Raw genomic sequence first — 72,089 nt, 5'->3', positions numbered from 1 at the left:
CAATTTTAGAGGAAATAGAGCCGTACTGTGGTTCCCAAATGTTACATTATCAGAAAGAGAACAAGATTTTTAGATACGATCTAAATATGTGAAGCTTTAAGTATAAAAACAGTTAACTCATACACTTTCTAGAATTCCAACAACTTCTTTTGTCATTTGAAACAGGGCAAAACAACATATCAGTTTTTAAATGCTCATTAAATACCTTTTTTAGGGGCGCCTGGGTGGCGCAGTCGGTTAAGCGTCCGACTTCAGCCAGGTCACGATCTCGCGGTCCGTGAGTTCGAGCCCCGCATCAGGCTCTGGGCTGATGGCTCAGAGCCTGGAGCCTGTTTCCGATTCTGTATCTCCCTCTCTCTCTGCCCCTCCCCCGTTCATGCTCTGTCTCTCTCTGTCCCAAAAATAAATAAACGTTGAAAAAAAAATTAAAAAAAAATAAATAAATACCTTTTTTACTCCCCCTCGAAACATTTCCATTTTTTTGTTAAATGCTTTACTTAGGATGGAATGACCAAGAAGCTCCCTGGTTCCCAGCATAAATCTTCTCTTTTAAATGTTGAACATGTCCGTTTTATAAAATGAAATTAGGTTGGGTTGTAGACAAAACAGGAAGAAAGAGTTTGTCTCTATTCTTCAACTTCATCCAAATACCTTTCCTCTCTATAACTCCTGGTAACAATGATTCTCATCTGATTTTCTCTGAATTAGTTGTTGGCTGTGGTTTCAGGAGTTTATTAATATGCATCCATGAGTTAATAGTTCATCTCAGGGGTTTCATGATCTCTCTGGAGTTATCAGTAAAAATGAATGTGTTTTTGTAGGGGGAATTTCCATAGCTTTTGATAGATCCTCTAAGATGTTGAGCACCCCAAAAAGTTAAAGGATAATGTTTTAAGAATTGAGCATTGTTTCCAGCGTGGTTTTCACGAGTGCAGAAGATGACGACTCATTGGCTAAGTCTCTGAGAGGATCTGATTCAACAGATCTGTGGTAGGATTCAGGAATCTGCAGTTTTTAGAAGTACTTCAATAGATCTTGATGCAAGTGGATCCTGATTCAAAAGATGACACTAGTCCTCCGAATAAAATTTACAATAGTGTTGCTTTCAAGGTATTTGTCACTAAATAATCTTTCTAGTCTTATCTCATTTCTTCCATTATTTACACTGCCCTACAAAACATAAATCATTCTTCTACTCACTTATTCTTGCATTCAAAGGAGAGCTATTAGATTCATTATAGGGTCCCTGTGTTGCACTTCAAAGATGCAGTTGTTGACAAATACTCTAGTCACAAGAAATGACCAGCTTTTCCTTACACCTTGTCTCCTCCTCCTTCACCAGGTAAGTGCCTATTAATCCTGCGAGATCCAGTTCAAATACTAACGACTTGTGCAACCATTTTAGATTCTTTGAGACAGATTTCTTGTTTGTTCGTTTTTTTCTCAGTGTATCCCCAGCATTTTTTCAAACATTAATTATACTTTCATGCAATTATTTTTTCTGGTTCCTGGTTTCTGTGCTTCTCCTGGTCAGGAACCATGCAGAAGTCTGACACGTATCCATCTGGCTCTCTTCTGTTCCAATGCCGAAGTCCCAATAATGTTTCTGAGTATATAAGAAAAATATCATGTTTTCTTCCCTACCAAGAGTATATACATTTTAGTGAAATACTCTTGAAACCCAAAAACTCATTAGAAGAAAAAGTAAAGAATTCCTGTGGTCAGAATCCTAAACACAATGGTATGTTTTGGGGCAAGATACTTTGGTTAGGGACTCTTCATTAAATCTGACACTACATCGGAAAATCTAGCCTCCCCCTGCCAACCACAAGAATAGTCTCCTATTTTACAGAAGCGGGGGGAGGATATATCTAGGCATTGGCCCCTGTGACTAAAATGGTCTTCAGCTCAGAATGAACATGGTCATCCACCTCAGACCTAGTTTTACTGTCAGATAATCTTAAAGGTATTGTCACCAGGGGAGACGCTGGAATTTTATTAGATTTGGAAAGAAACCATAAGGAAAAGCCAAGAGTCCATCTCAAGTTGGTTTTACCCTTAATGTCTTTGAAGAAAATCTATAAGTTGCAGGGAAATGAGGCAACATTTTCTAAATCTTGGATGCAGTGACAACAGTGAGGACGAAGCAAGGGAGAGCATGCCTGGTAAAGACGTCACGTGGTGACGTCTAAAACAATATTTATTCCTCTATTAATACAGCACCTATCTTTAAACACTCCTTTCAGAGCCGGGGATTTAAAAATATATATGTGATTAAAACATGATTTGGGCTCCAAATTCATGCCTAAACATATTTGTGAGCTTGATATTTTTGAAGTATTTTATTTGTTCCTAAGAAAAAGCCACAGGCAAGTAATTTGTATATCCTCAGTACTTTTATTCTATGTATGTTGTGAAATTTGTAAGATTTTGAAATGTTGTGAAAGCATACTTCACATTAGTAAAAATATCTTATGTTCTTAAAGCATGGCATTTTAGGGGCGCCTGGGTGGCGCAGTCGGTTAAGCGTCCGACTTCAGCCAGGTCACGATCTCGCGGTCCGTGAGTTCGAGCCCCGCGTCGGGCTCTGGGCTGATGGCTCGGAGCCTGGAGCCTGTTTCCGATTCTGTGTCTCCCTCTCTCTCTCTGCCCCTCCCCCGTTCATGCTCTGTCTCTCTCTGTCCCAGAAATAAATAAACGTTGAAAAAAAAAAAAAAAATTAAAAAAAAAAAAGCATGGCATTTTGGTGATGTACTTTTTGAATTCAGGCAACTTTTAAATCCTTGACCTTCAGTTTGAAGCACTTCATTGCTGAGTAGAGTATTCCCCTCATGTGTTGAGATACTGGATTTCCATACTTTGAATATGTGCATTTATGCATAGAGAGATGAAAACACATGGACACAAATTACTTAAGTATAAGACATGTGCGTGGTCATAAATATGTGCTGAGGTTGCCATCAACAATTTTCCTTAACAGGTAGATAGGTTTTCACCTTTTTAAATTAAACATGCACTTAAAATGGAACCCCTGCTTAAAAGTTGGAATATTTCATATACAAAAATCTGACTTCTGGCTTTTCTTAAAACTCAGAAATCCTGGCAGCCTGGGGTCAACTTTCTTGCATGGCCACTGTCAGAGGAGTTGGGAAGCACCTTAGTGGCTGACCACTGGGACAGGGCAGGGAATCTTCATATCATTCCCAGTATTCCTTAGTATTTTTAGACCCTGGAGGACTTCCACATTTTTAGCTTCTTTTCTTAAAACTGTATTTTGAAAGTCAGAAAAAGTGGCCTTATATATAATATCTGCTCATATTAGACTGCTGTTCTAGTATGCTCCAGTAATCCCAAAAGGCGGAAAGATTTATTCTTGGTTGACTATAGCGTTTCCTTCAGGTGGAGTTAAAGAGAAAGGCATTGACCCAGCAGTTGATGTGGATGGGAACCTTCAGAGTTGTTCTGCTTCTTCCTTCCCAGGGGCCACTTCAGGGTGCTGAGCGACCATATTCATAGGGAGTCCTGGGACCTTTCTCTTGGATCCTTCTTTGGAACTATTTTCAGGGGCTGGGAGCAGCCCTTGAAATTTAGCTCTATTAGGAAAATGTGTTAATGTACCTCAAGACAGGTGTGACCATCTGCAGCAGTGTTTCTCAGGCTTTAGCAAGCATCAAAATCACCTGGAGGGCTTATTAAAACACAGAATTGCGGGCCCCAGAGTTTCCCGCATGTAGCATGTAGCATGCAGAATTTGCGTTTCTAACAAGTTCCCCAGGGACGTTGATGCTACTGGTCTGGGGACCCCAGTTTGAGATCTACTTGCCTATAGATACCTACAGGGAATTTTTCAGATTCCTCTGAACACTGTAAATGCCAGATTTATGCAGAATAGGTCAGTGAAGGTAGCATCTCCTAGCAAACATTTTGATGACATTCACTAGGTGGAAGCTGCATCCTTCATGAATTATGCAGAGTTATTAGAATCGTATCTGTACAACCTACCACCTCTATGTTGTTACCCCCCTGCCCTACTACCTACGGTAATCCATAGACTAGCTGTGGCATAGTAACGGGACAGATGAATGAGAGAAAAACAGAGACAATGCTTAGGTTGTTACCATTTTCCTTTTTTAAGAGACTATTTCTTTGGGTATATATGTATTTTTTTAATTGAGAGGGATCTTTAAAACCACACGGTGGCAGTGTAATCACATGAGTGACACTTGTCACGGTGCCGGAGCTAGGTTTCTGAACCCATTACACATGAAGAGATAATTCTGAGAGCTAAGCATCTGCAGTTTTGGCTTAACAATTATTGGCCCGTAAAGTGTAAATGACAAGTCGTAGTCAGATACCTCTACAAAAAGCCTCCGTCGGTGCTTTCAATATTGTTACAATGCCTCAGACAGAATACATTTTTCCTCTCTGTCGTTTCATAGTGTGAAAACAACTTCACAAGCACAAGCAACAGATCATTTCATGCATGAGCTATGTAACAAATTCAATCCAAAATAACTCCTGCTTCAGTTTAGCAAATTACTGTGTGATAGCAAATTCGCTTCTAGACTTTAATCATTTTTGAAAAGTGAATTTGTCTTTTCTCTAGCATTGCTTAATTTTAGATATTTGCATGTCTGTATGCTTCTTACAACCAAGTAAAATTGAACTTTCCTGAATTTGTTTACTGAAGTATCTACCCAGACCTTTTCTTTCCATAGTGAGATTTTAAAATAACAGTAAGTCTTTGGTGTATTTTAATTTGGCCTGTTAGCTATTAATCTGTACTTTATAATCTGCATAACCCCAATATAATATAAGGAGTACTGGATTCTTAGAAGAATGGGGTCCTGACAAAGTGAAGGACATTTTCCTTTGGTCTGCTCTCTGTCCTAAAACAAAATATTCTGTACTCAGGAGAAATGGCAGATTCCTGGTGGTGATTGAGGCTGGGGGTGGATTTGATTTAATATTAAATATCAAAAATGCTTCTTATTTGCATCTTGGTCTGGGGCTTCTGGTCATGTGGGTAATGGAAACAGTCAAGAAAGAGCATTGCGAATGCCGATAGATATAGGTGGCAGCAGAAGGGAACAAAGAACCTAGAAACTGCCCATACAACATGGGGTACAGTTCTAGTTTGCTGACAAAACATGGCTTTGCCAGCAATGACTTAATATCAACAGCGAGCAGACCAAGGTGGGAGAGAAAGAAACATTACTTTTCCTACAAACCATCCTTATCCATCATCCTGACCATGTTCAGACTTCTCACACCACAGATATCCTGATTCTGGCTTTAACTGCTGACCTTACATTTTGGATCAAAGAATACCCTCTGGGCATTCTGAATCAGACAAAATACTTTCTGGGAAGTACACTGTGACCGAATGTCCCAAATGCAAGGATCTGAAGGGAAAGGTATATTCACCCAGAGAAAGACAAGATTCAAGATTTAAAATGATCTTCCCAAATGCAGACTAGAGGAGTCATTAAAATGTTATTTTGAGGATGTAACTATTGCTCTAATGTGGGTAACATGTGCTGCACTTTATTGCCATGTGTGTTAGGTGGAATGGGAGCCCAGAGAGCCCGCTAGCACTGCTGAGCTTCACAGGACAGCAACAGCATCTACAGTTTCAGAGGTTACAACTCCCCGGGTCCTCATTGCAATTGATGGGCTGCACATAGTGTTCAGAATTTCGTACTTGCCCCACATCATTTGAGTTTTTAACCCGCTCTCCTAGTTGAGCTACTCCATATTCAGCCAGCTTCTTTCAGAGAGGTGTCCAAGTTTTAGTGTATTCCAGAATCTGACGATTGAGTTTTTAAAGGACAGATTTAAAAAAAAAAAAATTAAATAAAGGACAGATTTTAGTGGGCACGTAGGTGGCTCAGTCGGTTAAGTGTGTGACTCTTGATTTTGGCTCAGGTCATGATCTCAAGGTTTGTGAGTTTGAGCCCCACATGGGGCTCTGCTCTGACAGTGCCGAGAGGGACAGGCTTGGGATTCTCAATCTCTCTCTCTCTCTCTCTCTCTCTCTCTATCTCCCTTCCCTCCCTTCTCTCTCTCAAAATAAATAAATAAATAAATAAATAAATAAATAAATAAATAAATAAATAAATAAAAATAAAGGCCAGATTTTAAGATTTAGAAAAATACAGTATGCAAAAGTCTCATGCATACATTCAACCATATATGGAGCCATGCCTGGATGTATGAGGTAGGTATTATTATAACCACTTTGGATACAAAGAAATTGAAGCCTAAAAGAGGTCAAGTAACTTGTTCACGGATTACAGTCACTAAGTGGTAGTGCTGGGATTCCTACACAGGCTGGTTTGGTAACTCTAAAACCTATGCTCTAAATCATTAACAAGGTTGGAAGGATTCCATGATTATACTTCCTACCTTCAGAACAGTTATTTCTTCTCCCCTACATGTTCCTCCCATACGAGGACTACAGAGGAACCAATAATCTATTGTTTTTGTCTGAGTATAGATTATAGGCAGTTTATAAAAAGTAGATTCTTTCTCAATGCAAATGCTGCTTATTTTTTTAATACTGACACATATGTTAACATTTAAAGAATATTCCATGTAATATTTATATGCATAATATGCATTAGCAATATGATGTTGGACAGTTATAATTTTATCAAAGTGCAATTACGAGGATGACTATATGAGCTATAATTCTTTTTGACAATTCAATCAGGCTTCAAAATTTCAAAAGAAGTTTAACTTGCCTCATTGATTGATTTATTCATTATTTATACCCTGACTATTTAAAAAAAAAGATTTAAAATAACTTACAAAAAGAGAGAGCCATCAAATGGAATCATTAAAGCAAGGATGAAAGAATAATAAGCATGCAATAAGAGGGACAAGACAGTTGTGCCCAAAACCTTGGATCAAAGAAAATAGCTGTAATCAGACATGCTTTATTCATGAGTTTCCAGATAGCTAAAGCAAACACAATTGAACAATTAAAAATATAGTTCTATAATAAAAATAATAGTAAAACTTTGGTATATTTTAATTTAGCTTGTTAGCTATTAATCTATACTTTATAATCTACATAACCCTAATATAATATAAGGAGTACTGGATTCTTAGGAGAACCGGGTCCTGTCAGAGTGAAGGACATATTCCTATAGTTTGCTCCATGTCCTAAAACAAAATGTTCTGAACTCAGGAGAAAAAATACTATATTTTTTAAAAAAGACACTTATCATTGTACTATTAAAGTGTTTTGACTTGTGTGTGTGGTGTGAGGTAGGAGTAAAGATTCTTTTTTCTTTCCATATGAATATGCAGGAGACCCAGTGCCATTTATTGAAAAGACCACTGCATGTTCACTATGTGGTAGGGTGACTGTTGTCATAAATCAATTGACTCTGTATGAGAGGGTCATTTTTCTTAACTTTTTACTATGTTCCATTGGACTATTCATCTATATTGAACCAATGCTATGTGATCTTAATTGCTGTAGCTTTTATCTAGTAATGAAAGTTCTCCAGCTCTATTCTTATTCTTCAAGATTGTCTTGGCCCTTCTTAGATCTTTTTTTTTATTTTTTTACTTATTTTTTATTTTTTATTTTTTTTTCAATATATGAAATTTATTGTCAAATTGGTTTCCATACAACACCCAGTGCTCATCCCAAAAGGTGCCCTCCTCAATACCCATCACCCACCCTCCTCTCCCGGCCCTTCTTAGATCTTTACTTCTCCAAATGTATTTTACAGTCAGCTTGCCAATTCAAAAAAAAAAAAAAAGGTGCAGAAATTTTACAACTGATTGTGTTAGTATTGAAAATCTGGCAACCCATGGCCATGGTATATGCTTTCCTTATTTAGCTTGTCAAATTTCTCACAATAATAATTTGTAGTCTTTTTTATGTTTATTTATTTATTTTTGAGGTGGGGGAGGGGGCAGAAAGCGAGGGAGATAGAAAATCCCAAGCACTGTCAGTGCAGAGCCCCACTCAGGGCTTGATCTCATGAATCATGAGATCATGACCTGAGCCAAAATTAAGAGTCGGACTCTTAACTGACTGAGCCAATATTCTGTAGTTTTAAGTTAGGGGCATTATAACTCTTACATCTAAAATTTTTTTTTTGATATTTGACATTCTGTAATGCAATTACACATGGTATCCTTTTAAAGATTTATGTTTGTTTCTGGTATATAGAAATGCAATTAGTCTGTTCATCGATATAGTATCCAGTGACCTTGCTAAAATTACCTATTTGCTCTAATAGTAGGTAAATTCTTTTATGTTTCCTAGACACATAATCCAGTCATCTAGGAACAATGGCAGTTTTATATCTGTTTCCAGTAAGTCTTTTTCTTGACTTATTACACTGGCTAGGACTTCAACTGTGATATTGTGAAGAAGTGATGATAGCAGCATCCTTGTCTTGTTTTCTTAATCTCAAGGGGGTAGTTTCAGCATTTTACTACACAATATGTTTGCTGTATTCATTTTTACATATTGTTTTTAATCAGATTTAGGTATTTCTTTTCCTCATTTGCTAAGAGTTTATGTGTGTATGTGTATACATATGTACGTGTGTTTTATTATAATGAATGTTGAATTAATTATGTACTTTTCTGCATATATTAACATGATCATATGATTTTATCCTGTTTTCTCCTAGTACTATAATACACTACACTGATTGATTTTCTTTAAGTAGACTTTATGCCCAGCACAGAGCCCAATGTGCAGCTTGAACTCACAACCCTGAGATCAAGGCCCTGAGGTCAAGATCTGAGCTGAGATCAAGGGTTGGATGCTTAACCAAGCAGCCATCCAGGTGCCCTACTGATTTATTTTTAACTGCAAATTTACTTTTGAATTCTTGTTACAAATCTTCTTAAGCAAGATATATTATGCCATATATATATATGTATATATATATATCTTGCTAAACAGATTATAGATTTAAATGTGTGGATAAGATAATAAAGCTTTCAGGAATAAACAAGCAAATACATACATGAGCTTGAATGAGCAATGAGCAAAGACTTACTAAACAGGGCTCAGAAAAAAAAAAGAATGACAAATTAAATCATATTAAAGTTAAGAACCATGCTCATTGAAAAACATTGTTAAAGGAGTGCAACCGTGTGCCACAATGTGGGAGAAAATATTTATACTACATATAGCCTACCAAGGACCACATCCAGATATAGAAAGAATTTCTATAGACCAATAATAAAAGGCAGGCAACCCACTTAAAAATTGGGCACAAGAGTAAAATAGTGATTCACAAAAGAGAAAATCTAAATGACAGTAAGTATATGAAAAAGGAGTAAATATCATTAATGATCAGTGGAGCACAAATTAAAATCACGGTAAGATACTATTATAAACAGGCCTGGAATGATGAAAATGGAATACACAGTATCAGGTATTTCAAGGACAGAGTGACTAGAGTATTGCTTACAAAAGTATAAATTATTATAATCACTTTGTAAAACCCTTTGGCATTCTCTTACTAAAGGTAAACGTCTGTATAACATAAGATGCAGGAATTATACCACTAGGTATTGCCTAACAGAAATGCATAGTACCTTTACAAAATATATAAAGGAATGCTCAAAACATCAGTATTCATATTAGCCACAAATTGGCAACTACTCCAGAAGCCACTAAGGTAGCCAGCCTGTGAGATGGCCTGCTATGATCCCTGTCTCCTGATATTTGTGCCCTCTTGTTGTCTCTTCTCACATTGTAACAGGGCTAGTCTGTGTGACCAATAGAATATAGCAGAAGTGATGGCTTGTGGCTTCTGAGATTCCTTATGAAAGACTGTATCTTCTCTCTTAGGCTCTTTCCTCCCCTTCTTTCCCCTCCTCTCACCTACTCCTCCTCTCCTTCTTCCCCCCCCTCTCCTTCTCTCTTCCCTTGCTTTCTCCCACCCTCCCTTACTCTCCTTTTGCCCCTTTCACCTTTTTCTCATCACTGTCTGGGGAAGCCAGCTGTCATATCAAGAGAAACACTACGAAGAGAGGTGTGGTGACGAACCGAAGTCTTCTGCCAACAGACACGTAAGTGAACTTGGAAGCAGATTGTCTCAGTCAAATCATCAGAGATTGAGCCCAGCTGGCAGCTTAAACACACTCTCATGAGAATCTCTGAGCCAGAGTCCCCCAGTGAAGTTGCTCCTAGGTTCCTGAACCTTGGAAACTGTGTGAAATAATGTTTGTTCTTTGAAGGTGAAAATTGTTGCAAATTTAGGATAATTTGTTATTCAGCAATAGTTAACTAATACATCCATCAACAAGAGAATGGGAAATTGTGGAGTAATCATAAAATACAATAGTAAACAGCAATGGGAATGAACAAACTACAACCATATGCATCATTATAGATGAATCCCACAAACATGTGTAGTAAAAGAAACCAGATACTAAAAAGTATATACATTATAATGCCATTTGCATAAAGATAAAAAACTGACACAAAACAAATCTACAGTGATAGAAGCCAAGAGAGTGGTTATTCTTCCATGAGGCACAAAGGGGCTTCTGGGGATATCAATAATATTCCAGTTCTTGGTCTGAGTATTATTGATGTGGGTGTGTTCAATTTGAAAAGCTATCCTTCTAGACAATTAAGATTCCTTTACTTTTGTAAATGTATGTTATAATTAACCAGTTTAGTCAGATTAAAAGGGAATGTATTGTGATTTCAGTATGATGGTCTCTGAATAATATAATGAACTATTTTTTGATGATAGTTTCTTAAAAGTACAGAATCACTTTACATGTTGTCATTTCTGATACTTATTCTTGATAAAAACCAAGTACAAAGTAGTGAATCACAGTACCATGAAGATGATTCTCTAGGGAATTAAATTAATGCAGTCCCAGTATATAGTTTTCTAATAATCAAATTTAATTTTAAGATAAGCTTAGCAGTGTTTCTCAAACTTTAACATGCATTAAAAAAAACCCAGGGGATTGACTTAAAATGGAAATGCACTCTGCCTCTATTCCCAGAGTCTGATTCAGCAGGACTGACAAAGGGCCATGAATTTGTATCTTTAACAGATATTCTCATGAAACACTTTGCAAAATACTGAGATAAAATTGTACAGGTATTTTTTGCAAACCTTGGTACATACTTGGATTTCTGAATTCCAAATATAAACCACAGTTTAACTGCAAATACACATGGTATTTGATACCTTAAAGAAAATTCCTCAAAATTGGGGTAGACAAAAATTAAAGCCTGAATATAGGAGCTCATATTTTAAATGCCTTTGGACAATCAAAATGATGTGAAATAAAAAGAATCATATATTTTATTGATTCTAATATATAACTTCTGTTGCATGAGAAGGGTGATATCTATAAAAGATATGCACCCGTTGTACAATAAATGTCACTCTAACATGAACACCCCCCTAAACAAAACGTGCGCGCGTGCACACACACACACACACACACACACACACTTAAGTGTTACTCCAAATAGCCAACTCTGAATCTTCAATGAACAAAAACAAGTTAAAAACCCCACCAATTTCAGTAAAATCGTACTGCTTTCTTAGAAGTTTGTATGTCTCTATGTTATGTCCCTCACTATAGTCTGAAAGTCTTCACTTGGCTGTGGAAATGACTCTGGCATGGAAAGCATGTGACTCTGACTTGGGAGGAAGAATAAGCCATAGCTCTCAAAGGACAGAAATCCAAATAACCGGTTTTCATGCAAATATGCTCATAACAAACAAAGCAAGGCGAAAGGAATCCTGAAGACATAAGATGTGTAGGCAGAATTATTTATAAACTGTATTATTCTGAAACTGCCCAAGAGGCATCAGCAAGTCTTTAAAGGTCCCTTATGATCACTGTTATAAGTACTGCTGGAAATAACATACAGCAGTAATAAACCATGGGTAGCTACAGAAGCAGGCATACCATTTACTTTACCAAATGGGGTTTATTTTTCCTCTGTAGTCTCCTCTTAATAATATGAGCCCCAAAGTGAGGTCTGTGTCTGGATTTATGAAGTCAGTGAAAATGGGGAGGTCCCAGGTCCTTGTGTATGCCAGCAACTCTGTAATCATGCAACAGCTTGCTGGGCAGGGGATGTGGTTACCTCCATGTTCCGCACATTCGCTAGGCCTGTTGGTGCTCACTAAATCCTTAATGGGGATGACACCACGACAACCAATGGAGGGTTATAAATGCCGCTACCTCAGGTGCAAAATTAGGGGCCAGACTTTGAGGCCCCTATTGCTGAGCCTATGGATTTTTCTATTAGAACTACCACATGAAGGGATATAGAAGCATGCTTATTAACATCTTCACCCTCTATAGAGTAACTATTTGACTGCAGTGAGGCAGGTAACATCTCCTCCTCTGTCCAGTAACCTTTAGAATAAACAGTAATCGAGTGCCTCAGAGTAAAGAATAACAAGGATGCTAGCATGATGGCGGGAGCAGAATAGGAAATGTGTGTACATATACATACCTACATATATATACACATATGCACATGCATATCCATATTTACACACGCACACACGCAGATGAAAAAAAGAAAAACCTGAAGAAACACTTTCAGAACAGGCTATTTTAAAAGTCAAGACTCCATTAAATAGAGAAATTAGGTCTATATAACTGATGTAGAAATGTATTAACTGGTGCAAGATAACAACATGGAACAATCTAGTTATTTTTCTCAAATGCTAACTTCGATGAGGGCTAGAGAGAATTCAAAACCTGACCTCTCTTTTTTGGCCTATGGAGTGCACCATGTCAAAGAGTTGGTCTAGGTCAGTATATGAGGGGCTATTAATATTGTTCCTCATAATCTGAGAAAGCAATTGCGATTAATTGTAAAGCTGTCCCCAGTGCTCTTTCCAGCTCTGTACCCCTGCCCTTTGCAATGTGACACTCAGTTCCTCTCTTCAAGTAGTAGAGTTCATTTCTCCACCCCTTGCATCTTGTCTGGCCTTATGACTTGCTTCGGCCAGTAGACTGTAGCAGAAGTGATGGTGTGCCCGCTCTGAGGCAAGTCCTAAGAGGCCACCTTGGACCAGCCAGCCATAGCTGACCTGACAATTGACCACAGATACATGAAAGAGTCCAGCTAAGTCTGGCCCAGACTAGGACAACTGCCCAGTCTACCCATGGACTCATGACAGATAATAGTTATTGTTTTATGACCTTAAATTGTAAGGCAATGTGCCTACACACCAATAGCTACACAATCCTGGCTGATATTATGGTGAACAAGTTACTTCTCTAAATAAAAGGTAGTTTTTACATTCCTTTTTGGACATAGATTACAGCCATTATTATCAATTTTGCTATCTCATGTGAGATGCATTTCTCAGTACTTCATACAACTACTACAATTAATACTTGAAAAACCCAGATTTTTGGTATGGTGCATTCCCTAGATGGGAAATCTGAGTCTAGGCACAGCGACAGTAGTTTCTTGTCATCGCCCCTCCACATTAGAAAGGTGGTTCAAAGGAACAGCTTCGTTACAGGAAAGCCTTGGGAGGATTAAAAGTGATCCAGGCAGGGGGCGATGGGATCCAGATGGAAAGTGAGGTACATTATGAATAGGCAAACTCCCTAGTAACCTTTTCATCCTCAATTGGCACTCTGAACCAAAATCAACCTTAAAAGCTCAAGATGAAATGCATTCCAAAAAATGGCTAGTATCTTTAAATTATCATGAACAGGTACCAACTGGGACATTGGTCCCGGGATGCTCTTTTGTAAGTGAGCAAAGACAAACATCCTAATATTCTTTCTACCTAAAAACCAAAATCTAATTGCTGAGCAGACTCTTCCTGGGCAAAGAAATCTGAAAATAACCAAGTATTCAATCTATTCCATTGTTTGAATTCAACTGATGAAGGAAACCATATACTTTTAAACACGGGCTCTCTAAAAACACTGGTGATCACAACATATTGACGATCATAACATAGTCAACAACTTGGAAGATACTGTAAAATATCAAGGCAAAAAAAATTCTGTTCCCTTGAGCCCTACAGATTTACTGTTTTGGCCCAGGGGTAGCTTGAAACTGAAGCTCTCCTTGTGGAGACAGAGGCAATAGTGGGAGAAGTCACAGTTATTACTACTTTTAACCACAGTCACATGTGTTTCTATGGCCCTGTCCGCAAATACCAGCATCACTAGTAGCAAAGAAACACAAAATTTAAATCAGAGTGAATTTCACACTTGAGGCAACAGGCAGCTTTACATTTGGATATGACATTCAGAGCTATGTAAAAATACTACTTTGCATACAGATTATTGAATGCTTTGTCTTGGAAACCAATTCATGTTCCGTATGCCAGGACCCAGGGAAAACTGGCGATGCTGACTGGCAGACTCCTTCATTTAAGTTACAGAATTCCAAGAAGAAATATAATTTCCCTCAAGCATTTTTTACAAAGAAAGGAAACCGGTAACCCTTCGGGGATTGAGTTATAACACTTAGAATGAGAGAAATATATCTTTTGAAAGACACAGAAACTATAATTTTCCCCAAATTGGTAGTGAAAATAACTACAGGAATTTGCACATTCATCCTAAATAATAAAGCACAGGTCGCCAGATTATCTTTTTTTAAAACTTAACGTTCTTGGAAAGTGATGTCTGAATATTTAAAAAATTAATTGTCGTAATAAGAGTTACTAATTATTGAGGATCTATCATGTGAAAACCTGTGTAGCTGTTTAAATATGGTAAGCTCACAACAATCTATCAACATAGATATTATTGTTATTCCAACTTGAAAGATAAGGAAAGTGATGTATAATTTGCCAGAAGTCCCATTAGAAACACACTAATGATTTAAATAAACAACTTTGAATTAAACCATTTTAATGCTGTTTTTTTGTTTCCTTCCACATTTATCATTCATATTTTGCTGCTCTATGAACACATTGAAATCAGAATCATGTAAGAACCAGACTCCTCTAGACCTTTCTTCTATTTCCTTTCTCTCTTTTCTATGACCTCACAGTTCTCCAAATTCTTCTATCCTCCATTTAGAAAATAATTTTTTAAAATTTATCTTCTTATTTCCAAGCTCTTGCTGAGCTAAATTTCATGGTTACACCCCAGGAAAGCAACATACCAATTTTGGACAGTAAAGACTTCATCATGACTGACATGCCTCTGATTGGTCCTCCGGGTGGTAAACTATGTTACCCAAGATTCAGGAGGTAACCTGCCTTCTTTGAGGACATCTGTCTGTACTAACTTTTTTTTTTTACCAGCATACATGTTGGCATCTCATTAACATTTATGTGTATGTGTTTTCATAAATAAGAATTTAAGGTTGGTGAAGACAGCAGTGGGTCTTACACTATGCGTTCTTTTCATAGCAGATACATTTTAATTCAGATAACTAAAAACCACTCAAACACTTTGACCTCAAAGCTGACATGTAATTAATCTTTAATGAGTTATTAACATTCTTTGCAAAGTTTTATAAGGCCTTTCTAGGGATTAATAAAATTATTAAAATTTGAAAAATTAGCCCTGAACAGATGAGTGGGATATTTTACTATCTTGTCAGGTGGATAACATACATGAATACTAAGTGTGTGGGAATGTACCACTTGACAAAGGGTGGCTTTTACAAACATTTGCATGGCACTCTTAAACTATTCATCATCTGATGCATAGTCTTTTCATATGTTTCCAACCAGAATTGTCTTACTTTTCATTCTAAAAATCTAAAACACAATAGAAAAAAAGTATGTGAAATCCAAGAGAGTATAATATTGAGACTGTGCATTAACTATCATAAAGAACACATAATTCAAGATTGATGGCAGTAAAAGTTTAAGAGACTAAATATAATTTGAGTTGGCTTCTTTACCATTTCAACAATACTGTGATATTGAAGTGGGTATTATAGTTTCCTTTTGGAGAATTTTCCAAGTTTGAGTAAGATAATAGATGTGAAAAATGCCTTGTAAAGCATAAAACATTAAGCTGTTTTTATCATGATATGATTATTAGAGATGTAAATCACACTGCTTGATCACATAGTTTAAATTATAGACATTCTCTCTAGAAATGTAAACTTCTAAGGCTACCAGATATTGACGGGTTGGCACTATCATTTTGCATTCTCTCAAATTTAAATCAGAATTTAGCAACATACAGTGAAATCTACAATGGAAATACTTCAGATTCTATAGTATAATGAAACATAATTCCCTGCTAATAGCTAACACACATCATCCTTGTGAGAATACATAGGGAATTTCAATGATACTACAGAACTGCTTCCTTAAGATTTGAAAAGTTTCAGATTCAACTTCCGGAACACATTAATTATGCGGAGATGCTCACTAAGGTAGACATCCAGGAAGTCTGAGCTCTTGGCTGTTGTGCTAAAGTGAGGCACATTAAGTGGTGTGCAGGCTCCCTTCTCTTTCTTCTCTATATTCAGACAATTGATTAATGATGGCACAAGAACACAGTAAGATCGACTGTATCTTAAAATAGCAGAAGGATTTATTCCTCCAGTTTCTTGGACCTGTCATTTTTATTATAGAAAAAAGCACATACAGATATCTCAGACTGAGCATCACCATTGTCTCTGAGGCCAGCAGGCAGTTATGTATTCTTGGAAATAACTATTATGATCAATCAGGCATTTAAAATTGAGCCACTTAAACTGTTTGAAAATTGATTAATACATGTATTTCATCTGATTTTCCTTTCATATTCTATCTCCTTTTGGGCCCAAGAGATAGAAATTATTCCTAATATAGTCACAGACACTCCTTGAGTGTGGTCCGAGAAAATAAACTCTATTAGATAGTTACAAATGCAGCTAAGTATTGTTGTTTTATCAGTTGTAAGACCCTCCCTAATTTTAGAGATGTTAAAATATAAAAAGAATTGTGACTTAGAATACATGATATAAATATGGCATATGTATGCATATGTGTGTGAGAGAAGGAAGGAAAAGATAAATTAAAGCTTGGCAACAGAAAAATTCAATGATTTCGAAAAGTTACTTCTCAAAGTATCTATCAGAACATTTAAATATACTGTTTGCAAATTTCATGTGAAAGCAACTTTCCAGGTATGTTTTTGATTTCATTTCAACATTAATAACTCTCATGATTTCTGCATCCTTTTTTATCATTATTACATTGGATCTGACCTTCTAGGGTGAGAGGGATTGAGACTGAATAAGATTCATCAACAGGGATAATGTATCTTGGAGAGGCAAAAAAGTTTTTAAGCATTCTGTTGATAGGGCAAAAAAAAAAAGAACAAAAAACATTAACCAAAAATGGTTAACAATTTTGTTGCCTTCATTCTCAAGTTTTCTGTAAGGCAGTCTAAAGGCACTGTGTTCATTTTCTCACTTCCATTCATTCTTTAATCCTGATCTGCAGGGTCATCTTCTTTCCCCTCAATGTGTGTGCGTGTGTGTGCGCTCATGCACCTGAGTACATGTTTTAATTACCAAATCTCAAGTCACAAATCCTACATTCTTCTTTCCAAAAAGAACTCCTTTGAGTTCTTAGGATCTGATTTTCCAACAAATGATTATTCATGGATGTCCTGCTCAGCATGTCTCAAACTGTACATACCAATCCTTCTTTCTTTTCTTTTCTTTTCTTTTTTTTTCTTTTCTTTTCTTTTCTTTCTTTTTTCTTTTCTTTTCTTTCTTTTTCATTTTTCTTTGCTTTTTTTTTTTCTTTTTAAGCAGCACATGAGACAGCAACAATCTTTTCTTGTTGGAAGTCCTCCTTTTCTGGAATTATATCTCTAAGTCCTTCTATTTCTTTATCACCTTTTTCTACCTTTCTAAAGCAGGAGTAACAAACACAGGTCCCTGAGGCCCAGGCAGGAAACAGCAGTAAGAGAATGGAGTCTCAGCAGGTGAACACCAGGGAGTGGTAGGGACCAAGACTAACTGGAAAGTGCCTGCCCCACCCAGAGAGGTACTAACCGCCCTGCCCTACCCAGAGAGCTAACTAAATGTAGCCATTTGTTCCCACACAGGAATATGGTCCTAGTGTTCCCAAATCATCCGATTTTTTTTAAATATTGAATCACTTATTTTAAAAGAAATTTGCCTTCCATTCAAAATACATCTGCAAGTCAAATTTAGCTCTAAGGCTGCCAGTTTGTAACATCTGCTCTAAGTAAATCTTGATATCATTCACTGGTTTCCCATTCTGTATTTCCCCCTAAATGTAGGGTATTTATTGATTTCTGCTCATGGTCTCCATAGCTTTTGTCTTTACTGTCTTCCTCTTAGTCCTTTCATCCAACCTGTCTCTATGTTGATGGTTCTCACATCTACACTCCTAGTTCTGATCCTTCCTTTGAGTTCTTAGGATCTGATTTTCCAACAAATGATTATTCATGCATGTCCTGCTCAGCACATCTCAACCTGTACATACCAAATCATCGTCAAACTCGGTCATCTTTCATTTTCCACATCTGTTTACTGAAACTTGTGATATACAATATATATTTTAAATTTTTTATTACTTTATATTATTTTATATATATTGAAAGCTAGCATCACATAGTGGTTAAGATCAGTCATTGGAGTCAAACCACTTAGGTTCTAATCCTACCTCCCTCATTACTATGTGGCCTTGGACAAATTATTTTACCTATCTGTACCTCACTTTCTCCATCTGGACATGGGGGTAATAAAAGTACCTACCCCATAGGGTTATAGTGATAATTAAAAAAAAATACTGACTAGATAACAAGGTACAACATGGGATTTTTTTTTTTTTATTGTCCCAGATTTGCAGAATCTGGGCAATTTACTCAGGTTTCACTAATGGAGTGTTAATGTAGTTTTATGATTCTTAGCTTTTCAGTTACATTGAGGGTATAAAATATGTGCTGTGGGTTACTTTTTAAAGATGGGTAGTTTTTTTCTTTAAAGGAAGAGGTTTTGTTAGCCTATTCACTGAGTTTAACTATGTGCTAAATGCCCTTCCAAAGATGTAATGTGTATTAGCCTATTCAATACTCTGAAGAATCTTATAAGTTTCCTATTAGTCCCATTCTGCAGATGAGGATACTAAGGTAACCAAGTACTTACCTAATGTAACAGAGAGCCTAAGTGGAGAAGCATAGACAGTCAGGCAGTCTGGCCCTGGCTTGCCGTAATTCATTACTGCACCGGACAGCATCTTTGGAGTTGTCCAGGGACTGTTGCCTTCCTTGTCCCCTCTCCATGGGGATGCTTTCCCTTCACCTGAAGCCCAGTGTAGAGGTTTCAGAGAAAACACTTTGAGAGCTTGATATGTGCCTTCTGGAAAGTGGGAGATTCTTGAGCTGGTATCAGACCCACATTTGAAGATAAGAGACTAGAGAGTGACATGGCCACCAATGGCAAATTGTAGGAACACCTTTACCACGGGGCAGCTGCTGGTGCCATAGAGGGCATCTTGAAGAATAATACTCCAAGAAGAAGGTAGAGAACAAGAGCAAGGTAAGGAGGGAGTGAAGGGCCCCACCCCTTCTCTCCTGCCCACTTCTGAGCTTGAGTTAGGCCTGGGCTAGCAAGGGAACAAGTTTAAATTGGATTAGGAATTGAAGTTTTGATAAGAGAACTATACTTTTAATTGGGTTATGGGACCTCATCCAAGAGCAAGGAAAAATGAAACAACAGAGAGGCTGAGCAGAGCAGGGCTGCAATGATGTTCTGCACCTCATGGCTAAGATCAAGTTCATTTACTCCTCTAAAACCTTTAGAACTCTCCTCATTACTTCCGCAAGAGGGACTGAATCCTCTAATATGTCATCTGGTGCTTTTCAACATCTAACCCAATTCTATTCCTTTTACCTTTATCTCCCGTCACATCCAAACCTAAATCTAGTCATGCTCCAATGATACACGTGGCACGCAAGCCCATCATTCCACACCATTAGGTGGCTGTTCTGCACGTCACTCTGCCTGGCATAAACTTTGCGCCAGATTTTTGCTCATCCTTTAAGATTTGGCCAATATCTTACCTCTGTAATGAAACCTCAAGGATTTCCCCAATGGAATTAATCACAGCTACTTCTCTCACATCTATTATCTCATCCTCTCTTAAAATAGAATTAAAATTAGTGCTTTTATACACCTTTCTCATCTACTACATTTTAAATGAATTCCATGAGGAAAGACATCTTAGCTTTTTTTTTTTGTATCCTATAAAACACTCAGCAAATGGGGTATGTACACAGAATGCACAATAAACAATAACACAATTACAGCTTAATGAGTATTATAACCTGAGATCTTTCTCACTTTCAGAGCACTTGTAAAATTCTCAGGAAAGTCTATGTTATATGGACTTTTGTAGGATTTTTGTTTGAAAAGGAAACAATGATGTCTGGACACATTGGTATCAAAAAAAATTAGAAAAGAAATTGTTCCACATGTCAGTTGGTCCTTATATTTATATATTAAGCAACTACAGTACTAGAATGAATACATGTCAAATAAGTCAAAACGATATTTGATGGTAAGTAGATAAAAATTTCAAAACACAGTGAACCTTGAGCTCAATTAACAATGCACAAAGAGTCCACGTATATATGAAAGCAGTATGTGTTGGAAGGTAGAACGTCTGGATGACTCCGTAGAAATAAGAATTTATTTTGTACTTTGCCAGATATTCAATTCAGGGCTTGGGAAGCAAGCAGCAAATGCAATCATAGATTACTGTAGGCAGCTAGCCAGCTATATTTACCAACACACAAAAAGAATTTTAAACAGATTGGACAGTCCTATAAAAGCAAAAAGAACTGAGGCCACTCAGCATCTGCAGAATGCAAAGGAAATTCCTCAGGTCATTATTTATGCTAGATGATGAACAGGACTTACTATAGGCAGCTTCTGATTTACAGCACTGGTCATGAGGCTCAGTCCAGTTGGACAGGCAGGTACGCTGGCTAGTATCAAGGTCCCGCTGAGAACCATCATTACTGATGTGGTGCAGCAGGAGGCTTAGGCTGTAGAAATAGGTCGGACAAGCTGCATACAAACAAATAAAAGCATTCTCCCTCCATCACTGAATTGAGCACAGGCTGGTATGGCATTTGACATTTCAACAATGCTTTTGGCTATGGCAGGCACTCTTTTTGCAACCTACAGATGTGGGGCCAAAAAGAGAACAACCCTAATCAAACTTCTCGACCTCTTAGAAATGTAGCTGGCTTGGAAATTAAATATTGGATACAATATTTAATATCAATAACTATTGTCTCATTTTATAGATATGTACTGTTGGTATGGACTTGACTGATACTCTAGTCCTCAATTACTAATTACATGACCTCAGACAGGTGACTCAATTTTTCTAGATTCAGCTTTCTCCTTCATAAAAAGGGTAAGCAATAGTACCAATCTCAGTTAGTTGTTCAGAGGATTAAATGAGTGAATCGATGAAAAACACAGCACAGTGAACACAGAGTAGGCACTCAGCATGAGCTCTGAGTAACATATTTGCACTATATTGCATATGCCTGTATTTACCACATAGTGTTGTTATTTACTTCACATTGACTTACATATTATTACACACATATAATTATATACTATTGTTTAGTTGAACCTCTTCTTTCTATATTCAGACACTAAGAGCCAGAGCCATTTATTTACTTTCTTAAAGTGGCTTGGCTATATTTAAAAGATCACATACGTCTTTTTTTTTTTTAGAAAACTTTTTTTTTTTTACTGTTTATTTTTGAGATAGAGAGTGCACGTGCTAGCAAATCTTTGATGAGTATTTCTTATATATCAAGAGTTAGGGAATACAAAAATTGAATGAATGATAGTTTTAATAATGGGCAAGAGAAAAATTCTAATACAATATGATAGGTGATACTCTGGAAGGGATTTAGTATTTTTGTTTGTTTTTATTTACACATACCAGAAAATGGAAAAAATCGCTGAAAAATTACAACAGGCAATAAAAGTGGAGGGAGAGAAAAATTCATTAGTGGGAAGAGCAATGATAAATGACACTGCATTTTAAAAGGACATGATACTTAGGGTACATGGGTGGCTCAGTCGGTTAAGTGTCCAACGTTAGCTCCGGTCATGATCTCACGGCTCCTGGGTTCAAGCCCATGTTGCTGAACTGACAGCTCAGAGCCTGGAGTCTGCTTTGGATTCTGTGTCTCCCTTTCTCTCTCCCCCTGCTCTCTCTGTGTCTCTCGAAAATGAATAAATGTTAAAAAAAATTTTTTTAATGTTTAAAAGCACATGATGGTTGGGGGAATGAGTAAAGTATGGAGAATGTGTGTGATAATTGTCAATATGCTAGGAGCTAGGGACAGGTTGATGATGGTCATTTAGTGCCCGAAGCTCTTTAAGGGATTTCCGTTTCATCACAGAAGGCATCAGCAGGTCATTGAGGGTTATAATGTAATAACAAGATTAACTTTAAAGATCTGAGATACTGTAGAAGATGATAAGAATAGGGGAAAAAACAGCTCTTGGGGGCCCTTCAATGGATATGTACTAAAAAATGACAGCCAATTTGAATATTAACTCTTTGAAAACAGAGGAAGCTAGATCTCCTGAAGACCAGATATGCCACTCCTCAACTTAATGCCTTTATATCACTGCACCTCAACTCTCTTCCACTCCCACAGACAATGGGGAGATGAACGCATTGGTAATGACATACGCATCAGTCCTCAGCCACGTCCCTATCTTAAAACTGAATTTGCACAATAGCTTTTTGAAAGGCCTGTCACTGCTTCAGTGTAGACTCTTTGTTGCACTTCTCTGTGGGAGCTGACATTTTGCTGATACTTCATCAGGCTGGACTGCCTGCTGAGAACAAGATTGGTAAGGGATATGCATCTCACTGCTGGAAAGGATGGGGGGATGCATTATTTAAATACAATTTATTTTACAGCAACTTAAAAATCAGATTTAAGATCGCTTTCAGAGACGTTAGAAGCATATTATTGCATCTCACCTCTTCATGTCTGGGGATGGTTAATACTTTTAATTGTTGGAATAGTTTTTTTGTTTTGTTTTGTTTTATGTGGGGTTTTTTGTTTTGTTTTTGGTGTTTTTTTTGTTTTTTTTTTTTTTGGCTTAGATAACTGTCTTCTTGTTCACAATAGTGCGTCATAAAGGAAACACCAGGCCTGATTTATGGTAGGTGTGTTACTGGAAGTTGGAAAATAGCTTAGAGGTTCTGTATGGGAACAAAATAGTTCCTCTAGATCTGAGTTAGTACTCCAACTACATAAATTCTAGAGAAAAAAAAAATAAGGAGGCTGTGTCCGCATAAAACAATGCAACAGTTTTTTTTTTAAATCTTCAATCAGCAAAAGCAAATAATTTTTGCTCTAAAAATAAATTAGACTTGGGTAACTAGTAAATTTTTTGTTGGTTGGAACTATTTGTTGGTTAATTTAATTTGGCCAAAAAGGCCAAACTAGTGATCTGTTTAGAAACGGCAAAGTAAAATGGACATCTGAGAAGTAATCATTTCTTAGTATCAAGAAAGTAAGTAAAGGTTAAGAAATTACTCAGTGTGTTCAGAATAAAACTATTTGTCAGCTAGTGGTATGCTGGAGTTGTTACTACCAGCTTGGGGAGACTAACTGTTAAATTTTCTGGAATTTTGCAAGCCAGTTGACATCCCATTGGTTGCTTGACCAATCACCATGGTGAGAGACTTAACACTGTAGAGACTAGCCAGTACTATCAGCCAAGATCTTTACATTTCAGAGGACCAGTTGTAAAACATTTACCAGATTACCTCTCCAGAAGGTTCCCACCTGTATTCAATATGGTTTTCATGATGTTTAATGATGTTTAATTATCATCATTTCATGATGATTAATCATGACATGATGTTTGATGATATGATGTTTAAAGCATAAGTTCTATTTGGAGTTAGTATCCTCTTTCTAGTGTCTTCTCCCCCATTCTCTCTAATTCTCTCTCCTTTAGTAGTGAAGGAGCCAATTGTGTAACATGGCAGAATTCAGAGAAGTTGTAACAAAACAACTGAGGGATAGAAAATGGGATTTCTGAAGACAGGGAAACGAAGAGTTATAAAGAAACATTACTTTCTTCTTTTCTTTTTCTTAAAAGAGAGTTTTAGTGGTGCTGTCAAGCTATGCTCAATATGCATGTCATGTGAAATAGGAGAAAACAGTCTTAAATCAAAAGAGCAGCAAGGGGCGCCTGGTTAGCTCAGGCGGTTAAGCAGCCGACTTCAGCTCAGGTCATGATCTCACAGTTCATGAGTTCAAGCCCTGCATCGGGCTCTGCACCGACAGTGCAGTGCCTACTTGGATTTTCTCTCTCTCCTCTCTCTCTCTGCCCCTCCCCCACTTGTTCTCTCTCTTTCTCTCTCTCAGAAATAAACATGAAAAAAAAAAGCCAACAAGTTTAATTAAACTGAAGGAAAAACATCTCCACTGTTATGGATACAGTGAAGTCCACCACCAGACAACACTTAAAGAACAGGCAACCATCTTACTTAGGTACTTAGTCAATGATTGGTCTGAAGATGATATGTTTTCCCCGTGATAGTAAAGGGGGAAACAGGTGAAGTAGTAAATATGGGTAAGACAAAATGTAGAAAGGAGGAAAATAGTCACTCACAGTCTCACCGTCTAGAGATGGCCACTGGTAACAACTGTTTTCCTTTCTACCGTATTTGTCCATAGACATATATAAGTATATGTCCTTATAAATTTGGGTCACTCTCTGTGCACATCATTTAATGTCACTTTAACGTCAACTCTCTCAACATTACACATCCTTCTAAAATATGAATCTTAATGACCTCAGAATAGGCCACTCATGCATTATGGAATTTGTTCAATCATTCTCCTTTTGGTGGGTATTTAGGTTGTTTCCATTATGTACTTTTAGTATTATAAATAATGCTGGGATAAAGAAGAAACTGGGACTCCTTCTCAGATTATTTGGTAAAAGGCCTGATACATAAGGCTAACCTTCACAGATTATCAAGGTTGTGACAGGATCTATCAAACCATAGCTGTCACTGCTCCCCCCCCACCCCAAACACTGTTTAGGATGTACAAAAAAAAACCCCACACAATTTACTGTAATGCAGAGAGTTTTCTAACACAGTGAAATAAACCCTTTTAAAAAAAAGAATTATTTCCCCCCAAGTATTTGTATTTATAACTACCAAAAATTGGAATTTATACAAAGCCAATATCTTTAGAAATAGCTTTTGGTCTCTCCCGCCTTGAAAACATATTACCTTGTATAGCTTATAAGTATTTTTACAGTTCATTATGCAAAGTAACTAGGTTTTAAAATTCTGTAAGCACCATAACAGGATATTTAGAAAAATGTTGTATGCATTTTTTCAAACACAAGCCCCTTTTTTAAATGCCACACACATTTCTTTGTGGAGTAAGCATGAAGCATTTTTAATGAGTCCTATCTTTTGGTTCTACTCATTTTCCAAAATATCTTATTATGATGATTATATAATTTGTGTTTGTGTCTGCCTGTGTAAAATCAGATAATACCATATAACACTAAAATTGAACTGGACTAGGAGTTGGTGAATATTTTTGCCTATTCAATTCAATACATTATCTCATTTATCAGGTTGCCAATAGAATTACAATGCTATTACTAATCACCAAAAATTTCTCTGAACTATCATGATCTATTCTCAGGGAGCTTGATATCCTAGAATGGAAGAGTTGTAATATAGCTATTAAAATTAATATTTTCAAGAATGAACTGTTTATCTTTCTCTTCACTTGTTTTCAAATAGGCTATTTATATCACCTGACAATTGGAACAGTGTAAACTCTACCACTAACCGCTTAATAATTATTCCATTAAAGTTGAGTTAGACAAGAGAAAATGTCACTTCACTGTGGAAATAGCTAGTAACTGCCTTCTGAATATGGAAATTCTTACCTTTAAGCTTTTTTTTTTTTAAGCAAAAAAGTAAGTTAGGGATGGCCAGCTGCTGTTCCAGCAAAGTTTTATACTGCTTGAAACGCTTGTCAACGTTGCCAGAACGACAGTCCTAAAATAAAAACTATACGCTTACAGCCAGAAAAATCGTCAGGCAAAGACCTTAGCCTAACACTTTTGCTTGAGAGTTATCCTTAGGGGCAGTTATTGCATGTCCCCCGAATGATCCGATGAGTAGCTAAATGCTGAATTCTATCCTCATGTTACATTTTATGTTAACATTTACGTTTCTGGTTTTATTTGCTTGTTGGTTTACAGAAAGTCCTCAGCACTGAAAATTAATTCAGATCGTTGTTCACACCTTATAAAATCACAGATAATCACAAGCAACAGACTCTTGCTACCTTATCAGATGCATTTGAAGTAATAATGTAAAAAATATCGGTGCTATCATCCAGCCCGCAGCTTCCCTCAAGTTCTCAAACTCTGTTTCAGTGTAGTGGAGTGGAGAAGGTAACACAGGCAGGGTGACAGAGGTTATGTAAGAACCACACACAGAAAGGAAGATAACAGGATAGTCGTTCTACTAGCTCTTTGAAGTGGGTTCGGCGAAACTAAGCGCTTTTTATGAGTCTATAATCGGATGAGGATGATAGATCCAGGCTAGTGGATTCTCAAAACGCCTTGCAGTCTAACTTTAAATAGTGTACTATGGCAGGTTGGTTCCAAGGATGGCCGCAACCACATCTCCCACCTTGCAGGTCTTTTGCAGTGAGATTTTGCTACTTCACTCATCAGAAGGTAGAATTCTTCTCCTCTTCCTGGATCTGGCTGGCCTTATCACTCGCATAACCCATAGAATTTGGCAGAAGTAATAACGTGTGGATTCTGAAGCTGGGCTTTTTTGACATGTTATGGCTTCTCTTTAACACTTTTAGGATGCTGCTACTTGGATTGTTTTCTCGAGATTGCTGTGCTTTAGAGAAAGTCGAAGCTAACTTTATGAAAATGCCATATATAGGAAAGATGGGGTTCCCGGGTTGAGAAGCCCAGTCAGGCCTAGTTCCCAGCCAGTCTACTAGCTGAAAGGGGGAGAATCATCTTATCAACCCACAGGATCAAAAGAAAGAATAAATCATTGTTTTAAGCCACAAAGTACTGGGATGGTTCGTTACACCACAATAGATACTTGAAATACACCCTAATATAATATCTCATAGAGCAGTTAGGAAAAAAGAGCATTTATAAAGCTAAGAACTTTCCTGACTTTGTTGGTTATCCTGTCTAGGTCACTGACTCACATGTGGTACACGCTTTTCCTGTGTAACCAGGACAGTCACAGTTTTCAGGGGTTTTTTGTTGTTGTTGCACTGACTTCCATTCTCACAGGGTCCACAGGAGAACTGGCACTCTGGTCCCCAGAGGCCAGCAGAGTAGGCTTGTAGAATAAAAATAAAGAAAAAGGAAGGAGTAAAGTCTTATAAGGAATCTCAACATGCTCCCCGATTTCTTCTGTTGCCTAAGTGAGTTAGAAAAGTGTTCATGCGTGTGTATGCGTCTGTATGTGTTGTGTGTGTGAATGTATCTATGTATCACTGAGCTGCAAAGAAAGGAACATTCGAGTAGCCTCCAAGGATTTATAGCACTTCCAAAGACATTCCCTGAAGAAATCAACATGATGCCAAAACTTGTCACTTTGGAAACACAGATACAGAGGTGCCTTTTTTTTGCTGAAAATGTGGTTTTTCAGACAGTAACAATGGAAGCAATTTTGATATATATCTTTGGGGGCAGTTGCACAGAACAAAACCTGAAAATGAGATGTAATTTGTAAAGGAAGCTTTAGGAGTTGCCGTGCTTGGGAAACTGTCCCCAAATGGTTGCCTGAATTCTGTCCCAGTCTTTGCTTCTTTTGTAAGCCAGAAAAATCACCCCAGAGCTTTATAATTTGTGTATTTTATAAAAGTGTGCAACGCATAAAGTGGGCAAAGAGGAACATGTTGCTGCTTTGTTCAGCGCCCTTTGAACCGGAAAAGGATGGCTGATGCCACAGGGCCCGGTGAAGGCTCAGTGAGAGGGTCCAGCGTTTGTCCTACCATGGACTACTGGAATCAGAAGCCTCGTGGGAAGCATTCTTTTAACACAGGGAAAACCTGGGAACTTTCCTAAACATGACAATTGTGGAAAGTGGCATCCATCCAAGTTGGGCTGTGAAGTATCTTCTCATCCTGGGAAGAATCTCTGAATAACAGAATTGTGACATTTTCTGGGATGTGCATACCATTCCTGGCTATTATGTATCGATCATTACTCAGTGCCAAGCACTTTACATAAATTAGCTCACATTTCCATAAATATCTACATGTGATGTAAGCAATTTTATCTCCTTTTTACATAAGAAACTGAAACTCCAGGAGGTAAAGTGACTTACTTTGAGTCACACAGCTAATAAGTAGCAAAATAGGATCTGAACCCAGATCTTCTGGCTTTTTGAGACTGAAATTCAGCCACCATGCCTAACCTGTGCTACAATATGAGCACCTCTCAAGTCAACGGACTTGCTTTTAGACACCCATCAGAGCTCAAAGTTCAAAATCCGTCCAGCATGGAACTATGGTAACAAACATCTGTCCTTCTTTGGGCTGTCGAGGCCTCCTTTGATGGACTCAGTGGGCTCTCTGGACCAGAGTGCTCCACATTTAGAGATCTGCCTGCAGTTGGGATCCAAAGTACCACAGGCTACAAACTAATCAAAATAAGGCAAAGACACTGTCATTTTCCCCTCCACCCGCCCTCTTTTTCGCTATTTCACAGATTCACATAGAAACCAGCTCTTCCACTCTTAGAAGTCATTGCTGATGGGCTAAATAAAGCCTGGTGCTGATTGTAGAGAGCACTGTTCATTAGTGCCATTGAAACGATCTGCAGTCTTTAATTAACTATTCATCGGCAATCTAGATACAGGTCTAGAGTTAAGATTTTTAAAGCTATGTCTGGCTCTAGGAGCACTTGGGCTACTTCACTTTTTTAAAAAAGAAAAAGAAACACAACAGGCCTGATTTTCATCATGCACAACTCTTCGAGAGCTCTTCTTGCCTTGATTTCAACTGCCAATCATGGCGATCCCATTCACCCGCTCCAGTCTGATTCATAATTTCATTTTGTGGTTAGACAAAAATATCAGAATTGGACAAAGTTATCTGATTGAAAAATAATATGTTTTCCAGAGATTATGGTGACCTCTCTATTTTGCTAATTTACATATACTTTCAACTCATTTTCCTTCACAGTGGGAATCTCAGAAGCATTTTCCAATAAAGTATATTCAGCAGCTGCTTTAAGGAAATGTTATCAGAATAAATTAAATCTACCCAGATGTCTGTATATGGTATTGTCTCCTCATGCGTTGACTTCCAGGGCATGACTTCTTTAGCGAGTTATTGAATAGGGGGGTGATTCTAGGTCTAAAAATCAGTTAAAGCAGGAGGAGGTTTAGAGATTGGCATGGGGCCTACTCTTAGATGATGTTAAACACATTTGTGTTATGTCAGGCTTGTGTTTCCCTAAGTTCTTTTCTCCTTAGCCTAGAAAGTCACAATGCAGCTACAGAAACAGTCCTTTCTCCACAAAATCTAGATGGACACTGCTGCTCACATACTCCAGCTTCATAGCCATAGGACAACCTGGAAGCCCTCATTCCCATTCAGTCAGCTCCGGAAAATCCCTGCAGACCATCTTAAGTTGACAATGCAAGGAGAAATGTGTAATACTTGAAGGCAAAAGACAACCTTCAATTTCAAGGCTTACCTCTGTAAGTGAATCCAACAGTATGATGGCTTCCTTTCAACTTAGTCACTCCTCCTGATCTTTTTTTTAAGTCTATTTATTTATTTTGAGAGAGAGAGTGTGTGTGTGTGAGTGGGGGGAGGGGCAGAGAGAGAGGGAGAGAAAGAGAATCCCAAGCAAGCTCAGTGTTGTCAGCGCACAGCCCGACGTGGGGCTTGAACTCACAAACCGTGAGATCATGACCTAAGCAAAACCAAGAGTTGGAGGCTTGACCAGCTGAGGTACCCAGGCGCCCCACTATTCCTCCTGATTTTTAAAAAGATCGCTCTTTGGGGGCACCTGGATGGGCTCAGTTGGTAAGTCTTCCACTCTTGGTCTCAGCTCAGGTCACTATCTCACGGTTCCTGAATTCGAGCCTCACACTGGGCTCTCTGCTTAGCACAGAATCTGCTTTGAATCCTTCGTCCTCACCCCCTCTCTATGCCCCTTCTCCTCCTTCTCAAAAATAAATAAACATTTAAAAATTAAAAAAAAAAGATTGCCCTTTGGATCACTTGACCATTTAGTTCTGATAATTGTATAATTATATTTGTTATATATTCAGTCTTTCTATGTATGAAAGAAAAAAACGCTGTAAGAATTTCCTCTGAAAAAACAGTAACAAGTGCTTAATTCAGAATACATCATAATAATATAAGAAAAATTTATAAAGAATAAAAACTGAACCATGAACATTTATGTATTCATTTAAGAAAATACTTATTGAGCAACTCCAAAATGTTAGGATTATTCTAGGAGTTTGGGAATACTTTGGTGAACAAAGCAAACAGATAGCCTTCCCCCTGTGGGGATTAACTTCTAGCAGGAAGGACAGGGAATAAATATTAGACATAATAATAATTGGAGTATGTTCTAATAATAAAAAGAGTAGTATGTTATAAATACTATATATATACTAGTATACAATAAAAAATAGTATGTTAGAAGATGATACATACTTTGGAAAAAATTTTAAAAGTTCAAGGAGTTTTGCAAGTTGTTAATTTTAAGTAAGGCAGGACTGACAAGATTCAGTGAAAAAATGACATGAAACTTTGTGAAATAGTGAGAGAGCCACTATTTCACAGCTTCACTGGGGAGAAGCTTTCCATGAGTCCACAAACCAGAGAAGCTATTACTAACATCTTGATCTCGGAATACGTTTTCCCAAATCGTACATGCGCATGCACATTCACACATCTACATATGTTACTTATAATTGGAATTATGTTGTATGTAAGCTTTTATATTTATGGATGTCTTAAAAATATTTATGTAATATTTAGACATTTGAAAAAAAGATGATACTGATACCCCTATTTAAATTTTCGAAAACTTCTCTATGGTCAGAATCTTTGACTTGTGTTTATTTGAGTGATCTATCTCCAGGTATAAAGGAAACAATTCTTTAACTCTGGAAGCTAGTACCCTTGGTTGATTACTTCAGCTCAGAGAAGCGATTGGTCAGCTTTAATCTTAAGATTCTCTGCAATGCGATCTTTCTTCTGCTCAGGCTAGCAAGGAGACAGCTAAGAGCAGAGGCTGAGAAGACAAAGTAAAATAACTTCATTGCCATGTGTCTCAGTTTCCTCACCTGCAAATAGGGGATTAATAAAGCTTACCCATCTCCTGAGAACACTGGCGGATTAACCAATTAATGATCATATGGTGCCGAACAAAGGCGGAGCATTGTTATTAGAGAAGAAAGAAAATGTATCATCAGATTGTACCTTTCTGGCATCTGTTGCCTTGGTAACCAGATTCGCAGGTGCAACTGCCATTTTTGGCACTGCATTCCAGGGTGTTCTCCTCCACATACTGACATTCTGAAGAGCAGCCAGCTCCATAGACCCCCTTGGGACAGTCTGCAAGCAGATTGAGGCAAACCGGTCACCTGAAAACCATGCTTTGTTTCTTTTACATTGTCAGTGTACAGGCATGTAGTTCTGCGGGGCCCGATTATGGGGAAAACAAGGGGATCATCCTGACTGCCAAAAAAAGAAACAGAAAAACAAATGTCTTTCAAATCAGGCAATTCATTTGCTTTTTGGCAACTGGATGTGAACAGTGAAGCCTGAACTACTTAGAAGGCTTTGGTGCTTCTGGGAGAGAAACTGCTTCTCAGTGTGCTCCATTGGTGCCTATAGTTAATATTCTCCAAGGACTGTTAAGATCTGCCAGGCCCTATATTCATCGGGTCGCAGCAAGGGGATGATGGACAAGCACTGATGTAAAGGCTCGCCATTGTTTCCATTCCCTTTCAATATATGGTAATCGGAAGTAATTTTACATCACGTAGATTACACAAAACTTTCATCGTGACAGCCGCATTTTCTTGGCCACATTCTTTTGGCAAATGGTGTTTGCCTTTTCTTCATTATTTTCCCCATGCCGTTAAACTTTAGGGATGGTAGTCAGCACAGGAATTCTAATTTGAAGTCCCACCTTTGCATTTAGGAAAACATAGCCTTAGTTCTGTCTTTGAGGAGTTATTTACAGTAATTCAATTCCCTTTCCAAAACCTCTGACATGTTTTTTCCTCCTCCATTACAAATGTCCAAGGGACTAATCAAGATCCTTCAGGTAACTTCCAAGCTCCAGGTAACTGCATTGTATGCCTACAGAGGCTTTGTTCTCAAAAGCTGCGTGGAGAAAACAAAATAAGCCACTTGACTTTCTGCTAGATGGAAATTATTAGTATCTGCTAATATCTGCTATTATTAGAAGAGGTAATTTAAAGTAGTGGTTATAGTGCCACCATGCGGGGTAATCCTTGTCCTAGTTGCCAGGAACAGAGTTACCCCTAGAAGCAGAACAGATTTATTAACAGGACTTCTTTTCACTGTTAATATTGTCCCATTTGGATGATAAATTACGTGATCCCTCTCTCATCCTTCCTGTGGCTTAGACCAACTAAATTGCAGGCCTCTTTCTCAGAGCTTTTGTCCTCCTTGATAGGACTCTTGTGAATTCCAGAGCACTCACTTCCCTGGACTGACTTCCATGCCTTACTCTTCCTGGTTCAGCATGGAGAACAGTGGTTCAGGGAACAGCTCAGGCATGATGGAATGCTTAAATATGACAACTGGACATAGTAAGAAGCTATAACTGAAAATGTGCTTAGGGAAAAAGGAAAAGTGGAGTAACATCTTTGGCAATCCAATATCTACTCAGGGTGCATTATGCATTGAAATGTGTCCTTCATAATTCTTATGTTGAAGCCCTTACACTCAGTACTTCAGAATGTGTACTTACTTGGAAATTATGTTGTTGCCAATGCAATTAGTTAAGATGAGGTCATAATGGAGTGGGATGGGTCTCTAATCTGATATGACTGGTGTCCTTACAGGTAGGTAAAATGCGTGCACAGAGACACTCACACAGGGAGAATGCCATGTGAAGACTGGAGTTAAAATGGTCACTAGCCAAGGAACTATGGGAAGCTTAGGGAGGTCTGGAACTGATCCTTCCCTAGCACTTTCAAAGAGATCATGGCCTGCCAACACCCTGATGCCAGACTTCTAGCTCCAGAACTGTGAGGCAATAAATTTCTGTCGTTTAGAGCACTTAGTTTGTGGTAATTTATCATGATAGATTTAGAAAACTAATAGATGGTTGCAAAATGAAGGTTCTGAGGGTCAGGTAAGTGGCATTAATAAATGAAGCCTTGAATCTAAGCAATAAGGATCCTGAAGAACTAGAATGTGTATGTTCTTCCTAAAGGTGGTCACATTCAAGATGGTAAACACCATCACTACCACCACCATCTGCTTTTTGACTTTTTGACCAGATGGATTATGATTGAAATGTTTTTGCCTAAACATGTGATATTACCTTATAAAATATTCAAGTTATTACTAAAAATGGGGTGTGTCCTGTTACCCTAGAGGAACAAAAATAGAAGTGATGCTATCTTTGTTTCTAGATGGGTCTCCTTCTCCTGGTATGTTCTAGGAAGTATGTCATGTTCTAGACCATACCATCCACACCTGCATTGTTCACATGTACCCATGCCTTTTCCCCTTTCCTTCTGTTTTGCTTGTCCAAGTCTAACCTTTCCTCATGACCCAGGTTCAGTTTTCTATAGTGCCTTCTCTGGCTCTCTTATTAGAATATTCACAATTTACTCTCTGTCTTCAATGGGCATACCTTTCATAAAGTAAATAAGATCCATGAACATTCAACTAAAAATATAATGTAAGACCCCAAAAGGTCTCTGTTATTAAAAAAAAAAAAAAACAGGTCACAGTATTACTGAGGTCCACTAAGGAAGGATTTCCAGAGAAGGGCATGTGAAATGGGCAGAAAAAGAGGATAGAGATTGCTGTGGGCTCACAAGTGTTTGCACACCGTTTCAAGATGGGGTGGTGGGCAACCAGTGCTGACCCACTGGGAGAAACTCTAAAAGTTACTGATGGCTGGCTGAAGTATTTACCGGTGATTGTGTTTTCTTGCAGCTTTTGCAAAACATGGTTGATGGCCAAAATGCAAAATGAATAGCCTGTTTTAGAAATTTTATGGAATAATCATTGCTTTGTATTAGAAGACAGAAATAAAAGAAACTAGCACTGGGCCTTTGATATTCAATCCCCAGAAAGTGTCAAATGTCCATTTAATTTTTTAAAAAAACTTTTTGTTAATATTTATTTATTTTTGAGAGAGAGAGTGTGTGTGTGTGAGCAGGGGAGGGGCAGAGGGAGAGGGGGACACAGAATCTGAAGCAGACTCCAGGCTCCAAGCTGTCAGCACAGAGCCTGATGTGGGGCTAGAACTCACGGACTGTGAGAGCATGACCTGAGCTGAAGTCAGATGCTTCACCAACTGAGCCACCCAGATGTTCCTCAAATGTCCATTTAAATGAACTAGTTAAATCCTCTCAGGGTAAGCACTAACTAGAAAAAAAAGTGTAAATAATTCACAAATATTTTTCTTTCATTCATCAAAATCTAGATTCTATAATGTCAGGAGGCTAAATAAAGACTAGAACATAAACCATCATATATATGATATGACTATATAAAATGTTATGTTTTTTACTCTCTTCCTCTAACATATTTTTGGTACTTTTTTGAGCCTTCTTGCTTCATGTAGAGTACAAATTATTGCCCATGACTTACTCAGATGAAAAAACCTTCCATAGGGCCCTGGCTCACACATAAGGCACCATACACCCTGTGGCAATGGTCATTGTTGGCACAGTTATATTTCTTTTTGTAGTTCTTCCCAAAGGATCATTTTTGGGCATCCTGGAGGGTTGGAAGGACAAACAAAGCGAACACTACCCACATGCAAAACTCGCAATGCTGCTGTTACATGAAATAAGGGGATTGTAGAAAGGAAGATGTTTGCACTGTAATTGGACTGAAGCTAGAGAGATTTTTCATAAACTCCAAATATGATTCCAAATCCTGTGTCTAAAATTTGGGGTGCCTGCGTGGCTCCGTCAGTTAAGCATCCGACCCTTGATTTCATCTCACGGTTTTGTGAGTTTGAGCCCTGTGTCTGCGGGGCCAGTGGGGAGCCTGCTTGGGATTTGCTGTCTCCCTCGCTCTCTGTCCCTCCCCCACTCATGCTATCTCAGTCTCTGTCAAAATAAATAAATGAACTTTAAAAAAATTTTTTAATTAAAAAATAAAATAAAATTCTACAGTGACTTGCCATTGCTGTCAGATTAAGAACTCCAAACTTAATGAGACTTATGAGCCCAGCCAGGCACCAGCTGACTTCCTATTGCATTAATGTCTCCATAGTTGTAGTTTGCTCCACCAGCTGACCTTTTTGGGCTCCTCTGGTGAACCTCATTCATTCCCACTTCAGAGTCTGGCAGCAGGAGATGCCGTCAGTGTCGAATGCTCTTCCTTCACTCTTTGTCCTGTTTCATGTCTGCTTGCTTTTCTGCCTTCAGCTTCAGTGTTACTTCTCCCTGGCCCACACAGTCTGCATTGTCCTCCTGGTCTGACCGCCAAGCACACGTTAATATTTAATTGGCAATACCTACCAATATTTGTAACTTATGTCTGCTCTGAATACGACTGTAAGTTCCACATGGAGTGACCAGAGTCTTTTTTAGTTTTTATATATTTTTTATTACCATATCACAATGCCTGGCAGATTGCCCTGCTACCATTTCACGTATACCTTTTGAATAAGTGAAACAACATTGCTCAGGGGGTGCAAATAACTGGGACGCCAACAAGGGTCTTCCTACATTTCTCAGAGGGGGAAGTAAACTTGGTTTCCGTGGCTCCAGTTCTGTGATCTGTGAGCATCTAATAAACTCCCCAGGATTCCTGGCAGTCCCCGACGACTTATATCTTCATTGACTCTCTGCATTCAGCTCTTGGGCTTGTACAAGTAGTTTCATTTTTGTCTTTTATCTGCTTATGCTAAAAATGTGGCCTCTTCACTGGTTTCCATGTAAAATCCACACACAGGTATTTTGTGAGTTCTTCATCCATCATTTCTCCTCTTTTTGTCCTCACACCCTCCTTTCCTTTTCTTCTCTGATTTTCATCTCTCCTCCTCCCTGGTTTGCCCAAAGAGCTCCACTTCTTTTTCTTATTTTTCTTATGCAGAGCAAATAAATTCCCCCTAGCTCCTAGGTCCAAACCAACACACACAAACTCAACTTTTTGCTCAGGAGAACAAGAAGGTTTTCTCTGTATCAAGATTTATTCTGCATAGATATACATGGCATCATTCAAAGCAACTGTACTCTTGTATATGTAGACACAGCTTTTTTTCTTCCTCAGAAAAGACCACCTTGAAAAATACAGATGTGATTTTCATTTAGTTCATTTCCTACTAGAAACCTCAAGAACTTAAGGAGTGGTGTCACGTGACCAGCACCAGTCATTCCTTCCATTTTCCCAGGGTTTCCCAGGAGCTCCTGGGGGGCACCAGCACTGCCTAGTCAGAGGATCACCACTGTCTCCATTCTGACAATCACAGATGCTGCCACATGATTTCCCATGGGTCTTTGGGGAACCAAATATGAAGACAGTTGGAGAAGGTGAATAAGCAGTGCAATATACTCATGATAGAGTGGAGGAAAAACAAACAAACAAAAACAAACCTGTCTTTCTATTAGAATGGATACCAGGTAATTAAAATCTCTGGTTTACAGACCAAGAAAGAGTCACTGGCATGCTTCTAGGTTGGATGGCATAATCACTCCTGAGAGGGATTACTGATGCAGCTAGTTAGAGTGAGGGTCACTGAAGAACTGATAACAAGGTTCACATGCAAAATTTACCTTATTCCTTCAACTCTCACACTCACATTTTCCCAGCTACCTAGACATCTGTGTGTATAACTGTCACCAACCCTAATGAGAAATACATGGAAACTTCCAGTTTGAAAGCTGGGAAGAAAATGTAGGGGAAAAAAAATGCCATGTATTTTTAGTAGGAATGAATGCAACTATGACTGTCTTGAAGGTGCCAAGGTATTTTGCATGGTCAAAGACTGATGAAGTCAAGCAAACAACTGTTTTCTTTGGCTTGTTTATTTTTTGGGAAGAGTTTAGTATTCCATTAAAAAATAAATTGGGAAAAATGCGACTAGAAGTTAAACTTGACTAAATACAGCTGTTGAGATGATTCCAGTAACCATTTTCATTGGCATTTTATCATAGCTGGCTAAATATTATAAAATTACATTTATATCACCTCCTCTATTTGCCCACCTACACAATTCCAGATGTCAATATGGAAACTTGGCTTCTTATTCATTTTTTCTCTCCTTTTCAGCTTGAAGATATTATGTAAAGGAGAAGGAAAGGGAAGAGAAGAACAAAAGGGATAGGAAATAAAGAAATAGCAACATTGGTTAAAACTGACATTGTAGGGGCGCCTGGGTGGCGCAGTCAGTTAAGCGTCCGACTTCAGCCAGGTCACGATCTCGCGGTCCGTGAGTTCGAGCCCCGCGTCAGGCTCTGGGCTGATGGCTCAGAGCCTGGAGCCTGTTTCCGATGCTGTGTCTCCCTCTCTCTGCCCCTCCCCCGTTCATGCTCTGTCTCTCTCTGTCCCAAAAATAAATAAACGTTGAAAAAAAAAAATTAAAAAAAAAAAAACTGACATTGTAGTAAGTTTTTTTTTTAATTCTTACAGCAACTATAGAGGAGTCATTTTTAAAAAATAAACCTGGAAAATGAAGCTAAGGAAGTTTATTTTATTTTATTTTTGAGAGAGACAGAGGGAGACAGAGAGTGAGCAAGAGAGGGGCAGAGGGAGAGTGAGAGAGAATCTTAAGCAGGCTCCACTCAGCATGGATCCAGATGTGGGGCTTGATCCCATAACCCTGGAATCATGACCTGAACCGAAACGAAGAGTCGGACAGTCAGCAGACTGAGCCACCCCCGCGTCCTGAAGCTAGTGAAGTTTATTTATTTTTTTTTTATTTAAAAAAAAATTTTTTTTTTCAACGTTTATTTATTTTTGGGACAGAGAGAGACAGAGCATGAACGGGGGAGGGGCAGAGAGAGAGGGAGACACAGAATCGGAAACAGGCTCCAGGCTCCGAGCCATCAGCCCAGAGCCCGACGCAGGGCTCGAACTCACGGACCGCGAGATCGTGACCTGGCTGAAGTCGGACGCTTAACCGACTGCGCCACCCAGGCGCCCCGAAGCTAGTGAAGTTTAAATAGCTTGCGCAGTATATGGATTATAGAAATTCGTCAACACTGGCAAACCAACACCATAAACTTACATTCCCCCATGAAGTAGAATATGATATTACACAGTACAAGGATTTGCTAAACACTCCATAAGCACCAAACAGAGCAATTATCCTGGAAAAGAAAATTGTAAAACAAACATCCCACACCATAGCTGGATGATTTGGAAGAAGTCATGAATCCTCTCTTCCATATATAGTCCACTCATTTGTCATATGGAAATCTTCCTACCCTCCCTTTCGAGTGGATGGAGTCTCACAATAGCAAATGAGTCAACTTGAAATCTCTTCAAAAGAAATGGAGTTCTAATATGTGCTATTAAAATTAATATCTGATGATCTTTAAATTGTTTCACTATAATTACTTGGAGGAATTTCTAAGACCTCAAAGTAAATATTTTCATTATAGACCAATAGATATTGGGCTAGAAAATCTACTCATTGGGAACACTAACCTTGCAGATCTCTGCAGAATGTTCTATTTTAATGTTCATTGCTACATTTGAAGAGCTGGTAATTTAAAAATATGGGTAATGAATGATTAGTCCCTTCTATTTATTGAGGTTTATAGGGATGTTTTTAAAAAAAGAATTTAATGTTTATTTACTTTTGAGAGAGAGAGAGAGAGACAGAGTGCATATGGGAGAGGGGCAGAGAGAGAGGGAGACACAGAATCCAAAGCACGTTCCAGCCCTCTGCGGGGCTCAAAGCCTCAAGCCCTGAGATGGACACTCAACCAACTGAGCCACTTAGGTGCCCAACGTTTATAGGGAATTTTAGGAAAACGTTTTTACTCCTCCCTTTTGTTAAAGAATTAGTGAATTAGTGGGCACTTACTTTTTTTTTTTTCTCGATTGTTCTGTTTTTGTAAAAAAGAAAAACAAAAGAAGAAACACAAAGATTTTATGAGCTTCTGCTTCAGGAACAGACTCCCCTTTGCAGGACCATGCAAACACTTAAGAGATCCTCAGATGGGGCGCCTGGGTGGCGCAGTCGGTTAAGCGTCCGACTTCAGCCAGGTCACGATCTCGCGGTCCGTGAGTTCGAGCCCCGCGTCAGGCTCTGGGCTGATGGCTCGGAGCCTGGAGCCTGTTTCCGATTATGTGTCTCCCTCTCTCTCTGCCCCTCCCCCGTTCATGCTCTGTCTCTCTCTGTCCCAAAAATAAATAAAAAAACGTTGAAAAAATTAAAAAAAAAAAAAGAGATCCTCAGAGTTTTCCAAAGCTAAAGAAGAGGTCATCTTCTCTTCATTTCATCAACAAGCTCACTTTTAACATTTCTCTATTAATTTTGTATCAGAGATGTTTTATTCTGAAGTACTTGCGATAGATTTTTAGTTTCATTTCTCATGCTGCCATGTTAGGGATGAAGGGTTTGGAAGATGCGGGTTTACCAATGAAACTTATGTAAGGGAAGTATTTACTTCCTAATAGTCATACAACATTTATTTGATCCCAATTGTATATAGTTGAGTCTGTCAAGTTGCAGGTCAATATAGTGAGGTCTCTCAACACCAAGTCGTAGTCATTTGTCCATTCATGCACTGAGCGCCTTTACTTTGGAGAAACATGAATAGGACCTGATTGATGAGCTCTCAGTCTAGTAAGGGAGACAGAACAGAAGATGGCTACCTCTAATTCAGAGAGAGAGAATGACTTGAAATCCATCAAAGACGTAAATAGTTGTGGCTAGACTGGAGCCATCAAATAAAGCTTCGTGCAATAAGCAGCAAGAGCCAAAGACGGCAGTTCAGCAAAAGGCACAAAGCTGATAAAAGCAGTGAGTAGCAAGTGGTTTAGTTTGCTGGAAATGATAAGCTGAGCAAAAAGCTGTGATTAGGATAAAAAGAAAAAAAGGATTTATGAGGGTCTGATTGTAGATGGCTGTCAGTACTAGATTAGAAGCGTGTGCCTATGTATCAGGAAATGGATGCCCTTAAAGTTTTTCTGAGCAGCAGAGAAACACGATCAGAGGCACACTTAAGGAAGATCCTCAACGCTGTAACTAGTAATTTTGGGTAAACTACTTCCTATGTTCTGACTCGAGTTTTGCATCTGTCTCACAACCAATATTAGTCATTTTTCTTCCCATATGCAAGGGGCTCAAAAGAAAATCTGCTTATATCATTTTCCAAGCTAATCACAAAAACTAAGAAAACCCTTTCATTAAATATTTATAAGGTAAATTTAAAAAGAGGAAGAGGAAACAGTCAATATATTTTGGTTTTAGTACTGGGCAGTTTTCTCTCCTGCAAGCATACCTCCATTTAAAATGTAAAAGAAAAGACTTGTTAGCGGTATCGTTTTTTCAAATCTTTGATATTTTCTCATGAGACACATAAAAAAAGTGTTATTGGCTATATTTACATCTTATGTAAAGAAAGAAAAGAAAAACAAATAAACAAAAAGAAGAAGCCATAAAGCAGTTCCATTAATTGCACTTTGTAACATGAATTCTTTCTTCCTTCACTGGGAATAGCTTGCCGGGGCCTAATGATTTATTTAAATGGAGGGATTTTTATAGGCCTAGAATATTAGGATCCTTTATTAACTTTTATGTTCTGGGGATAAACAAGAGACAGCACATCAAGTTTCCCAGGTAACACAAAATCTCCCCACCTAATCACATGTTCAGTGCAAAACCTCAGCCTTTCTTTATGCACAGCAAATAAATTGGTTTGTCACCATACCAATCGTTTACTTTGTTAAAACGTTTTAGGGAGAACACATGTAAAAGAGAACTCATCACAGTAATTTAGCAGCAGTAAAGGACAACTCATTACCCTTCTACCAGTACTCCGGGGTATGACTTACTGTCGTTGCAAAGCGTGTCTCCCCAGCCAGCTGGGCAAGAGCACTCACTCCTCCCTTCTCGGCATCTGCCTCCATTCAGACAGTCCTCACAGCTCACAGGGCAATTGTGTCTGAAGGTGGGATCTAGGCTGACAGAACTATGACCCCATCTCAGCTGGCCCATACTGTCTACATCACTGAAAATGGAAATGAAACCCTTCATTTCTCAAAAAAAGAAAAAAGAAAAGAAAGAAAGAAAGAAAGAAAGAAAGAAAGAAAGAAAGAAAGAAAGGAAGAAAAGAAAAAGAAAAAATGAAAAGAAAAGATCTTTGAGCATGTTTCCTGAACAGTCTCAGGAAAAGACAATAGCAATAAAACCTTTTAAAAGAGAACTTTAAATATAGACCCTAAAGACTATTGAGAATGTTTAAGAAAGCAAAAAAGTAAAAAGAAATTGCCATTGATTCCTGAACATGAAAATTATGTTTCTGGCACTTTGGTGTTATTCCTTCTAGGTTGTTTTAATACAAAATTGTTGTTTTTTCTTCCAGTAATATTTTTGAAATTTTTTACTGAGATTTAATATACATGCAGAGAAGTCCATAAAACTCAAGTTCATACTTGAGTTCATACTTTTTTCTCCACAATGTAAATAAATAACCCCTTGTAATTGGCACCCAGTTCAAGATATAGATAACTACCAGTACCACAAAAACTCGAAGGTAATTTGATGATTTCTTAATCATTAGCTTCACAAATTGAGCATTATTCTGATTCCTATCACCACAGATTATTTTTTCTTATTTTAGAACTTCATATAAATGAATTTTACAAAAAGTATGTATTCTTTGGTATCAAGCTTTTTTCCCTCAGAATGTTTGTGAAACACCCATATTGTGTGCACTCTAGTTTGTTTGTTTTGTTTTTTTTCATTTCTTTTTTTAGATTTTTTTAAGTTAATTTATTTATTTTTGAGAAAGACAGAGACAGTGTGAGCAGGGGAGGGGCAGAGAGAGAGAGAGGGAGAGAGAGAATCCCAAATAGTCTTTATGCTGTCAGTACAGAGCCTGATGTGGGGCTCAAAGTCCCGAAACCATGAGATCATGACCTCAGCTGAAACCAAGAATTAGATGCTTAACCCACTGAGCCACTCAGGTGCCCTGCTAGTTTACTTCTTAATGGCTGTGTAGGTTTTTATTGTGTAAATGTAACATAATGTGATTTTCCATTGTATTCCTCGGGGAAATTACCTTAATTTGAATAAGAATGGAGAGACTCGATTTCAGTTGTTTCAGGACGATTCCATTTCAAATTTTGCTCCTGTTTCTAGGTGGGGTCTTTTAGACTTTCTAGTTGAAAGTCTGTCAGGTTTAGTAAGGTCTCTATTCTATCTCTTCTGACTCTGAGAAGCCAAAGTATCAGGAGTTTATGTAAGAAATATCAAAGCATTTCCATTTTTATGCACACATTTATTGATATTATTATTATGACTGACCATACCATAAATGTGTCTCTGCCATTTCAACCAACTCTTTCTACAGCAATCTCCAAGCTTTGATAGTATTAAAATACCACGAATAGGATGAGAACAAAAAGAGCAGTTCTGTTTTACAAAGAAAAGAAAAAAAAGAGGCAGCAGACTGGCTGCAAACTGTTACTCTTGAAAGAGGGTATGCTAATTTATTTTGATCAGAAGTGATTTGATGCTTCAGTTCTGTTGCGTGGATGTATAAGAGAAACTGCTCACATTTTAAAAGATATTTTTCTTGGTCCACTTGAGCATAATGAACAATTGTTTTTTGGCATTTTAAAATGTAGAAAGAATCTAGATTTTAAGGCTATTTGAGGTAAATTTCAACTATGTAATAGTGACTTCTAGTGGAGCTGTAATAGTTACGAGAACCAGAAGGTCCCAGTACAACCCTTCTCCCCGTTATGCTAATATAAAGATAGTTTCCAGCTCCATTTCACTGTCTTGCACTTCAACATCCCCCCCACACCCTGTACTTCCACTCCTACACACACCTACATAACAACCGTTATTGTGCAAAAGGAAGAAAGACAAAAGATGTAGAATTTGACAGGAAGCAGTGAAGATGTAATTTGGGCCCCACATTTCTTGCTACCATCATGTTAAAAGACTCAAAGGCAGTAAATATCGACAATGAAATGACAAAGAAGAGAATTTACGTGAAATACCGAAAAACAAAGAGGTGAGTATAATTAAATTCTTTCACTCACCAATTTTATGCAGGGCAGTCAGTTCTCGAATATGCGTTTCCCGTCCTCCTCATCTTCATCTGCGTAGGCGGTAGGCAGAGCGGTAGCAACATGAGGAAGCAGTTGAGGTGGGCTCTTGAATAGAAGGCCTGGAAACCTTACAAGTTCCAATTCCTCTTCTTCCTCCGGCTTGTCAGCATCTAAAGCTAAGGCCACACAGAAAAATGCCTGGGTACAACATGCTGTTTAAAAGAAGGAAAAACTGAGCAATGGTTGATGAGAGAAATGACAGAGTTTGAATCAGACAGCCAGGGCAGGGGGTGACTGGAAGGTGCATCTCTTTGAGAAGGCCCTTTCAAAAAGTCTTTTGTAAATGCAGGTGAGAAGCAGCAAGCATGAAGTTGAAACCGCAGGGGACTGAACCGAAGGAAAAGGAAGAGCTCTGTCTGTGAAGAGGGAAAGGGGAGGGCAGGTTGAGTTAAGGGTCACGTGGTCTCCGTTTCTCTCCAAGAACAAGATGAGGGTGGAAATATTTAGAAGAGAAACAATAAAATTCTTCACAGTGACTTACAGATGCAAGTTTTCCCATCGCTTCCAATTCTGGAGCCTTCCACACAGGTATAGTCGTATGTTCCCACAGAGTTCATACACAGCTGGTCACAGACTCTACTGACATTCAGACACTCATCCACACCTAGGAAAATTTAAAAATGTTGTTTTTAGGTGTTGAGAGATAAGATAGACATTATGAACTCATGGGCATCCCTGTGTTCCCCTTGTGACCTTTATTAGTCAGTAACAAGGTTTGTCCATATAGAAAGCATAGCTCCCAAACTCTTCTCAAGTATACCGTGCCAATTATTTTTCTTCCACTCATTTCCAAGTTTACTGTAGTTCATCTACACAGACAAGTTCTTCCTGAAACCTTGATCACAAGATTTTGATGAAGAATATACAACTTAAAAGACATTCAGTGGTCTCAGGCTGTGCACCACTTCTGCAGAACGTTCATCATTCTCGAATTATTCAGTATCTACGGTGAAGAATTTATTCCACATGTAATTCTGTACAAGGCTTGTGGACAATTTTAGAGATGGAAGGCCTTGATCTCATGACTTACTAGTGGTGTATGTCCACATATGAGCCCAGACTTTGGTCAATGTGTTTATGATACTAAAAGTTCATTTATAAAGCTGAGTTTCTAAGTTTTGCTTCAGATTTTGGATACCTTTCCCATTTGGATGTGTGTACCCAAGTATGTACATTCACGCCATACAATCATCTCTTGGCTCACTCTACTTAAAAGCAGATGGTACGTGAAATTCAATTTTTTTTTTGGCCTTGTTAATTGGATGGAATGTGGTAAATGGTAATATACTCTACTGTGTTTAGAATATAGATACAGTTTTATATTCTTTGCTGTTATCTACACTGCAAGCCTAAGGAGCTTGGCTACCCATATGAGGAAACATACCTATCATCCTCAAAAGAATGTAGGGGAAGTTGTTTAAGCAAAGAAACACTATTCTCTCTAAAACGTTAAAACCTTCTCACGTAATTTTACTGTTATTAAAATAGATATCCATCCTCTAATCTTTGCTTCTATTTAATTTTTTTTTTTCAACGTTTATTTATTTTTGGGACAGAGAGAGACAGAGCATGAATGGGGGAGGGGCAGAGAGAGAGGGAGACACAGAACCGGAAACAGGCTCCAGGCTCTGAGCCATCAGCCCAGAGCCCGACGCGGGGCTCGAACTCACGGACCGCGAGATCGTGACCTGGCTGAAGTCGGACGCTTAACCGACTGCGCCACCCAGGCGCCCCATCTTTGCTTCTATTTAAAAATTATGGATCAAAATAATGGTAATAATGATCATAAATGAAAAAAGTTTATATATTTAAGATAAGCTTTAAGAAATAAATTACACCAATGACTTACAAGAGCCATTTTTAGTAGTATAAAGAGGTGAATTAATCCTACTCACTAAATTCGCACTTTCCTATGATATTTAAACATATATATCATAAAACTGGTTTTAACAAATAAATCGGAAGATTATAAAATGACTCATCTGAATGCTTGCATTAGGTAGATTAATTTCGGTTATGTAAAGGAATGTGGTAAAAATCTGAACTGTGGCTCATGAACTGGCAATCCTTTTGCTTTGACTCTCTTAATTAAAATGACTTTGAGCAACCAACTTTAATTCCCATCAAGCTTGCCATGAGTGATTCTTATGGCAGTGTGCTATGGCCTCCCTGAATATCTCTCTTGCCTATGTATATTAAATTAGGTAAAAGGGATTATGGGCCAATGAATATTATACTAATAATAGCTACTTTTAGCAGAGTGATTTCGTGATGTCAATCACTGTACTAGGCACTTTACATTTATTACTTTACTTAATTTACCCACTAATCCTATTATTGTCTTCACTTTACTGATGAGGATCTGAGGCTCAGAGCAGTTAGGGTCACCCAAGTTCATACAATAGTGAATGGTAGAAGCACATACAAATCCAAGTCCCTTTAGTGTCAAAACTTTCCCTTTCCTCCCCTAACCCTCAGCCTCAGATGTTCATCCTGCACTGATTGCCACATCACATAATGATTTCATGTTCAATCTCAGGAATTTACCATCACATCCACAACCAGCAGAAGTGATTCGAAAGCCTTCCTGACAACTGAATTCATAGCCTCCTAAATAGTTGAGGCAGAGTTGGGCACAGTAGTCTTCTCAACTCTCACATTCATCGAGGTCTGAAGGAGAAAAGGACATTTATGTTATTTAAGAGACCAGAATTGAACCAACCCATAGAAGTCGGTTAACTTCCAAGTTACAACTGTTTTACTGATCATTTTCTGTTTCTCAAGCTACACAGTACAAACATCAAAGAAACTATAACACAAAAGGAATGAGGCCCACATTTGGGTTTGTTTCTTAAATGCTTCTCCTATGCTTGTAAAGCATGTAAATCATCTCCAAGTGCATTGATAAGCACAGGAAAAGAGATATCTGCTATTTTCCCAGTTTAAACAGCAATCTGACTGAATAAACAGAGATCAGAGGACGATGACGACAACAACAACAACAACAGCCAGTCTTGAGAAGAGACAAAAAATTCCACTTCGTGAACATTTTGTAGCTACAGAGGAGGTAGTCTTAGCCTCCATAATGTGTTTGTTCTTCCAGAACTTCAGATGAAAGAACAATCCCAAGTAAATGGAATTCATGTGACTGGCAAGAGAAGTGGTAACTGCAATTGAGAGAGAGGGCAGAAAATCATTTTAAATATTATGTTTTTAAATGACAGAATATTTCAGGGCATTTGCTTGAACTATTTGATGATGCTTTGACTGGATGGATGAGTGGGATCTAGGGGGTTTTATCACCATTGGTGACACCATTACTTTGGCATGTCCTATCAGATAAACTGTTTTTAAAATAATTGTTTTTAAGTCTCCTCCAACACTATTATTCTAAAAGTTTACCATCTTGAATGTTGCTTCCTAAGACATAATTGCCTTGAGGAAAATAAACATGCACCAGAAGATGTCCAATCAAAAGCTTTCAGCTGCAAAATAATCTATTTGACCTGAGTTTTGAGGTGATCATTTCTAACATAATTGGCTGAGGAGTGGTGACAGACTCTTCACCCACTATTTCCTTAGGCTACACAGCTGGGAATTGGGTGGTCAGGGTTTTTGGCTATCTGCCCTTGGTTCAGTTTGACCCCCTCTGTTTGTTCAGCTGTTAAGTTGGGTGGCCTTCAGTGCTGACTTTACTGAATTTCATTGTTCCATAACTCCATGAGCAGTCACAGATATAAAAGGTCAGTGTCTCAATTAACCTTGGAAAGGGTACCAATGTAAGAAATGTAGATAAGAAAAAAGAAAGAAAAAAAGTACAATCAATCAGCCAAGGTGAAGGGTCACCATAAAATATCTAAATGAGGGTCATTTGGACACAAAACGTTCTTCCTCTTGCAAAATGTCACAAGCAGTGCTTCTCACAAAGTTCCTCGTGATATTTTTGCCTTTTTTATATTAAACCTTCTTTTGCCCTTTGGATTAAAAAGCATGAATATAGGGGACCAAAACTTTTTATATTGCTTTTTTAAAATGTTTATTTATTTATTTTGAGAGAGAGAGAGAGAGAGAGAGAGAGCAAGCGAGCATGACTGGGGGAAGGGTGTTGGGTAGGGGGGATCCCAAGCAAGCTTGGTGGTCTCAGCACAGAGCCCAGTGTGGAACTTGATCCCACGAACCATGAGATCATGACCTGAGACAAAACCACAAGTCAGACGTTTAACCGAATGAGCCACCCAGGCGCCACCCCCCCCAATACTTTCTATAAAACTCAGTTTCATTTCATCAAAAACATTATACTTTAGGTTTTTCTTTTTTTTAATTTTAAGATTTTTTTTTCTTTTTTTTTTAAGTCTTCTCAGATACCACCAGAGCCTCTAAACATACAGGTCTCAGGATTCCCTGTTCTCAACTAGCACAGAGCACAATTGCATCACATAATTGGAAAATTAGTTCCTCCATCTGACTATCATTTTATGATCCATTTTGGATTTTTCTTCTATTATCATTCCTCTGGGTCTATTTCTAGCGTGTCTCATCTGTAACATCCTCAGTCTGGAACTCACCTGAACATCCTTTCTGCCTCATAAGCCTTTCTTAAAATGCCCTGTCTCTTCAACTTTTGCATCACCTGTTCCCCAAATTTCTATATATTTTTTTCTGATCTTATGTGGTGAGATTTTTGATTGCTTATTTTTCCCTTTTAATTTTCCTCATCTCTATTTTTTCTGACATAAGCCAATATGCCAAATGTTGCAGTGTTACAGAGAAATTCACCTGTATATAAAATTGTAGCCCTAATAATAATTATAATAATAATAAAAGAGTATCAACAAGGCAAATGTAGCAAGGCAAAATAATTTAACATTTCAGCTCTAATTTCAAAAAAGCATCCAAAGTAAACCATAAGGGATGCCTGGGTGGCTCGGTTGAGTATCTGACTCTCAATCTCAACTCAGGTCTTGATACTAAGGTTATGAGTTTGAGCCCCATGTTGGACTCCATTCTGGGCATGTAGCCTACTTAACAAAACAACAGAAAAAGTAAACCATAAAAGAACTTGAGCTTTTATATTTGTTCCCCATATATGACCACTGAATAAAGCTCCAAAGGTTAGAAATAAAAAAAATATTTCCTAACAATTACCAATTGTTAAATTTAGTGAACTTACTGCCTGTCAGGCGCTAATGTTTTGGATAGCCACTTAACACGTCTCTAAGTTTTAGCCCTAATAAAATCTGCATTTGGGTAAGACTGAACATTTGCAGATTAGATGACTGATTTTCACATTTATTTGTATATTCAAATATATTTTGAAAAGCTAATCTTAAAATAAGCTAAAAAATTATTTAGTTTCCTTTATGCGTGAATGTTCTTATAAAGCATCCATGGCTTTAATCTGTTCTCAGGCAAATAAGCAAAGTATGTGTATGTATACTCCAAACAAATCATTGCCTTTACTCAAGTGAATATTTGGACTTAAGGAATGAGTATTATTTATTGTTGTAAGATGAAATAAACTTGAGCCATAAACAGTACAACCTCATGCTGACTGCTGAAATATTACAAATATGTACTTTTTCCACATTTTGACCCTGGCAGATGTTATTTTTTTTTTTCTAGCTGTAAATAAGAGCTTCACTGAATTGTACTTTTCACAGAATAAGGAAAGACACCAGATTGTAAGTTGCAGAGGTTTAGCAAAATTCCAGTTTCTCTTATCCAACAGTCAAAAGAGAAAGACAGGTAGAAAGGAAGGAAGGGAGGAAGGAAGGAACAAGGGAAGGGAGGGAAGGAGGGAGGAAAGAAGAAAGTCTTTTATATTTTCCAGAAATAAAAATGTTAGCAAGGTAGAAAAATATAAGCGTATTGGCAAGGGAAGTAATTGGTTTCATTAAGTTAACCACTGTAGACTGGGAAAAATGCAGAAAGCAATGTTGGATCAAGAAATATGTGTAATGACATTGTTTTGGTTAAATAATTTATGAAACCAGAATACTTCAAAATCCCTTTAAGTTCACTCTGTCATGTTATAGTGCCAAAATAAAAGATCCCAAATACTTTGACCTCTGTAATTCACCTCTTCTTTTATGATACTTCAATTTGTCTCTAACCACATTGAGTAGTATGAAATGGTCAAAGATTTTTTTTCAGATTCATATTATAATTTTTAAGAAAGGTGATATAAAGTATTCCAAAAGAGAACAAGCAAATAGGGTATTACAATTCCTGAATAATGGCAAATTGCTTGAGGGGCTTAGAGGTTCTCTCAGAACCAAAGCACATAGTAATACAGTTTGAATGTCACTATTCCTATTTTTAGTAGATATTCCTTTTTCTCAGAAGCTTTGGATTAAACATTTCATATGGAACAAGGTTAAGGTGGAGTTTATTCTTATTTTCCCATATGATCAAAGTCTAATAATATGTTGGAAAAATTATTCACTAAGAATGGGCTTGAGGTGGGATTTCCAAAGAATAATATCTTTTAAAGTTTTCTTTTGGAAATATAGCTACTTGCAATACCAAAGTTGCACATGCACCCAAATCATCACCAAGCTGAAAATCAATGGTTTAGTTTCTGCTTGAGGTAAAGCAGGGTGTATATGTTGTTTGAATCATAAATTACATTAAATGGTTAGATAGGCCCTGCAAGATTTTCTTGACATAAAGCTATTAAGTCAATATATTTTGTTAAAATGTTTTAAATCTTTAATTTCAAAATAAATACCTAAATATAATGATGTCTTCTGCCAAGAAATCTTTCTTTTACATTTATCCAGTAGCCAGAGATACTATTCAATTCACTTCTCCTTGCATACTACAGCCACAAATATGTATTAGAGATGAAAGGGCTAGATGAATCCAGGGCAAATTCTGAAGATGGCATTTACCATACATTACCTATGCATGTTTTCTCATCTGAATCAAGCTGGTGTCCATGGTTACAGGAACAATGGGGGGCCCCCCCAAGTACATGCTCTCAGTGATGGGAACAACCACCATTGTTCTCTTTACAGCTATTGACAATTTCCAATGCAATCCCTTTCCAAAACAAGCAAAAGAGAGTTATTAGCATAACAACAGGGAAACCTGAATATATGTTAATAATGGGTACACTCTGTTAGGAGGATGACAAACTTTATTGGAAATTTATCAGCACTCTAGACATATAAAACTGAGGGCTATTAGGCATTGTAAATGTCTATACCTTATCCAAAATAAACCTATAAATAATGTTAAACTGATGAAGTGATACAGAAAAGTAATGAGTCCACCAGTGGTTATTAAACACTCTTCTTAAAAGACAGTTACCTCTGGGAATTTTCAGTATTTTCAGGATATAAAAAATACGCACATTGAATCGATGATCAGAACGCAAGTAGGTTGTTTGCCAGTTGACGCATCTGTTCTCAAGCTAATGGTATGTTATTATCTGTCCTTTTTTAGAGGCTGTAAGTACATGAAAATAATGTTAAAAATAGCCTTACAAAAGTATGATCACAAAACCAATGAATGAGCTGATCATTCGTAGTAACTAGTATTGCGTTGATGTGCTAATTCGTTTTGATATATATGAGCATCACTTATTACATAAACATACTATGACTTTGAAAAACAATTTGCTGATCCTGGTACATGCAACTAACTATAGGCATTTAGGGGGACACTGGCCTCAGCATATGGATACCAATTGTCCTAAGCACACAGGCATTGTAATCAATCATTTTCTAAGTGAGGAAATGAGAAATAAAGAATGCTTTGAATCACTGTTAAAAATACAGAATCTGGGTATTCTGCTATTTTCACCACTGGCCACTATAGTTCTTCATTTGTGTTGCCTGGACCCACCTCTTCTTAATAAGAGTGTTTACATTGGTTCATTTCCTTCCATTCTTAACTACTGAAGAAGAGAGACAGGAAAGAAGAGGAAAAGGCTACTAGGGATTCAGTACCCTCGAAGGCCTGTATCAGCATTCAAACGGTCTCGATCCCTGCTGCAGCGCCTGTATGGTAATAGCTCCCGGGCCCCCAGCCTCAGTCTCTGGTAGGAGCCGCCCTAGGTGCTCCTCTGCAGAGCACTCAGCGCTCATCCTGTCACTGGGCTCATCCCTCTGTGCCATCATCATCCTGCATCACCCAGCTCATCGCAGATGTTCAAAAATAGGTTTCGAGGGGCGCCTGGGTGGCTCAGTCGGTTGAGCGTCCGACTTCGGCTCAGGTCACGATCTCGCGGTCTGTGAGTTCGAGCCCCGCGTCGGGCTCTGGGCTGACAGCTCAGAGCCTGGAGCCTGCTTCGGATTCTGTGTCTCCTTCTCTCTCTGCCCCTCCCCCGTTCATGCTCTGTCTCTCTCTGTCTCAAAAATAAATAAATGTTAAAAAAAATTAAAAAAAAATAGGTTTCGAATGATTGAATAGACAAAAGGATTATGCTAATCAATTTGTTATTGAAAATAAGGACCCCTTTGGGTTTAGAAACAACTACTTTAGCACTGAGGGAAATTCGAAAGCTAAAGGAAAGATCAAAATAATGAAGAGGACTGATATTTTTATAACATGTTAACATATACTCTTTAAGGAGACATACTTTAAATCATGGCTCCTATTCTTGTTATTTTCTGTGGACAATGCAGTTCTCAGACTGCTGGTGGTAATTTAATTTAAATATAAATTACATTGTTGTAACCTTTATTAAAGAATACATGAAACTAAAACAAGTGCATACTTAGATCTATTATAACTGCCCACTAGAAGTAAGCTGAGATTTTGCGTCCTTGATACTGGTGTTAAATAATTCTCAACCATCTTACTTTAAAAAAAAAAAAAAAACTTTAAAAAAACTTTAAAAAATGATCCTTGTAGTTTGTCACAGAGAGCAAATAACCATTATTTATTCAACATATTAAGTGTACACTAAATTGCTTGGTAATCTGGGGAAGTCTTATTTAACCACGCTGGATCTGGAATTTTCCAATTTATTTATTTACTTTTTTAAAATTTTTTTTTCAACGTTTATTTATTTTTGGGACAGAGAGAGACAGAGCATGAACGGGGGAGGGGCAGAGAGAGAGGGAGACACAGCATCGGAAACAGGCTCCAGGCTCTGAGCCATCAGCCCAGAGCCTGATGCGGGGCTCGAACTCACGGACCGCGAGATCGTGACCTGGCTGAAGTCGGACGCTTAACCGACTGCGCCACCCAGGCGCCCCTATTTACTTTTTTAAAGTAGGCTCCACGTTCAGCATGGAGCCCAATGTGGGGCTAGAACTCAGGACCCTAAGATCAAGACCTGAGCTGAGATTAAGAGTCAGATGATGAACTGACTGAGCCACCTAGACACCCCAGGAATTTTCCGATTTCTAATCATGAGTCAGTGATAGTGTATTTATACCACTCCATAAAGATTTCATGTTTATGCTATACAGTGTTTTGAGAGCCTCTGAGGAGAAATTAGACAAACACAAAACATTGTTTTCCTAGGAAAAAACTAAAACAATATTTTCCTAAAATATACTTGTTATCCGAAGGACACATAATTCATCCTTAAACATTACCGTGTTCTGAAAACACTTCCTCCACCTACAGGTTTTGAAGCCACCCAAAACATCAGTTTTCACCAAGAAAGTTTTGTGTGTCAGTAAATATTGAGGCCTAGTGAGACCTGCACAAAGAACTTAGCCAAATATTCTCATAAGGGAAAAAAATGTAAAAATACACTTCTACCAAACGTATTCAACTCTAGGGCAAATTGCCCTACCAAGTAAATTCTACCGAAAGCCTGTACCTCATAAGTCATTAGCAATAATGGCCCCCTCTTTCATGACAACTAAAAATGCACCAGTCAGACTGCAAGAGATTTTATTTCAGACATTTGTAAAGTATACTCATTTCCTAAACCTCCTAAACCTCTGGCTGCATTAAAAAGTCAAAATATTAATAAGAAAGAAAAACTCATCCACATTTCTCTCTGCTTGAAAGGACTCCTCAGGGCACTGAGAGAAAGACTCACTTCAGAAGTTGTATCGTAATTAGCAGTTAATTCTTCTCTCCTGTCCTATTAGTTTGCTCTTGAAAAGACAAATACCACCATAGCAAAACTGCCTTGTCTTTAAGCAATAGAAATATACCATCAGAACTCACGGCTACACTGGCAACCCAAGCATTAAAGAAACATAGAATTTTGTGCAGTGGAGATGAATTCCTTAAATTCTTTAGTGACCCTAAAAATGTCTCTTCATGAGACAGCGTAGGGAAGAACACAAATTTGTTTATTCTATTTATCACTATCATTCCTCCTTGATTAAATTAATAAGTAGGCACACAATGTATACAAATGCATGAGAAAGTTGAAAGGACAGTATATTTGGAGCCTAAAGACCCCAGTTCAAGTCCCAGTGCTGTCACTTACCAATTTTGTGTCATTGAGTTTTTGGCTCCAGCATTGAATTGATAGTTTTCTAAGGTATGGAGAACAGGGAACAGCATATTTGGAACTGAGACTGGAAATCAGCAGTTCTGTTTTGTAATGCCTATCAGTCAAGCAAGGGGAGACAAGGAGTACACAGTTTGATATATTCACATATAGTGAACGGAAGAAGAGAAATGAAATATAAATTGGACATTTAGAGAGGGGAAAGAGATGGAAAGGAAACCAGGAAAATGTGAAAACATGAAAGAGAAGGAAAATGTTTTGAGAAGAAGGTTGGGGGCACCTGGGTGGCTGAGTTGGCTAAGAGTCCAACTTGATTTCAATTTAAAATGAAGAAAAGTGAGACATAGAAAGGTTTAACTTCTGGCACCTGGCTGACTCAGTCCATTCAACATCTGGCTCTTGATTTTGGCTTAGGTCATGATCTCATGGTTCATGAGATTGAGCCCTGTGTAAGGCTCTGCACTGACAGTGTGGAGCCTGTCTGGGATTCTCTCTCTCCCTCTCTCTCTGCCTCTCCCCTGCACACATGTGCGTGCTCTCTCTCTCTCCAAAATAAATAAATAAACATTTAAAAAAAGAATAAGAACAGGGGTTAGTCAAGTGTGTTGAATGCTGCTGACAGGTCAAGTTGGATAAAACCAGAGATGCTAACAAGCAGCCTGGCAGCATGGAAGCTATGGATGACTATGAGTGGGTAGAGATGAGATGTGATTAGTCTTGGACAATGGGAGAGTGCAAGATGAGGAGAAAACAGTGGCTAAGTGATAAAAAAGTTTGATGAAGGGGATCAGACTGAACCTATAGTGGGGCATGGGCTCATAGGAGGGTACTTTAAAGACAGGAGATACTGGACCATGTTGATAGGCTGATGAGAGTGTTCCATTAGATAACTGCAATAGCAAAGATACTGAGATAATGAGAGAGAATGGAATCTGAAGTATAGTAGAGAAAGCGGCCTTTGATAGTACTAGGACCACTTCCTTTATATTAACAGGGGTGAAGTCTTTTTCATGAGATCCTATGGGGTATTTTGGGTCAATTGCTAACTTGACTGGTAGTTTGCATTCTCTTCCCTGATGACGTAAGAAACAAGGTAAGGATAAAGGCAAAAACAGGGGTAATCTAAAAATTTGAAGCACAAAGAGAAGGTGTTCGAATTCCTTTTGATGAGGATAGAAATAGACATATTCTGGTGGTATAGATTGTTGCAGTCATGCTGCATAATCATTGGAGATTTATGGTCTTGAATTCAAAGTAAAACTAATTAACATGGTTGTGTTCAGAACACAACACAATTTACCTGGTAGAGAAAGAAGGGAGGAAGTCAGTGACAGAAAGGCAGAGTCTAAAGATGAAAGAAAATGCATTGTTGATATACCCTGATTACATAAGAAGAAGCAGAGGTGGATAAATTAGCCAAAGAAATAAGAAAAAAAAAAAAAAAACTTCTGTCATTTAAAAGAAGAGGGAAGAAGTGGGGGAAGAGTGAGTTAGAGAAATGTTGAAGCAGAGAACATGGAATTTGAGGGAATTTGTATCAGATAATTTTAAGCTTAGTAAAGCAGAAAGGGCATTATTCATCTATAGGTTGAGTAGTGGACCAATGGAGAAGACACAAAACAAAATAGACATAATAGCTATTAATAGCAGTTAATAATTCCACATATTAACATTTTAACATATTCACAATAAGAGCTCTATTAAATTGTATAATGGAGCCTAGGTGAGGAAAGGCTAAAGTTAGATGACATGGACCATCTTTTTTTGAGTAAGAAGAAGAAAAGGGGTACACAGATGAGCCAGTGAAAGAGAATGCAGTCAGAAGAAGCTGCTTAAAGCTCTTCATGCCTCTTTAAAGGCATGATGGAAAGGGGCCCCTGGGGGGGGCTCAGTCAGTTAAGCATCCGACTTCGGCTCAGGTCACGATCTCACAGTCTGTGAGTTCAAGCCCCGTGTTGGGCTCTGTGCTGACAGCTCAGAGCCTGGAGTGTGCTTCGGATTCTGTGTCTCTCTCTCTCTCTCTCTCTCTCTCTCTCTCTCTGCTTCTCCCCCACTTGTGCTCTGTCTGTCTCTCTCTCTCTCAAAAACAAATAAAATGTAAAAAAAAAAAAAGGCATGATGGAAATGAACAGAAATGGGAAAGGGAGAAGAGCTGATGTGAAAAATACACATTAGAGCATCCGATGTGCCAGGAACGCTATTTCAATCACGAGCTGCTCCTGTACGTCACCATCACTAGCTCCTTTTCCTGGTATTTTACATTGGAGTTATTAGTGTTCAATAAATACTGCATGGCAGAGGTGATGAAGGTGGGCAGACTCCTCACGAAGGAGAGCTGTGGGTCCAAAAGAGCCCTGGATCACAAGCCTTGAGACAGCCCTTACTGTGTACACTGTGGTCATTATGTCAACCATTTTCTGTGGAGTCTGGGCCCCTGTTTCCTCAAACCACAATGAGGGTGTTGGACTTCTAAGATCCCACTCTTACCACACCCCAGGGGAAAACATTTCCAGAAGCTTCTGCTTTGGCAAGTTATGCAGTACAGTTCTTTTGTTTATTACTCTTGTTTAATATTTGTAAAATGCAACACATTTCCTGGGCTTCTATTGCTGCCACTTACTGTAACACTGTTTTCCATCAGCTCCCAGCTCGAAGCCGGGGTGTCAGGCACATGTGAAAGGTCCCATTGTGTTCATGCAGTGACGGCTGCAGTGAGCCAGCCCTTCAGCACACTCATTTATATCTGCAGAAAGAGATACACGGCAGCTATGTTTTCAGGGCCCAAATCGACATTTATTTGTAAACTATAAACATGAGCTAAAGCGTCTCCTTCCTCTCAACCCCAGACATGAAGCATACAGTAAAATACCACACAGGCACCACATTTGCAAATAAAACAACTGCTAATTGTATTTTCTCAAGTGCTGGTCTAATGCTCTCAAATACTTCTATCAGAATCTACTAATATTTATTAATTGGGAGAACGAGGAAAGGAAATAACTAAAAATTATACCTTATCTGTTCCCTAATAATATAGGGAGAAGTCATCCTAATTTTCCTTTAGGAATATATATCACATTCTTAACCAAAAATGGTATCTCCCTCATTTAAGGTAGACAGGACATGTGGACCAGGCAGATTTGGGGCCTTCATGTGTAGCAATCCATGGTCTATGCTCTACCTGATTGCCACAGGGCAGTGCCATTTAAACAAGGATGCTCCCTCCTTGTCCTGACACTGAGAGCCTGTTCCATTCAGTGTAACTTCATTCTGTGGTCCAGATAGTCCCTGTTCTTTCCCTTCAAGTCGATAGGTCTCAACATCATTTTCCCAAGGAGTACTGATTCTTGTACTGTCCTGCGTGTCATCTGCAAGGGCATTCATGAGAGATACTCATTCCTCTGAGATATTTGTAAAATTCTAAGTGGACAGTAATTTGGGGGATAGACTTTCTGGGAATAATGAATCAGACACTAAAATAAAATTTTGAAAGAGATTGTATCTAGATACATATAGATAGCTGTATATATCTATACACGTATGTATTTGTCGACTTTCCACAAATATTTAATAAGGTCCTAGTCTGTGCCGGGTGCTAAGTTAGGTAAATGCTGTGTAAACAGAAGACCAAGGCAGAAATGGTCTCTGTCAGAAAAGTATATTAGCACCATCAACAGAAAATTGTATCTTAGTTTTGGCTTAAAGAAGAAAAAAAATAACTATGCAGTAACTTTTAGACCCAATTCTTTTTCAGTTTCTCAATGTGTTTATCCATCCCATAAGTCAGGAAATATTTTGGTATATTCATAATTAATCCAAATAAACTGTTTCTCATTTCATGAAAATGTCATGATAAAAATGAAGGATTCTGTGATTTCTCTGAAGTTATTAAAACAAAGACTGTCCCACAGGAATGATTTCATTTATTAGTTCTGGTTATGGAATAATTTGTCACTTTCATCTTTGAATTGAAGCATGTCTGTTTTGCTATTTCTAGGAAACAGAAATATGTAACCTTGTATTTATAGTTTCTTTCTTTTTGGTTTTAATTATTTCTAACTTCTGAGAACACTCATTTGCACGTACTTGTGTTTCAAAGGTTATCCCCCACTTTCTGTAGCCTGTAATGAAAAGCACCCTGTGTAGTTATGAAAGGTTTTGAATATTAATTCTGGAATTCACTTCATAATGAGAAACAGAAAACAAAAGCATTAATTCTGAAACTACACCAGACCGTTTCTTTTGTAACTAAAATTTCACTGAGTTGTTATAATTTCACAAAAATACCTTTCAGAATGATCAAATGTGATTATAGGTGTTCTTTTTAAAGCATAAATGAAAACACCTTTCTCCCAGCAGTTCTGACTATTCAAAACTGAATTACAACAAGATTTCAAACAATTACACAATTAAGCCATCAGCTTCAACCTTCTACCTCCACGGACCTTGTGTCTTCAGACAGCTGGTACCCCGGGCAAACAGACACACCTGGCCACACCATTCTCATCTGACAGATGTGAGGACATCCATTCCCACCCGCGCAGTGGTCCATCTCTGAAAGCAATTGAGCAGTGGTAGTTTATAATTCATTAACTTCATAAAGATATACAAGGTGGACAGGTGGAGAGAGGTAAAGAGGGAACTGGGCCCATGGGGTTTCTCATCTAAAGATGGTAAGGACTCTGGAGAGTCTTTTCCCACTTCCAGAAAGAACTAATCCCATAAAAAGTTTCCCATTTTGTGATCTGAACTCTGAAATCTCAACAGATTTAAATATGGACTCGAGCCAGAGAAGAATTACCTTAATTTCACTCTTTCCAGAATATGCCTTCTGCCCTCTGGTACCAAAAGTTCAACAGAGTCAGCATGAACACTACCATATACTCTTTCATTTTCTCCTTCTCTCCCAACCATTTTACTCCTTTGGGCATTAGAATCATCTTTTATCTACTCTGGGTCACCTTTGCCTTTGGATAAGCAACCATGGTGTGAGAAGAAGGGAGGCTGAAGCAACAGAGGAGAGTCTTAGCCATAGCTCCCATAGCTGGGTGAGACGGAATATAGTTCAGATCCCACTGTAATTAAGTCATGTGGCCTCCTTCTCACCCTTGCTTGCTCCTGTCTTAATCAGTCTTAGTCAAATTCTCTGGAAGTCTGGAATATTGTGAAGTCATATATCCTATCAGGAGTACCTCAATATAGAGCTTATTTGTTGATTTTGACAAGCTGCTGGGGTAGAACTGCAGAATTTCTGCTCCTGTCCTCATACTTTTTTCCCCTATAATACACAGAGTATATAAATCAAAACAATATATAGAGCCACTCTGTCCCCACATTGGCCTAGTTTTAACCCAACCACTACCACACGTAAATGCTTTCATTAGTTTTTTGTTTTTTTTGTGTGTGTGTGAATCATTTCAGACTTTGTTTTCAAAAATGTAATACATATACGCACAGCCATATATATATATATATATATATATATATATATATTTACCTTTCACAGTTACAGTACATAGTATTATACTTTTTGCTTTTATGATATAGAGAAATTAAGTTGAAATTGTAGACTAATTTGGGGGAGTATTGTCATTTCAACAATATTACAGCATCTGATCCATGAACATGAGATGTCTTTCCATTTATTTTAGGTATTTAATTTGTTTCAAAATGTTTTATAGTTGTTAATATATAAGTTTTGTACTTTTTTGTTAAATTTATTCTTAAATATTTTACCCCTTTTGATGCTGTTGCAAATAGAATTGTTTAATTTCACTTCTGGATTATTCATTGCTAGTATATAGAAAACCAATTGACTTTTATGTGTTCGTTTTATATCCTTCAACTTTGCTGAATTTCTTCATTAGCTCTACTAGGTTTTGTAAGTGAATTCCTTAGGGTTTTCTATACACAAATCGTGTCATCTACAAATGGAGAGATTCCATTTCCTCCTTTACAATCTTGATGCTTTTCCTCTTCTCTTGCCTTATTTTTCTGGTTAGAACCTACAGTATAATGTTGAATAGAAGTGGCATCAACAGACATCCTTGTCTTATTCCTGATATTAGGGGGAAGGTTTCAGTATTCACTATTAAGTGTAATGCTATCTGTAGGTTTTTCATAGGTTCCCTTTCTCAGGTTGAGAAAGTTCTCTTCTGTTTTAAGTTTGTTGAATTATCATGAAAGGATGCTGGATTTTGTCAAGTGTTTTGTTTTGTTTTGATTTCTCTTCTTGAATCTATTGGGATGAGATGATAATGTGGTTTTTGTATTTTATTCTATTTATATGGTATATAGCATTAATTGATTTTGAGATGTGGAACCAACCTTGTTTTCCTGAGATAAATCTTACTTGATCATAGTGTATAATCCCTTCTAAATGTTGTTGGATTTGGTTTCCTAATATTTTGATTAGGATTTTATATCTACATTCATAAATATATTTGTTTGTTGTTTTCTTTCTAGTGTTATCCTTGTCTGGTATTGCTATGAGGGTAATTCTGACTTCATGGAATGAATTGGAAGTGTTCTCTTCTCTTTCATATTTTTAAATAATTTGTAAAAATTTGTACTAATTCTTCTTAAGCATTTGGTATAATTCACCATTGAACCCATCTGGACCGGAGTTTTCTTTTTGGGAAGTTTCAAAATTACTAATTCTATCTCTTTACTTATTATATATCTAACTCAGTGTGCTCCCGAATTTCACAAAAAATAAAATTTGGTGGAATTTTTGGTTTTGTTTTCTTTACTGCGTCTGTATTTTTGTCACAGGTTAAGAGACCTACACAGCTACGTTTATGCCAGAAACTTAATTTACTTAATCTATATCCCCTGCTACCAACTCTTCAGACAGTGGGATAGGTAACGTCTCCTCTGAACTCGGGAAAGTGAGGGGTCATTTCTGCCAGATGTAAAATTATGAAGTAGATTGCAATTATGTTAGATATGTTCTTCTCATTGACCACTGTCTCTGGGAACACTTTTTCTAGATTCACTTTAATCATCTATTGCCCTAACGCCTTCTTGATGTCCAGGTCTCAATAGAAGGGGTTACCCTCCCAGAAAGTGGCTATATATAGTCCTATAGGAAGCCCTACTACTGTCAGAGGTCCCTTTTGTTTGGGGGACTGGTTTTTAACTGTGGACTTAACTCATTTGAATTAGGCATGAAAGAACTGTAAAATAAAACTTCTACAATGCAGCATTTGGTAAAACTTTTATTTTCAGCTGCAGAACATAGAAGGATATTTAAGGGTAGCATGTGGGACACAAGTTATATTTTCAGTCAAGTTCCTAATGCTTCTTTTGTATAGAGATAAAGGGCAGTACTCTTTATATAGTGGAACTTAAATAGGACCTGTTCAAGCTTGGCTTGTGATTCTGAAAGACTAACCATGAATGGCCTTACTTTTACCATAAACAATTAGAAAACCAGAGTAAAATATATGAAACAACTGTTTGTAGATATTGGACCTCAAAGAGCACAGGAGTGGAAACCCTGAGTGAAGAGAAACAAAGGAAGCTAAATTACTGCTTTGGGTTTTGCTGGAGACCATTTCTGGGTTACAGCACAAGAAAGAGAAACCAAAAGAGAGCTCAGTGATCCTGCTAAATTAAGGAGACAAATCAGAGTTTATGATTATCAAGGAAACTATAATTTGTGGAATGTTAGAAGGGGCAGGGTGAGGTGGGAAAGACAGTGCTGCACAGAGTGGGGGGAAGAACCCTCCAGAAATCTATATACGTATCCTTTTGAATTTTTCACTAAATATTAATCCATATATACATAGGGTAAATCTCCATGAGGCCAGGCAAAGAACAAAGAATTAGGGAAGCTGTAAGTCAAACAATTCCCAAAGCACACTGAGAGCCAAGTATCAGTTAGTTCTTATCAGCCAGACTGGGGAAATACTGTTGAACACATGGAGCTTTCAACAGAGATCTCACAAGGGCCATGACTCAGCAGTAGGACTAATCTAACCCCAGAGTAAAGTCAATTCTAGATTAAATTTAACAAAGCTTAAAAACAGCACTTGATAGTATCAAACTGATTTGCAAGTAACCTAGCTTGGCACCCAGAAAAAAAACACAATACTTTTAAAGAACAAAAGCTAGCCTTCAACAGTATGAAATGAATAATGTCCAGCATCCCATAAAAGGTTAACAAACATGTGACAGTGTAAGCAAATGTGACCCATATCCAGGAGAAAATTCATTTAATAAAAACAGACTTACAAATAACAGATGATGAAATCAGCAGATAAGTACATTAAAACGAATTATAAATAAACCTAATACGCCCAATGATTTAATGAAAAATGTGCATTTAATGAGTAGAGAAAGAGAAGATACATTTAAAAAAAAAAAAAAACCTACCAAAGGGAACTTTTAAAGCAGAGGAAGATGAGATTTGAAATGGAAAGTTCACTAAATGGTATTATCAGCACATTACATAATTAGAAAATTATTGAACTAAAAACTTAGCAGTATAAATTATCCAAAATGAAGAACAGAGAGAACAAAAAAGACTAAGCAATTTAAATACACAAAGTCTGGTAACTAGCAAAGCAATATTAAGCAGACAATATCACATTTTAAAAGGAGCTTCTCTAGTCAAACGATCCGAAATAGACAGCCTAATAAGAGAGAAAACTTTCAGAAAATGACTGCCTTGCTATAGCCAGACACCATAGAAAAAAAATGTGACCCAACCTCCGCCTAAAACACCAAAGCCTACACTTTCCCCTCAACAGGATGTAAAGGATGTAAAGCTATTTGGGGACAGTAAAAAGATACACCTATACCTCCTAGCCAAGTGGTACTGAAAGAAAGTTAGCATTCCCATCCAGCGCAGAAGTAATGAGGCATACGTTTTTTATGAGAATTAAAAGCCAGGTGATGGTAAACTTGGACTTCTACTCCCACTGAGTAGTAAAAAGTGGTACTCTCCCCACTCTATTTCCCCCTTCCAGAGTAGTGTCAAAGGAAACCATTTAAAATATAAGGGGTACATAAGATCCAGAGTCTAATAACATAATATGCAAAATGTCCAGTTTTCAGTAGAAAATTCCTCATTATGCCAAGAACTAGGAAGATATCAAGATTGAAAAAGTGAACCAATAAATGCCAACACCAAGATTTTGGAGATCTTAATATTATATAACAAAGATTTTAAACCAGCCGTCATAAAATTGCTTTAATAAGCAATTACAAATATTCTTGAAACAAATGAAAATGGAAATTTGAGAACTGAAGAACACAACAACCAAAAATCTCAATGGATTGGCGAAAAGGTAGGATGGAGAGGACAGAGGAAAGAATCAGTGAATTGGAAGATAGAACAATAGAAATTACCCAAATGAACAACAGAGATAAAAGATTGGAAACAAAACAAAACAAAATTAAAAAAAGAGAGAAAAGAAAAGAATGGAACTTTAGAGAACCATGGAAATATAACAAAGATATAACATTGTATAAACATCAATATCTTAGGAGATAGAAGAAATAGGGTGGGGCTGAAAATGTGTTCAAAGAAATAAAGCTGAAAATTTCCCAAATTTGGCAAAAGATGTAAATCTATAGATCCAAGAAGTTGAATAAAGCCCAAGCAAATTAAACCCAATGAAATACATACCAAGACACATCATAGTCAAACTTCTGAAAAGTAAAGACAAAAGAAAAATCTTTAAAGCAATGACAGACTTCATCTGTAAAAAAAACAAAAAGGGAAATAATAGATTTTTCAGCAGAAATCATAGAGCCTTGGAGAAAGTGACATTTTTCAACCACTAAAAGAAAACAATTCAGAATCTTCTATGCAGCAAAATTGCTCTTCAGAAATGGAGGGGAAACTAAGACATCCTTGGATAAGGGAAAACTAAGGGAATTTATTAACTCTAAGACAATATATAAAGGAAGTTTTCTACATAGAAAGGAAATGATTAAGAAAAAACAATTATAAAACATCAGGAAGAAAGAGCAAAATAAGGAAAAAATATCCAATAAACTTTCCTTCCCCTCCTGAGACTTCTGAATCATAATGGCTAAAGCAAAAATTATATTATATGATATGGTTCTAAATGAACATAGAAAAAAAATTTTAAACAATTATATATAAGTGGAGAAAATTAAACAGAAAGGAAGTTAAGTGTTCTACACCTCACTTAAATTGGTAAAAGTATAGGTAGGTAATTTAGTTATACAGAAAATAATACAGGGAGGAATGAGTAATCAATAAAGAGCTATATAAAGAGATACAGTCCAAACTGCTATAAATAAAACAAAACAGAAATCTAAAAATTGTTAAAGTAACCACAGTAGGACAGGAAAAAAAGATACAGCAAAAATAAAAACCAAAAACAATAAAGAGAAAAAAGAAATGGTAGACAAGCTGTAACATATCAATAACTACGTTAGTGTAAATGGCTTAGTATACCAATTAAAAGGCTCAGATTTGAAGAGTGGATTAAAAAATATCACCCAACTATATACTCTTACATGAAACTCACTTCAAATATAAACATATAGGCAGATTAAAAGTAAAAGAATGGCCGGGGCGCCTGGGTGGCTCAGTCGGTTAAGCGTCCGACTTCGGCTCAGGTCACGATCTCGCAGTCCGTGAGTTCGTTGGGCTCTGGGCTGATGGCTCAGAGCCTGGAGCCTGCTTCCGATTCTGTGTCTCCCTCTCTCTCTGCCCCTCCCCCGTTCATGCTCTGTCTCTCTCTGTCTCAAAAATAAATAAAAAACATTAAAAAAAATTTTTTTTCAAAAGTAAAAGAATGGGGAAAATATATATCATGCAAAAACTGATTACAGGACAGTAGAAGTGGCCATATTGTCAGATAAAGTCTATCTCGTTCAAAGAAAATTTCCCAAATCAGAGACATTATGAAATAATAAAGAATAATAAAATGGTCAATCCACCAATAAGATATAATACTAAATGTATACACACCAAAACACTGAATTGCAAAATATGTGATAGAAATGAAGGAGAAATAGGGGAGGAGCCAAGATGGCAGAAGAGCATGGAAATGTTTTGTGTGTCTTGAGTCCATGAAATATAGCCAGACCAACACTAAACCATCCTACACACCTAGAAAACTGATTGGAGGAAAAACACAACAATCTGTACAACCTGAACTACAGAATTCAGCAGGTACATGGCCTGGAGAGGTGAATTTGGGGAGCGAGAAGCCGTGGAGGGCAGGGAACCGCTTTTGCGGGTGGAGAGAGGATGGAGACTGGGGAGGCGGGGAGAATACGGGAAAAGCACCCTTCCCCAAAAGCAGCTGGAGAGAAAGTGGAAAATTGGAAACAGCTGCAGGGACTAGACTAAAAAGGGAGAAAGGAGAAAGGAGAGGGTTTAAATTCCATTAAGACTGTAAACAAGGGGAGCACAAAGGCTGCAACTGCGCAGCTCCATACCTGGCGGTGCTCTGGTGGGAAGGGCGAATCCCCAGGAATAGAGTGGGGTCCAGGAGGTTCTCGGGCCACACGGGGAAAAGTGGTTCCACTGCTGGAAGGACATTTGGTAGAGACTGTTGAAGCCCCCTGGGTCCCAGCAGACCCCAATAAATGGCCACATTCGCTGGTGCTAGAATAAGGTCGTTAAGGGTGAAGGCTGGTGCCAGATGTGTGTTGTGATTTTCCATTATCCCTCAAATGCTGCTGCTACACTATCTCGCGACCTTTTTCTGGGGCGTGCTGGCACCTGGCCGCAGTCTCAGGGCACCGGCAGCAGCAGGGTCCAGCAAGCATTCCTAAGTGCAGCTGACATTCGGCCATTGCTTAGTGAGACCCTCACACAGAGGGGCGGACGAGTCAAAGCCGCAGTCCTTCAGAAGTAAGGGGCCATGGAAAACAGTTGCACCTGAGACAAAACTCAGGCGAGAGCTACTGCCTGGGGCTTGGTCACGGACAGTGAAAAATGCAGGGAGTGGATGAAAGCTGAAGACAGAGGACAGGTGCACGATTGCTGATCCAGGAGAACAGCGATCCGATACTACAGACTGGGTAGCTGGGTGATGCCATTTTCATCACTCCCGCGCATGCACATACACACCTAAGAGCGTCATATCAATCCACTCCAGTAGGCTAGCAGCGCCATCTAGTGGACAGCAAAGCTGTTACACTGAGCCCCACCCAACTGGGCCAACTTCGGTCTTCAAGAACACAAGTCTCACTGCCAGCTTAGTTTATGGACTATAAAGCGCTACATAGACTGACATTTAGGGGAAAATGAAGTAATTTCAGTCTTACTTCAATCTGTTAGCAGGTTCATCTATTCAATTTTCTTTTTTTTTCTTTTTTCCTTTTCTCTTTTACACTTCTTTTCTTTTTCTTGAATACAGAAAGAGAAAAAATTCATTTTTATTTTCAATTGTTATTAAAAATATTTTTCTTTAATTTTTGTTACTATACTTTTTACTTTTGTGTAAATTTTTTCAAATTCTATTTACTTCCATCATTTTATTTTAGTCTACTTCAGTGTATTCACCTTTTCAAGTTTTCAAACAATTTCCTTTTTTTTCCTTTGTTTGTCTTTTTTCTCTTTCATTTATTTTCTTTTTCTTGAATGCAGAAAGAGAAAAACTTCATTTTTACTTTCAATTTCTAGTAAAATATTTTTATTTAATTTTTTTACTATACTTTTTGCTTTTATGTAAATTTTTTCAAATTATATTTTACTTCCATCATTATTACTTTAGTCTACTACAGTGTAGTCACTTTTTCAAGTTTTCAAACAATTTCCTTTTTTTCTTTCTCTTTTTATCTTTTTTCTCTTTTTCATTCCTTTTCTTTTTTCTTAAATACAGAAAAAGAGAAAAATTCATATTTATTTTTAATTTTTATTACAAATACTTTTCTTTAATTTTTTCCTACTACATTCTTTACTTTTTTCTATATTTTTTCAAATTCCATTTTACCCCCATCATCTCAATTTAATCTACTTCAGTGTATTCATTTTTTCAAATTCTCAAATGATTTCCTTTTTTTCTCCCTCCCCCCTTTTTTTTCTCTAATCTGTCAAACCACTTTCAACACCCGGACCAAAACACACCTAGGATCTAGCATCATTTATTTGATTTGTGTGTGTGTGTTTAATTTTTAATTTTAATTTTTTTTAATTTCAATTTTTCTACTCATTAATTCCTTTACTCCCTTCAAAATGACAAAATGAAGGAATTCACCCCAAAAGAAAGAGCACAAAGAAACGACAGCCAGGGATTTAACCAACACAGATACAAGCAAGATGTCTGAAGCAGAATTTAGAATCACGATAATAAGAATACTAGCTGGAATCGGAAGTAGATTAGAATCCTTTTCTGCAGAGATAAAAGAAGTAAAAAATAGCCAGAAAGAAATTTAAAATGCTATAACTGAGCTGCAATCACGGATGGATGCAGCGGCAGCAAGGATGGATGAGGCACAACAGAGAATCAGCGATTTAGAGGACAAACTTATAGAGAATAATGAAAAAAAAGAGAGAGACTAAGGCAAAAGAGCACGATTTAAGAATTAGAGAAATCAGTGACTCATTAAAAAGGAACAACATCAGAATTATAGGGGTCCCAGAAGAGGAAGAGAGAAAAATAGGGGTAGAAATAACATAGCAACTCTACAAGCATCATACTGGCAATAAATTCATATCTTTCAGTACTCACTCTAAACGTCAATGGACTCAAGGGAGTCCATTGGAGTCCACTACTCCAATCAAAAGACATAGGGTAATAGAATGGATAAGAAAACAAGATACATCTATATGCTGTTTACAAGAGACCCACTTTAGACCCAAAGACACCTTCAGATTGAAAATAAGGGGATGGAGAATCGTCTATCATGCTAATGGTCAACAAAAGAAAGCTGGAGTAGCCATACTTATATCAGACAATCTAGACTTTAAAATAAAGAGTGTATCAAGAGATGCAGAAAGGCATTATATCATAGTCAAGGGGTCTATCCACCAAGAAGACCTAACATTTGTAAACATTTATGCGCCACATGTAAAGCACCCAGATATATAAATCAATTAATCAGACATTAATCACAAACATAAAGAAAGTTATCGATAGTAATACCATGATAGTAGGAGACTTCAACACCCAACTCATAGCAATGGGCAGATCATCTTATCAAAAAACCAACAAGGAAACAATGGCTTTGAATGGCACACTAGACCAGAATGACTTAACAGATATATTCAGAACATTTCATCCCAAAGCAGCAGAATATACATTCTTCTCCAGTGCACATGGAACGTTCTCCAGAATAGACCACATACTGGGACACAAATCAGCCCTAAGTAAGTACAAAAAGATCAAGATCATACCATGCATATTTTCAGACTACAATGCTATGAAACTCGAAATCAACCACAAGAAAAAAATGGAAAGGTAACAAATACTTGGAGACTGAAGAACATCCTACTAAAGAATGTTAGTTAAACATGTCTTCCTAAAGAAAGAAGAAAGATCTCAGATACCCAACCTAAACTTACACCCTAAGGAGCTGGGAAAAGAACAGTAAATAAAACCCCAAACCAGCAGAAGACAGGAAATAATAAAGATTAGAGCAGAAATTAATGCTATCAAAACCAAAAAAAAAAAAAAAAACAAAAAAACAAAACAAAACAAAAAAAACAGTAGTACAGATCAATGAAACCAGAAGCTGGTTCTTTGAAAGAATTAACAAAATTGATAAACAACTAGGCAGTTTGATCAAAAAGAAAAAGGAAAGGACCCAAATAAATGAAATCAAGAATGAAAGAGGAGAGATCACAACCAACACAATAGAAATAAAAACAATAATAAGAGAATATTGTGAGTAATTATATGCCAATAAGATGGGTAATCTGGAAGAAATGGACAAATTTCTAGAAACATATACACTACCAAAACTGAAACAGGAAGAAATAGAAAATTTGAACAGACCTATAACCAGTAAGGAAATCAAATTAGTAATCAAAAATCTGCCAAAAAACAAGAGTCCTGGGCCAGATGGCTTTCCAGGGGAATTCTACCAAACATTTAAGGAAGAGTTAACACTAATTTTCTTGAAACTGTTCCAAAAAATAGAAATGGAGGGAAAACTTCCAAACTCTTTCTATGAAGCCAGAATTACCTTGATTCCAAAACCAGAGACCACACTAAAATGGAGAACTATAGACCAATTCCCCTGATGAACATGGATGCAAAAGTCCTCAACAAGATATTAACCAACTGGATCCAACAATACATTAAAAAAAATTATTCACCACGACCAAGCAGGACTTATACCTGGGATGCAGGGCTGGTTCAATATCCGCAAAACAATTAACATGATTCATCACATCAATAAAAGAAAGGACAAGAACCATATGATCCTCTCAATAGATGCAGAGAAAGCATTTGGCAAAATACAGCATCCTTTCTTGATAAAAACCCTCAAGAAAGTAGGGATAGAAGGAGCATACCTCGAGATCATAAAAGCCATATATGAATGACCCAACGCTAATATCATCCTCAATGGGGAAAAACTGACAGCTTTCCCCCTAAGGTCAGGAACAAGACAGGGATGTCCACTCTCACCACTGTTATTCAACATAGTATTGGAAGTCTTAGCCCCTGCAATCAGACAACACAAAGAAATAAAAGGCATCCAAATCGGCCAGGAGGTCAAACTTTTACTCTTCCCAGATGACATGATACTCTATATGGAAAACCCAAAAGATTCCACCAAAAACTGCTAGAACTGATTCATTAATTCAGCAAAGTTGCAGGATATAAAATCAATGCACAGAAATCGGTTGCATTCCTATACACCAACAATGAAGTGACAGAAAGAGAAATCAAGGAATTGATCCCATTTACAGTTGCACCAAAAAACCATAAAATACCTAGGAATAAATCTAACCAAAGAGGAGAAAAATCTATACACTGAAAACAATAGAAAGCTTATGAAAGAAATTGAAGAAGACGCAAAACAATGGAAAAAGATTCCATGCTCCTGGATAGGAAGAACAAATATTGTTAAAATGTCGATACTATCCAAAGCAATTTACATATTCAATGCAATCCCTATCAAAGTAACACCAGCATTCTTCACAGAGCTAGAACAAATAATCCTAAAATTTTTATGGAACCAGAAAAGACCCCAGATAGCCAAAGTGGTCTTGAAAAAGAAAACCAAAGTAGGAGGTATCACAATCCCAGACTTCAAGCTATACTACAAAGCGGTAATCATCAAGACAGTATGGTACTGGCACAAGAACAGACACTCAGATCAATGGAACAGAACAGAGAACCCAGAAATGGACCCACAAACGTATGGCCAACTAATCTTTGAAAAAGTAGGAAAGAATATCCAATGGAATAAAGACAGTCTCTTTAGCAAGTGGTGCTGGGAAAACTGGACAGTGACATGCAGAAGAATGAACCTGTACCACTTTCTTACACCATACACAAAAATAAACTCAAAATGGATGAAAGAACTCAATGTAAGACAGGAAGCCATTAAAATCCTCAAGAAGAAAGTAGACAAAAACCTCTTTGATCTTGCCCGCAGCAACTTCTTACTCAACACGTCTCCAGAGGCAAGAGAAACAAAAGCACAAACGAATTACTGGGACCTCATCAAAACAAAAAGCCTCTGCAGAGTGAAGGAAACAATCAGCAAAACTAAAAGGCAACCGACAGACTTAGAAAAGATATTTGCAAATGACGTATCAGATAAAAGGGTTAGTATCCAAAATCTACAAAGAACTTACCAAACTCAACACCCAAAAAACAAATAATCCAGTGAAGAAATGGGCAAAAGACATGAATAGACACTTCTCCAAAGAAGACATCCAGATGGCCAACTGACACATGAAAAAATGCTCAACATCACTCATCATCAGGGAAATACAAATCAAAACCACAATGAGATACCACTTTACACTTGTCAGAATGGCTAACATGAACAACTCAGGCAACAACAGATGTTGGTGAGGATGGGGAGAAAGAGGATCTCTTTTGCATTGTTGTTGGGAATCCAAGCTGGTGCAGCCACTCTGGAAAACAGTATGGAGGCTCTTCAAAAAACTAAAAACAGAACTACCCTATGACCCAGCAATTGCACTACTAGGTATTTATCCATGGGATACACGTGTGCTGTTTCGAAGGGACACATGCACCCCCATGTTTATAGCAACACTATCAACAATATCCAAAGTATGGAAAGAACCGAAATGTCCATCGATGGATGAATGGATAAAGAAGATGTGGTGTGTGTGTGTGTGTATATATATATATATATATATATATATATATATATATATACACACACAATGGAGTATTACTTGGCAATCAAAAAGAATGAAATCTTGCCATTTGCAATTACATGGATGGAACTGGAGGGTATTATGCTAAGTGAAATTAGTCAGTCAGAGAAGGACAAAAATCATATGACTTCACTCATATGAGGACTTTAAGAGACAAAACAGATGAATATAAGGGAAGGGAAGCAAAAAGAATATAAAAACAGGGAGGGGGACAAAACAGAAGAGACTCCTAAATATGGAGAACAAACTGAGGGTTACTGGAGGGGTTGTGGCAGGGGCTAGGCCCTAAGTGGGTAAGGGGCACTAAGGAATCTACTCCTGAAATCACTGTTGCACTATATGCTAACTAATTTGGATGTAAATTTTAAAAAATAAAAAATTAAATTAAAAAAAGAAATGAAGGAGAATAGACAAATTCACAGTTACAGTTGGAGATGTCATCACTCTTTCACCAACAAATAACAAAACAACTAGACAGAAAGCCATCAAAGACATAGAAGAACTCAACAACACCATCAACCCAGAATATCTAGTTGACACTTAATATAACGCTCCACTCAACATCAGAATACACATTCTCATCAAGTGCCCAAAAAACATAGGCCAACATGTATTACATCTTGGGCTATAAAACAAACCTCAAAAATTTCAAAGAATTGAAATCAAACATGTTCTCTGGCCACAAAGAAGTCAACTGACAAATCAATAGCAGAGATTATAGGAAAATCTCTAAACCCATGGAAACTAAACAAGACACTTCTCTATGTAATTTATGGGTCAAAGAGAAAGTACCAAGGAAAAATAAAAAATTAA

General features: G+C 37.7%; 1 pseudogene; it reads right to left on the bottom strand.

Moving 5' to 3' along the window:
• Positions 1-26,730: 26,730 nt before the first annotated feature.
• LOC124527179 (EGF-like and EMI domain-containing protein 1) lies at positions 26,731-58,523 on the bottom strand (annotated as a pseudogene).
• Positions 58,524-72,089: the final 13,566 nt, after the last annotated feature.

This window comes from Lynx rufus, unplaced genomic scaffold (genome assembly GCF_022079265.1).
Source record: "Lynx rufus isolate CCGP_SWC_20201006 ecotype Redwood Valley unplaced genomic scaffold, mLynRuf1.p SCAF_5, whole genome shotgun sequence".
In the NCBI taxonomy this organism is placed as follows: Eukaryota; Metazoa; Chordata; class Mammalia; order Carnivora; family Felidae; genus Lynx; species Lynx rufus.
This window is presented reverse-complemented; position numbering and strand designations above follow the sequence as displayed.